This window comes from Rattus rattus, chromosome 6 (assembly GCF_011064425.1).
Source record: "Rattus rattus isolate New Zealand chromosome 6, Rrattus_CSIRO_v1, whole genome shotgun sequence".
Classification (NCBI taxonomy): domain Eukaryota; kingdom Metazoa; phylum Chordata; class Mammalia; order Rodentia; family Muridae; genus Rattus; species Rattus rattus.
Window position 1 is genome coordinate 105,142,052 of NC_046159.1, and position 72,089 is coordinate 105,214,140.

Genomic DNA, 72,089 nt, shown 5'->3' on the forward strand with positions numbered 1-72,089 from the left:
GTTGGAAGGGAATGGCAATGGGGCATAGGAAATGCAGGGAAAGGTGGTATTTTACTTTTTAAAGCATAAAACTAAATAAAACCCAAGTAGTTCTGAAACAATGAGAAAGACTAATGCACGGACAGACAGAACTGATTTGGACTATTAAGAAACGGGAATTGTGGGGTGTGCGCATGCTTTGAGCCTGCTCACTGGTGGCATGAGTTTGACGTGTGTATATGGTCTCCGACCTGTCTCCCAGCTCTGCCTCCCTCCTCCTTCCTGGCTACCTCTGCTTTTCCACATGCTTCCTGCCGTGATGTTCTGCCTACCACAGCCTGGGGACAGCAAGGACAAGTGATCATGAACTGAAACCTCTGAGCCAAAGAAAATCTTCAATTGTTTCCCTCGGGTTGTCTGTCAGGGACGGAGAGCTGAAAACGCAGATTTAAATGCTGCACAGGGGGTGGGGGGGTGAGGGGGGATGGGGTGAGGAAAACCCTTAATGCTGGCAGACCGCACTCGGCTTCTGTTGTAGGAAATGAGGGACATCCATTTCGGGCCACTGATGGCAGCAGGGATGACGACTGTTTCCTGGTCACCTAGAGTCAAGCTGAATGTGACACTGAGCTCAGTGACAGGAGGGACATCATCCGGGACGCGCCTGATGAGGGGAGCTCGGATTAAACAGAATTTAGGTGCCACGGAGTAGCATTAAGAAGTCATGTCACTTCAAGATACTGTGGAGGAAAAAAATGCTTGCCTCAGGAGAGAGATTCTGTTAATACTCAGCTGAAAGGTAATGCCAATCATAGCCATCTTCCTGATGAGTTACAGCAGCAGGTAGGCGAATCAGGTACATGCATAGCTGTAGTCTCAAAGGCAGAAAACGTGACAGACTATACAGCTATTGTCTTATATTCCTTTAGTGTGTGCGTGTGTGTGCATGTGCGCATGCGCACGTACATGCTACAGCATGCATGTGGAAGACAACTTCGGGGAGCTGGTTCTCCCCGCCCACCATGCTGCCCAGACTTAACCATAGTGCCTTTACTTTCAGAGCTGTCTCACTAGCCTGATATATAATATACTCTACAGAATAAAGGTTAAGAAGTTCTCTATCTCCTTTATCTACCAAGGATTGAGTTCAAGACAAAAGGGACAGAAACTCGCTCTCTTTATCTGGCTACTTCATACAATAAAGCAAATTTCAGGACTGAACGCAACCCAAAACTGTATGTATCAAGTGTTTCCTCCCTGCAATTGCTTTTACATTTTAGAAAATTGGAGCATTTTGTTCCTCTTTTTAAAAATCTATGATTTTACTGGTTATTTTTAAATGTCCTATAAGCCATTACCAGCATTGTTTTTAAAATTAATTTTCTTAAACCGTTCCAAATTTATACCTTCAGGCCAGCTTCCCTGTCCCATCAGTCTCGGGGCACGTCCTGTCCCTTTTCTGCCTGGTAGATGCTTCAGGCTTACCATGTCTCCGTCTGTTTCAGATCTGGAACCATTACCCTAAATATCCCCAGTTGTGTGTCAAAGTACTTAGGAACTGAGATCAAAGGGGCTCCGGTATGCTAAGGATTAGTGGGTTATGGCTGCTAGGCCCTTTCAGAGGATCCAAGTTGGCAGGGCTGGAGGCAACGGAATATACGCATGAAAATGCATACCCATGTTCATGCAAATGCCTCCAGTCCAAAACAGTAGCAAAGGGGCCATCTCTGCCTTCTTCTGTCTCGTGTCTCTTCTTCCGCGATGCCGTGAGATTTATAATACTGGTAAATGTACTCACCTTTAATACCCCCGCTGGGATACGCTAGTCTCTACAATGCCCCGTGGAAGTAATCACGATGTTCCACACAGATCACACACAGCAAGCCAAGAGGCAGCCCTGCAACATTATCTCTCAACACATTTCACGTTGGAGGGACCCACGGTCCTCCGGAAACCACGCCTAGCAGGCTGAACGGCCTCTCGGCAACAACCAGAAATCACGTGCACCATACACAGGTCAGACGTGAGTTGCAATACTTTGGCAGAGATGCTTCTGGGTTCTATGGGGCACCAGGGGAATGGAGGAAAGGGATGAGAAGGAACACGGTCGTGGCTGTAAGTTGGCGTGGTAGCAATGTGGCCACCGCGTGAGACCTCTTCGCGCTACTTCTGTTCTTTCTCTGCTTACCCGGACACCACGTGCTTTGTTATGAAAAGTTTTTCAGCGTGTTGGCAATTTACAATAAATGGTTAGCCCTAACTCAAATAGGAGGTTAAGCTGTGGTTTTATTATGTGTACACAGCAGTGGTACTGCTCTCTAGCCTGCTTTTAAAACTTTGTCAAAGTAGGAACTTGGGAGTTACCACAAGTGATGAGTCTGAGCCACAGAACCCATGTTAAAAAAAAAAAAAAAAAAAAAAAATGTGGCAGCAGCCAGGTATGGTGGCACACATTCGTTATCCCGGTTCTGGGGAGGTGGGGGAATGGGCAGCCCACCTAGCATGCTTATCCTCCAAACCAGTGAGAGGTCCTGTCTCAAGACAGACAGACAGACACACAGACACAAAGCCTTGTCAAAGTAACATATCACATGTCAGGTTCAACTTATGGTTCTAAGGTCTTAAAGACTGAAGAGCTGACGCACCTGTCTTCATTCCCATTACTATGTTTACTGCTTGTACAGAGAGGCTAATTTTAGCTCATGGTTCCGGAGGCCAGACAGACCAAAAGCATGATGCTAGGAGCTGGTGCGGGCCTAGCTGAAGACGGCAGAGCATGCATGGCAAACTGGGGCCACAACAATACCTCAGGCCTCTCCCTTAAGATAAAGCCGTTAAAGCCACCATCAGGCCCCACCCACTCTCATGACTTCATCTAATCCTAATTGCCTAATGGCCCCACCTCCAAGCCTATCAACACAGGGGGTTCAGTTTCATTCAACCACAGTACTCCTGAATGAACAACTCAGTTCAACCTTGAATTATTTGGATAATTAAATCGTCTATTTCTTTTTTAATGTGTATTTGCATTGGATTCACAATGGCCACAACTAGCTCTCCTGGGAGACAAGGTAGTTTATTGCCACAAATGCCTTAAATAAGTGAGCCCAAAATTTGTGAGAAGTCAATCATATGAAAGATAAAACCAGAGAATATGACCAGGACCTGCCCTGTGGAAGAAATGGTGGGGTGATTCTGAGAGAAGGAAAGCTTTCTTCCTACAGGGAGCTGAACTTTGTGAAGATTCTTACGTGTTGCCATAGAATAAAAATGTGTAAAATTAACAGTTGGATGAGAAGTCTTCTGTCTTGTAATGCTGTTTTCCTCTGGGTTCATTTTGTCAAAGTCAGAAAGGGGCTAAGAAAATAAAGAACTGTAATTGCACAATACGAAGTGTCTATGGGGAGGTGGATGCTTGGTCTGAAACCTCTGCTAGAATGAACAAGGGGGCCAAGAGGAAGACACTGCACTTCAGTAAGAGTGGGCAGGAGTCTAAGATGAGAAACAGCTTGCTGACTGACAGGAGGCAAGCACCATGGAAATAGATCGCGCTGATTTTCTTGCATATCGTTGCTGAGGCAAAAAAAAAAAAAAAACCATCAGAAAGCATCCTATCCGAGGGTATCATCATCTCAATGGCAATGTCACTCTTGGTGAAAAAGCACTCATGTTCTGGAACAGAACCGGAAAGACCTATCTGCAGTGTGGTGGGATGCTCGACTCAGCGGACACCCGGAGGTGCTGCTGTGCTGGCTGTTGCCTCATCTTACCACGCTGAGCGAGCAGAGGAGACCCGTCAGGCTGGCCCCAGGGAACCCAGGGCTCACTCCAGGGACATTTATAGAGAGGCTGTCTTCCTTCGTTTTAGAAGAAAAATTGCTCAAGTCTGTCCCAGTTTCAGAAAGAGATTAGTATGCAGGTCAGACCCACTTCCAGAAATCCCAGATCCCTGCTAACAAGGCAGAGAGACCGGCTTCACACTGGCCCTGAGGCTGGAGCAGTGCAGTTGTTAGTGGGTTTATGTACATTTCCCCCATAAAATATCCCTTTGCTCACACGTATTTCTGTCAAATCTCAAAAACAGTGAGCATCAGAAAGCATTGGCAAAATCGCCTACGGGAGTCTCGAGGATTCCAAATGGTCTGTTTAGTCTCTTCAGCATCTTTTCCTGCCAATCCCTGAAGATACAAAGATACTGACTCAAAAACCAAGCTGCAGCAAGGATTTAGAACTGGATCCTAGTGAACTCATCTATCCCTGGAGAAAGCATGAAAAATGATAAAAATCTATAGTAGGTACTGTCTGCAAAATGTCCACGTAACTGTCACTGAAATATCCATGACTTGCTTTCAGGGAGGCAGCGGCCTAAGGAAATGGTGGCCGTCTCACAGCCCCTGAACACACACTGCATGTCTGCTCACAGCCCACATGAACTACGATACAGACTGGACTCTTCTGTCCTTAGCTGATGTACGTGAGAGGCTCTCGTATGCCGTCATCCTGCTCAGGTGAATAAAATCACATGCACCCCGATCACCTTCCCCCAAGCCAGCCCTCCCTTCCAGAGTAGCCTGTGTTGAACTAAGTGTAACCCTTGGAGTGTACCAGGAGACAGCGTCCACGGCGGGCTCAGAGACCCGCCTGAAATCCACCACACACCCGAGACACCTTGCGCGTGCTGTTTGCAGTCACAAAGCTTTATTTTCATCTAACTGCTAAGTCCCCAAAGGTTAAAGTTCAAAAGCTCAAAGAGAAACAGAAGAGCATAAACGGCTACGGCTGTGCCAATCCCGGTCCTTCTCACTGGCTGAAGTTGATTTTACTGACGGCAAACAGGACGGCAGTGGGCTGGGGGAAATCAAAGGGCCTTGTGCTACTGTGGTTCTCGGATGCCTTCCCAAGGGCCCATCTATGACTCTGCCATTCGATGGGCCGCTGGTGTAAACTGCCCAAGGGCTACCTAGTAGTGTTCACTCTTCTCAGGAACTGTTGTGGAATAAAACAGTGACCTGCTCATTGGAACAGTGCCTGCCAGTGGGGACTCAGTGACGACTTGTTAAGTGATAAACAATTTCATCCTGTTACTCTCCTGTCTCCAAAACACAAAACAACCTTGGTCAAACCCCGCTGGCTACTACTTTGCAATGTTAAATCAAACAGGAGGAGCAGAAGTGAAGTTGGACTTAGACATCCAAAGGTCACGTCTGGGCCATGACAACTACCTAGTTATCTACACAAACTCTACCACCAGCCTTGGAGGAAGTGAGCCACTGGGAGGAGGGGAGACGCCCACAGGGGAACGCACTGCACACCACCCCGCACTCCGCTTGCTCCTGGTCGTACTTTATTATTTGTTTTGTCTCACTTTCCCTTGATCATCCACTTTCTTAATGGCTGCCTGGATGGCCTCCTGGTTGCCCAGGAACTGGTGAGGCTTAATGGCACGCAGGTTCTCATCCAACTCCAGCAGAATCGGAACTCCAGTGGGCAGAGTGATGTTGATGATATCCTCGTCTGAGATACCTGTTGCGCAGGAGAGAAGAAACAGGGCGTCAGGCAGACTTGGCAGGCCGTTCTGTTTAACTGTCGAGCTGCACGCTGACCTTGTCCCACATTAACTGTGAGCCCAAAACCATGCCCAAAACCATGCGGGGATCACCTATAGCCCCAGAGCACCGAGAAATGGAAGAGAAGAGAGAGTTTAGACAGAGTGCTAGGTCTTGGAATTGTATGTTCCTTCTGAGGCAACTTATCCCTGGCTGTTTCTTAACCAAACTGAAGAAAACAGAAACTCTTCTGAATGCTAGTCTTAAAACGAGGGCTTTTCATTAAGCACTGAATCTAACTCACGTGACTAGAATGTGGTGGGTTTTCTAATACTTAGTGGGTTTGGAAGGAAGCACAGCCCAGGGGAATCAGGTAAAGACTTTATGGGATGCCTACAAACAGGGCCTCTTTCTCCTACTGCCCTTAACATCCCCAGAAGGGAGGGGTGTGTGTGTGTGTGTGTGTGTGTGTGTGTGTGTGTGTGTAGGGGGAGGTGGTATAGGTCACAGTTAATATAATTATAGACAATCCACTTTTGAGTACAGGAGTAGGGATGGCAATAGTAGCTATGGCTGTTAATTTTTATTTTTACAACTACTTTTAACTCAAACATCTAAAATCCTGGCAACACTCTACAGGACAGTACTTTTCTAAGCCCTTTCTATGTTATGTGTAAATAACTCATGTATTCGCCGTTACCACCCTATGGGGAGATAAGCTATTCACTTTCTCCAAGTAATGAGGTGTGGTACAAAGAATTTATGATTGCACACAGAGTATGGCAAGGCCTGGATTCAAATACGGGTACCTGCACCTACCAAAGTATGAGTTCAAAACACAGGGAGAAAGAGTCAGAGACCAGTAAGAGGTCACACCACACCTTTCCAGACCTGTAGACTCTAACCACTGGGCTCTCTTCCACACTAACGGCGGGGAGCTAGGTGCAGTTCTGAGCAGGGGGTAAGGGTTTGTCTTCACTTGGTAATGGCAGAATAAACAGTTACCAGTTATAACTGTGCCTTGTATTCTAATTGATGGTGCAGCTCTTTATTCTAATTTCACGTCTAGGCCCAGAAGAGCTACCTAATGCCACCTCTGCACAAGCGTCCCACATATGTGCAGCTATGGAACAGTGGGGAGAGTCCTAACTTTAGAAAGCTGCTCTCCTTCCCAGAGCTTCAACATGCTATGCCATGGGTTTGAGGGAAGGGGCCTTCCTGAGCCTCCAACATATCTCAGTTACACGTTCATAATCAGAAATTCATGTCCACTCATTCATATTCTCATTCTCTCTCTCTCTCTCTCTCTCTCTCTCTCTCTCTCTCTCTCTCTCTCTCTCTCCTCCCTCCCTCCCTCCTCCTCTCTGACCTCACATTAGGAAAGGGCTGTGGGTAGAAGACATAGCTTAGGTGACAATGACACAGAAGGAATGCAGGAGTGTTCCCATCTGTGTGTCCTCTTCTAGACAGAATGTAGCTGGCCCACTGCTGAGCCCTACAGAGCCCCTGCCTCACACAGCAATGTCACCAAGATTACCACCCCAGCCCGAAGCTGGCAAGAGCAAACAAGGACACAAACAAGCTGATCCCTGAGGTCACTGACTTGAACTGTCGAGGAGTTCCAAGTTAAGTGAGAGACACTGCATCAAAAATAAGGTGTTGGACAAAAGAGGAAGGCACCTCAGGATGACCTCTAGCTTTTACACACACACACACACTTAAAAAAATGTCAATTTTTTCCTAGGTCAATGTATAGACCCAACACAATCCCTAACAAAATTTCAGCTCTTTTTATAAAAAGATACAACCTCAAAATTCACAGGGAAACCCAAAGAACTCTTAGGAAAGTAGCTCCCCAAACAGAGAAGTCCTCTGAAGCTCCAGGACTCAGGAGAGCGCAGTCCTTGCAGATGTTACCTGGCTCTCACAGTAAGGCCTGACAGCGATCACCAGGAGGGAAGCGAGAGCAAAATTAGCCTTCACATTTGCAATCAATTACTTCCCAACACGTGTACGAGGCGAGTACGTGCAACAGGACACGCACACACAGAGACAAAGGGAAGAACAAGATCCTCCTGACCGTGAATTAGACAACACAAAAGCATAGCAACAGAAGAGAAGGAAAATGAAGCCTGTGTATAAAATTGTCAGGTTCAAGGGGCACCATCGAGAAGATGAAAAGACACCCAGAGAGGAGCAGAATTTTGTTTATTTTTACAAAATCATAGGAACATGTATTAAGACTACATAAAGAACTCCTGTGCCTCAAAATTAAGACTTTGTCTGGGGAGCTGGCACCGTGGTGAAGAGCACTTACTGCTCTCCCAAGTCCAGTTCACCTGCAGCTCATAACCACCTGAGCTCCAGCCTGAGGGGGTCCAGCACCGAGGGCCCTCCCTCAGTTCCAGTGTGGTCTGGGACTGTAGCCCAGGGACAGTGCTCGCCTAGGATGCACAGGAAGTCCATTCTCAACTCTACCAAGAAGATAACTTTTAGAGATAAGATCTTCATGAGGAGGATAGAAGACGACATAGAAAGATGAGTGACAGTGACAGAAAGATGAAGTAACAGGCAATAAGATCTGAGCAGACGGTTCTCCAAGGACAATCCATCGGAAAGCACTGGAGGGGACGGCCAGCAGCAGCCTTGGTCTTTCCAGAGATGCAGTTCCAATCCACAAGGAGATACCCGTTTGTGTCAGTGAGACGACCACAGTAAAATATCAGATTATCAACAAGCATTATCAAGGATGTGGAGAAATTATAACCATAATACTGTGTGAAATTGGGAGGTCGGAAGGCTCTAGCTTCTTTGGAAAATAGCCTGAAAATACCTCAGGCGTGTGCCTAAGAGAAACATAACCTATGTCCATGTCAAAAGTTACATGTAATCTCCACAGCAGAGTTACTGCTGCCAAAATACACAAACAACTGAAGTGTCTACCAACCAACAGACAGATGATGTGACTGGGCAGTGTGCTGGGATATCAGTTTGAACAGGAATGAGGTACTGATACAAGCTATAATATGGAGAACACTGTAGTGAGTTTTTAAAAGTGCTGGGGCGTAGAGCTTTCAGTGGTGCTTGCATAAAACCCATAAGGCCTTGGGTTCAGTTCCCAACAATAAGTAAATGTTTTTCTAAAAAGCCAGTCACAAAAGACTACTTTTTGTATGAATCCATCAACAGAAAGTGTTCAGAGTAGATAAGCCCGTAATGGCTCAACGTGGATTAACAGCTGCCCGGGGCTGAGAGAATGAAATGTTGCCAGTGGAGGAGCGGTTTGGAAGAACTTAAAAGAATCTTTCTATGTTTGATTCAAGTTAAGCATACTTTACATATTTTACCACTATTATCTCTTATAATAAAAACACTCAAAATCCTTTCTTCCAGTTGTCTGAGCAATCCTGAACCTAAGTGAGCTGCTGTCCTCCTACCATGCGACAACACGACAGAACTTCTTTCTCTGCTACAACTGTAACTTACTATCCCTTGATCACCGTTGTCCCTAGTTCTTCCTTCTAAACACGGTGTGGATGGATTGATGACTGTGGACATCAGTCATAGCCACTGGACCCTCACATATGGATTCAATCCGTCACCAATGGAAAGTGTTGGGAAACAGAGGCATCTGCATCAATCTAAGCCTTGCTCCTTGTCACTCCCTAAGTACTAGAGAGGAGCCCCGATTCACACAGTCCCAGGCATTACACACAACCTGAGGAATATGAGAACATACATAGGTTCATACAGACTTCACGCCATTTCACAGAAGGGACTTGAACATCCATCTACAGATTTTGGTAACTGCAGGGACGTCTGCAACTATCCTCTGGTTTACTTAAAGACAGCTAACTATACACTAAACGCCATTCTAGGGGCAGCCTGCCTGTGGATTTCAGCTCAGTACAGTGGTTACAAAATACCAGGCAGACCCAAAAGTTCAAGTCTCAAGGCTATCAGGGCTGTAAACACCAACTGTTCTTACACACAGTACTTAAACCCTGGCCACCTGCCTGTCCACTGCTGCTTCTAACACTGAAGAGAAAGAGAATGCTTGTGCTTTTGCTCAGCTCTGGTGAAGGGCTGGGTACTAACTGGACATCGGTCCCGATGCTCTCACAGGAGAAGGGGAAGAGCAAGTCTGTCTGAGCTTAAAACAGCTAAGCCCAGCGAGCAGATGGGCCAGGTCTAGAGGTCACCTGTGCGATCTTAGAAACAACTTCTAGGTTTGCATCAGGTAGCTGGAGCACACCATATGGGACTCGATGGTTTGACTTGTATGCAACGGGATCCAGCAGGCCAAGCAAGTCCTTGCCCAAGGCTTGCTTTTATTTAGTGACTCATCCTTGTGTGAGTCCACTAAACAAAGGCCTCCAGACTATAGCATGCCACTAACAAAAAGAGAGCTTTAAAAAAAAAAAAAAAAAGGAAATGTTTCCAATGAAGTTAACATTCTATTTTAATAATGCCTCAAGCTATTCCCAGAGTAAACTAATTACTTACAAATTCTTAAAATACTTAGACTGGTTACTAATCAGTCAATGAGACCTAAGCAGCTGACATTTTAAAATAGCAAATTAAGAAAACCACAGGGAAGTCATTACTTGTTACAAACATTTGGCTTATACTAAATGCTTCATCCTAGGAGAAGGCCTTAGCTTTAGTCAGAACTCTGCAAAGTCAGAACAATGCAGTTCCACTGCCTAAAACCGAACTGGACCAGCACAGAAGATGCCATGCACTGTTCTCTTGAATCACCCACTGGGACATCAAACACAAGCTGACAAGTGTGGACAGGTATCACACTCCTGTCTGATAACTAGCTCCGCTTTTGATTTTCTTTTCTTTTTCCTTTTGAAATCACAAGCTCTTGTGTAGCCCAGGCTGACCTTAACCTCACTCTGTAGCTGAGGATGACTCAGAATTTCTGATTCTCCTCTTTCCATCCCCAAGGGCTAGGAAGACAAGCCTGCACTGCCACACCCGGTTTTCTGCAGAGCTGGGGACCAAATGGCTGGGCTTCCTGCACTCTAGCAGGGCACCACCCCCAGTCTCTAGCAGGGCACCACCCTAGTCTTTAGCTCACATTTAACAGAGGTCAGGAACCTTTTGTTGGAAATGGCACCAGGTTCTTACTCTGTCTACCTTCTTTCCATCGTGGTTCATCAGAAGCCGTCTCTTCGTTATACCCCTGGTGTCTTCAGCATTTAACTACGTGGTACAGGCCTGCCTTTAACTAGAGATTTCCTACCTCAGCCTTTGGAGGGCCTAGACTGCCACAGGCAAGCACCAGAATACCTAGACCATCTTAAATTTTTGAATCTCTATGTAAGAGCTTCTCGGAACTCCCTACAACTACTGGAAATGAGGGAAGCATTTCAAATAAGAAATAATGAAAGTTTAGGAGAAAACCAAGTGAGTAAAATCCATACCCAAAATGGGAAACGTAAATAACCTATTTCCTATGTGCAGGAGTAACTTCAGAAAGTCAATTTGCAAGCAACCCCTTTAAGTCACTGTAACAGACCAGAACACAGGACACTGCCTCAACCACAATGCTCCTCCACTCACTGCCTTCTGGGAGAAGCACTTGAACAAGTCCTGGCTCAGAAGCCAGGATTTTGAGTTCTTTGACAATGAAAACTCTGCTCTGTGACTCCTGCTCTTCGAGCAGTGCCTCGCCACCATTACAAGAATGTAATCGGTGTCTGTGCATCTGTGAGCAGCGCTTTGCGGGGCTGCCTGCTAGGAGGCAGAGAATATGGGGATGTATGGGTGCTGAATACATAAGGTATGTCACAACTGGATTTACCAAGAATACTTTCTACATGTGATTGCAGGTTATAAGGAATAAAGGTTATAGATCCTACAGCATAAACCTTTTGCATGAGAGCACTCCAAAGAAAGTCTTGTGAGATGTGCATTTTTGATGACATTTCTGAAGGATTAGAAGGGATGGGTAAGATCCACAGTAGGCAGGACCTGGTGTGCCTCACTCACTCGTGGGTGCTCTAACCCCTGAACCAAAAGCAGGACTTGAATCACTGGTCCCTGGGCATACAGTTACACAGAATGAATTCTAACTTTCTTGGCATTCAAGTCTAGTCTTTATTGTTGGAGCCTTGATTAGAGACTTTTCTCATTATGAAGTGAGCAAGAAAAGGGGTGCGTGGGGCCTGAGGTTGGGGGGCATTTAAACAGTTCTTAGCCTGGAACAAAAAGTTGTTTATACCTAGTGCTAATCGAGTGAACAGCACAAATTAAATGTGTTCTGTGTGTTCTCTGGCTTTTCTTTAAACTGCCTACATATCTTTTAACAGCAGGAAATGGGAAAAGCAGCATTCAGGGACATAGAAGGATTTGCTATGGGACAAAAAGGAAAGCTCCTATTTTGGGATTAAAAACAAAAACAAAAAAGTAAAAACAAAACCCAGCTGCACTCAACCCAGGGACAGTTAGCTGTGAGAGCCCACCCACCCCTCTTTGTCCCCACCAGACTTCGGGACAAGAACTTCGTATTCTTCTATTATCGGTAAGGGCTGAGGGACGAGACTGTACTTTACAGGTTACCGTACAAGTAAATGTAATTTCAGGCCTTTAAAATGTTAGTTTTGCATACATACAATTAAAAGATAGCCTGGGGAACCAAAGAAGACAGACAGGGTATTAAATACCATAACCCGATGGCAGAGTAACTGCTGATTTAAGACAAAGCCAGAGAAATGTATTTACCTTCCAAGTTTAGCTAACTTTTAATTGACCATAATTTAACCAAATTTATTCACTTAAATAATGTATAATTTAAATAATGTATTCAAATAATTATAATTTACTTAGTTGAATTACAGTTAAGATCTTATGCTATTTAAAAATAAAGGCTACTTTAGATTTTGTAGGTTTACATAAAAGCTCAACTCTACCACTAAGCAACTTTAGTCTCCCAGAAAAGAAGGCTTGCACTCTATGGCTCTGAAAATATCACACTAAATGCCAAAGGTGACAAACGCCTCAGCCACCATCAGCAGCCAGCTCCCTCTAGCTGACCTTTCTTCCCATTTCTCTCACTTCACATCACCTTGTCTCTGACTTGCACATTTCTCCAAGGACAGAGTCCAAGTCTTACACAAACGTCTTGCTGTCACTCTTGCTTACCCCAGTCTTGCAGCTGCCTAATCCTGTGCTTAAACCCAGACTAAACAATCTACTTCCTCTGGCAAGGTGCAGACCACATCCAGCACTCAGTGAGGTACTCGGCTTTTCCTTCAGTGTGGACCGGCAGGAAACAAACAGGAAGTGACTGTGCCAACCACAAGAAAAAGAAACACAACGCCTGTCTGGAATTGTGAGGAACAGGTTGCTTTTAGCTTTCCTGTTGGCATTGAAAGTTCTCTTGCAGCTTTGTGAGGAACATATCTGAGTCCGTCAGGGCTGAGATCTGTTTTAACCTGGACTTACTGACAAAGGGTAGGTAATTATCTATGGTTCCAAAGCCCAGTGAAGTAGTCCCAGGAGGAATTTTCTTACTATATAATATCCCATGCCTTGTTTGTCTTCTCAGAGTATGAAGCATTCTCAGATTTAAAGTAAAGCCATCTTAAGATTACATACAATTTACAGGTCAAGATACCATACAGATAAGTTACTTGGCAGGTTACAGGTCAGGCTCATCAGACAGGGAGGCTGACACCGATGTTACCACAAGGCTCATGGTGGCCCTTGGGTAAGAAATATTAGCTAACTTCCAACCAATAACATTGTCTTCAACTGTATGGCTCACACACACTGACTCTAAGAGGTTCATAGCTTACTTCTAGACTAGATGATGTTAGAAGCGGGCGTGCGTGCGTGCATGTGTGCACATGGGGGAAGAGCAGGTGAAAGCATACAGCGGTAAAGAAGAGGTCATGGGTCTGGGATTGAAAGGTCATTAGAGGGTTTCACAATCTGTGTAAGTAACACTGGCAAGACTAACAAAATACACGGTTGGGCTAGGTGTCGCTCAGTGGCAGGACACTTGTCTGGAAGGTGTGGGGTTCTTGGGTCAATCCCCAGCACCATAAAAACACAATTATAAACAAACTCTTCCACGTCTTAAGTGTAACATCTCATGAAGAGGACACTACAGGGTGCTCCTGCGCTGCCGATGGCTGAGACACTGAAGAGGGTCGGCACCACGCAGCTCCAGAAAACTGAAAAAGCCTTAACAAAGCCCACGCAAGGTTTCAAGGCACAGGGAGGTATGTTCATCTCACTCTAATGTGTGTGGAAGGAGCAAATGGAAGCACGGGGCTACAGAATATGGTGGCCAGTTAGGTGTCATGGGTCTAGGATTGAATCACACTCCGATGATCACTTCTGTGGAACTCAAACTAAGGTCCCAATTGAGGGCACTTTACTGACGGACTCCTGAGTGCAGGTCTCTTTGGAGGCACCGTCACACACTAACACTCAAACATCTACCATCCAGCTCCGTTAAGGTCTGCTTACAAAGGCACAAGCACCTGCAGTGCTGATACACAGGAGCCTGGCACCCCCTGCCCCAGTCACCTTGCACCCATGCAGCCTGCCTTTGCTACTCAGCCCTGCTTCTTCCCCGTAGCTTGGTTCCTTTCCACACACCACATGCATGGGCTGAGGCAGTACACCGCTTTCTCGGCCAAGCTTTCCTCATGTAACATGATGTAACACAGTACTGGGGTATGAAAAGCTGGCTTGTTGTAATGAAAGCAGCTCATTAAGCTTACCGATCAGTGATTGATCCCACAAAAATAAAGAAATAGGATATGGAGACGGTAAACTACTGAATAAAACCCAATATTGAACTACTGCTTTCCAGAGAGCTAAAAGCCACATTCGCGTTTCTACATGAAACAAGATATCAAAGACTGAAGGAGCTGAAGGGGTTTGTAACCCCATAGGAAAAACAATTATCAACCAACCAGATATCCCAGAGCTCTCAAGGACTAAGCACCAACCAATGAGTACACATGGAGGGACCCATGGCTCCAGCCGCATTTGTAGCAGAGGATGGCATTGTCCGGCATCAACAGAAGCCCTCGGTCCTGTGAAGGCTCGCTTCCCCAATGTAGGGGAATGCCAGGGAGTGGAGGTTGGAGTGGGTGGGTGGGAGTGGGAGCATCTTCACAGAAGCAGGAGGAGGGGGGAGAGATATGGGAGAGAGGGGAAAGAGGAGAACATCTGAAATGTAAATACATAAATTATCCAAGAAAAATAAATTTTTTAAAAAAAGGTATCTATGTAAAATGTCTACAACTATGCTTGGCAGGAAGCATGAGCTCCACAAACAAAGTCTCTTTGTTCAGGCGTGCCAGGGGTGCCATTCACAGACCGTGGTGCTACAATGGCAGTAGTAATTAAAGACTCATTTCCTCATATTAAATTACCATTTAAAAACTGGTTTACCTGCTAGGGGATGCTCTTGACTCTGCGGCTTACACTATAATGTTCTGGCTAAAGAATAAACAAGGAAAGAGCTATTTTTCGGGAAAAAAATTAAAATGAAAAAAAAAAATCCTGCTTGCAATCCTGCTTAGAAGTTGAGTAAATTGGATTTGGGGCAGAGCTGACAATTCTGACTAAAGATTGTGGTCATCATGGCTAAGCCATCCGAGGCCTTCTTGGGTTTTCTACACTACACTGGGTCCTGGTTCTAAGCACAGCCAGGATCTGACTGCTGTAACACCGCAGTACCAAATACACGAGAAGAAAATAGAGCATCCTAAAATCAACACTCCCACAGCCGGAGTACACAGATGCTGTCCCTGCAGACCAGAGGGTGGGTGAATGTTTGAGCACACTAAAGATAATTACTTACTAACTGGAGTCACCACCATTCCCATCTCTGAGTTTTTAAACAGTTAAGAAAGTAGTTTTATAATTGGTAACATGCTTTCTGTCTGCCAAGCCATTTAAGGACAACACCGGGAAAGTTCCTCAGGTTCTTAAAAGTCCCTATTTTATAGGGGAAATTTTTATATAAATATTTATTCCTAGAGAAAGCATGAGTTGGAATCAGATGCATCTATAACAAACACTTTTACCTTTTTTTTTTAAATCAATGTAAGTTTGGCAACTTTTGTGTTTACAGGAAGTATGCATTTCAAAGACTGTCAATTCTAATGAGGTCTGGTTAGTTGTTAAATCTAAGGAAAGCATCCATGCAGTAGGGTGACTTTGTAACTTACTGGCTGATCTGTGGTAACTCGAAGTAAAAGGTGATAGTAATTATATCAAGATAATTAGAATACAGCAGAAATGGATCTTGTGGGGCAAACAAGTACAGAATGTAAACTGGTAATGTGGTAATTTTCATAATAAGCACACATACTATAAACTCTGATTCCTATGGGGGAACTGAGGTGCCCCCATCTCCCAAGTAGAGGAGTCATTCAACTCTTTGGAGAAAGGGTAGCTTCTAAAGTCAATGATATATTTTATCAAATGGCACATAAACCTTGTAAGCTTAAGCTTCTGAAGATACTACACACCACAGGCCTAGGTTGGTGTTCCTATGTTGGTGACTGAATTATGTCTATTACACATTTTAAAACACTGAAATCTCATCAAATTAACAGAGATCATATAGAAGAAACACTGTCTCTCCTTCAGGACACCATTTCTTCAGATCCTGGGAACACAGCCATGCTTAACTCTTCCTTGTGTGTTCAAAATCAAGGCTGCAGTGAAACCCTTCACTGCTACGCCTGAGTCATTATGCATTTGACTCGGAATTAATTTTGTTACTGTTGTACATTCAGAAACCTTTCAGTGTTCCCCAACTTTCCAGAGCCTTACCTTGTTATACAGGGTCCTATGTCATGACTCAATTGCATATGGGTTTCTAACCCACACTGGATTTTAATTTCAATGTGTAGGTGAAAACGAGTGGAGACAAGTGTTTTGAGTGAAACAAACCAGCCTATGAAATAAACCCAGCCTATCTCACACACCTGAAATAACTTCTTCACGCTAGGATGCGGTCCTCAAAGGGGAGGCCTGGTAATGTCAAACAGTGGTTCCAACAGGGGCTACTCCAGGCCAAAAAGGAAAAAAAAAAGAAACCTCAAAGGATGGGCAAGAGTCAAGCCTAAAGTTCCCTTTATATTTTCCTATGGTCAGATTTCAATGAGCATATCCACTATGCTGCTGCCTGTGTCGGACTGATGTCTACAAGCATTTTCTTGCTTCTATGCATCCCACTAACAATTTCACTCTCCCTTCACCAAGCCTCCCACTCCTATGCTCTAGCTCCTTTTACCTGACTCTCTCCCTGCAGACGTCTTCTACCCTCTGTCTTTCTCATGATCCCATACTTCCCATGTAAGTCTTCTCTTCTCGAATCACAAAATAAAACCATTTTACAAAGTTATCTGTAGGTAATGACTGAAGTTATAAGATTACTTCAATTTTGTTAGCCTCTGAAAGATCACTGACTCCTATATGGCTGACTCTTAGAAAGGCATCCCGAAGTGCTGGAAGCAGTCTGTGGCCTAAGCTTGCTCCTTGCTGAGGAAGCTCTGGAAGCCCTTCTCTGTCTGTTTGTGCCTTTCTGATTTTATGTTCATTATCTATGCATACCTGTGTTACTATCACTTCTATATACTTGCCTAAGTCATTCTTCATTAGAATAACATAACCTTTTTATTTTTAATTTCACTGAATTTTATAGCATTAATAAATTATAATTCACATATAAGCTCTCCATTTAAAGTGTATATTTCAATAGCTTTTCATACATGCAGAGTTGTGCAACCATCATTATAATCAATTTTAGAACAGTTTTGTCACCCAACAAGCAACTCAGTATCAAGTCACTCTCACTAGCCACCCTCACAGACCCCAGGCATCCCCAGTCCTGTTAATATGCACGTATTCTATGCTCTAGATTTACACCCATCCTGGATGCTTTTTTAAAGATCCATTTTTACTTATGTGTATATATGTGTGGATGCATAAGTATATGACACACATGTGTGGGTGCCCTCAGAAGCCAAAAGAGGTATCGGATCCCTTAGAATTGGAATTACGGGCTACATGGGTGCTGGGAGAAGAACTTGGGTCCTCTAAACTGCAAGTCGTCTCTCCAGCCTCTGCTCTGGACATGTTATAAAGAACCCTTTGTGCCCACTGTGCTTTCCCACAATGGAATGACCTCAGCACTCATCCACTACTGCACATACAGTGCTTCATTCCTTTCCACTGCCAAAAAATATACTACTTTTTGGACAGAAAGCATTTGATTTGCCTGTTCCTTAGTTGGACATTTGAGTTGCTCTATTTTTTGGCTGTTAGGAACCCACTGTTATTAAAGTTTGTAAACAAGTCTTAGTGTGGAGATTTTCACTTCTCTTAGGTGTTGATTGACCTGTGTCCTTGGAGAGAGAGAGAGAGAGAGAGAGAGAGAGAGAGAGAGAGAGAGAGAGAGAGAGAGAGAATGAATGAGAATGAATATGATTGAGATTGAAGCTTCAACTTCCAAACCTCAGACTGCTCAGAGTGTTGGCCTTAGTTGAAAATCAGGTCTTTAAAAGAAACAATCGAGTTAAAATGAGGTCAGTAGGGCAGACTCCATCTCAGTAGTATGGATGGATGACTCTAAAACACGAAGAAATCTGGACAAGGACCCCAAACCCCACAGGTTCCATGGGAAGAGGACAGGAATGATGGTCTACAAACCCAGCGAACCCTGAAGGCTGGCAGCAATCCAGCACCTAGAGCTGCAATGCTGGACATAAGGACTGCCCTGCCTACCCCTTCAAACTTACGACTCTAGACTCATAAAGGGAACTTCTGTTGTAAGGCGCCCTGCCCTGGCACTTCACAGCCACACCAGGACACTAACGCAAGTGTGATGTGGGCGTGGGCAGCTGGGTATTGAGTGGAGTGCACTCGGTCCCTTTAGGAAGCTGCACATTATACTGTTTGATTGGATAATTTTTAAAAATAAATTATTAATACATTAAAAATTCCCGCAGACTCCGGGGCCGGCGGATCCCTGCCCTCAGCAGCTCTCTGCTCCCAGGCCCCCTGGTCGGGCGGGCACTCCTGAGGCAGCAGAGCGGAGGAGACCACCAACGCTGCCCACCCCTGCCCACATCCCTGGCCCAGGAGGAAACTGTTAACGGCCTCTGGGTACCCGTAGAGGAGGGCCCAGGAGCAGCAGGTCCACACGGCGTCTGAGACATCGGACCTGAAGGGGTCGACCGGATAGCCCGTTCTCTGCACCCAAATCCCGTGGGTGGGAGAGCTAAACCTTCAGAGAGGCGGACACGCCTGGGAAACCAGAAGAGACTGCACGCTGCACACAGTACTGAGCCCAGAGGAAAACAACAAAAGGTATCTGGAACCCTGGTGCACAGAACCTCCCGGAAGGGGCGGCGCAGATCTGCCTGGTTGCTGCCGCAGCGGAGAGCCCGTGGGAAGCACCCCGCAAGCAAACTTGAGCCTCGGGTCCGCAGGTAAGACCAACTTTTCTGCTACAAACGACTTGCCTGGTAAACTCAGGTCTCACAGAGGCGGAGTTCCTCTGGGACCGGACACTTCCGGTGTTTGGCCAGACTCCGGGGCCGGCGGATCCCTGCCCTCAGCAGCTCTCTGCTCCCAGGCCCCCTGGTCGGGCGGGCACTCCTGAGGCAGCAGAGCGGAGGAGACCACCAACGCTGCCCACCCCTGCCCACATCCCTGGCCCAGGAGGAAACTGTTAACGGCCTCTGGGTACCCGTAGAGGAGGGCCCAGGAGCAGCAGGTCCACCGCGTCTGAGACACCGCACCTGAAGGGACCGACCGGATAAACAGTTCTCTGCACCCAAATCCCGTGGGTGGGAGAGCTAAACCTTCAGAGAGGCGGACACGCCTGGGAAACCAGAAGAGACTGCACGCTGCACACAGTACTGAGCCCAGAGGAAAACAACAAAAGGTATCTGGAACCCTGGTGCACGGAACCTCCCGGAAGGGGCGGCACAGATCTGCCTGGTTGCTGCCGCAGCGGAGAGCCCGTGGGAAGCACCCCGCAAGCAAACTTGAGCCTCGGGTCCGCAGGTAAGACCAACTTTTCTGCTACAAACGACTTGCCAGGTAAACTCAGGTCTCACAGAGGCGGAGTTCCTCTGGGACCGGACACTTCCGGTGTTTGGCCAGACTCGGGGCGGCGGATCCCTGCCTCAGCAGCTCTCTGCTCCCAGGCCCCCTGGTCGGGCGGGCACTCCTGAGGCAGCAGAGCGGAGGAGACCACCAACGCTGCCCACCCCTGCCCACATCCCTGGCCCAGGAGGAAACTGTTAACGGCCTCTGGGTACCCGTAGAGGAGGGCCCAGGAGCAGCAGGTCCACCGCGTCTGAGACACCGCACCTGAAGGGACCGACCGGATAAACAGTTCTCTGCACCCAAATCCCGTGGGTGGGAGAGCTAAACCTTCAGAGAGGCGGACACGCCTGGGAAACCAGAAGAGACTGCACGCTGCACACAGTACTGAGCCCAGAGGAAAACAACAAAAGATATCTGGAACCCTGGTGCACGGAACCTCCCGGAAGGGACGGCGCAGATCTTCCTGGTTGCTGCCGCAGCGGAGAGCCAGTGGGCAGCACCCCGCAATCGAACTTGAGCCTCGGGTCCACAGGTAAGACCAACTTTTCTGCTGCAAGTGACTTGCCTGGTGAACTCAAGACACAGGTCCACAGGAACAGCTGAAGACCTGTAGAGAGGAAAAACTACACGCCCGAAAGCAGAACACTCTGTCCCGATAACTGGCAGAAAGAAAACAGGAAAACAGGTCTACAGCACTCCTGACACACAGGCTTATAGGACAGTTTAGCCACTGTCAGAAATAGCAGAACAAAGTAACACTAGAGATAATCTGATGGCGAGAGGCAAGCGCAGGAACCCAAGCAACAGAAACCAAGACTACCTGGCACCATCGGAGCCCAATTCTCCCATCAAAACAAACATGGAATATCCAAACACACCAGAAAAGCAAGATCTAGATTCAAAATCATATTTGACCATGATGCTGGAGGACTTCAAGAAAGACGTGAAGAACTCCCTTAGAGAACAAGTAGAAGCCTACAGAGAGGAATCGCAAAAATGCATGAAAGAATTCCAGGAAAACATAAATAAACAAGTAGAAGCCCACAGAGAGGAGACACAAAAATCCCTGAAAGAATTCCAGGAAAACATAAATAAACAAGTAGAAGCCCATAGGGAGGAGACACAAAAATCCCTGAAAGAATTCCAGGAAAACACAATCAAACAGTTGAAGGAATTAAAAGTGGAAATAGAAGCAATCAAGAAAGAACACATGGAAACAACCCTGGATATAGAAAACCAAAAGAAGAGACAAGGAGCTGTAGATACAAGCTTCACCAACAGAATACAAGAGATGGAAGAGAGAATCTCAGGAGCAGAAGATTCCATAGAAATCATTGACTCAACTGTCAAAGATAATGTAAAGCGGAAAAAGCTACTGGTCCAAAACATACAGGAAATCCAGGACTCAATGAGAAGATCAAACCTAAGGATAATAGGTATAGAAGAGAGTGAAGACTCCCAACTCAAAGGACCAGTAAATATCTTCAACAAAATCATAGAAGAAAACTTCCCTACCCTAAAAAAAGAGATACCAATAGGCATACAAGAAGCCTACAGAACTCCAAATAGATTGGACCAGAAAAGAAACACCTCCCGTCACATAATAGTCAAAACACCAAACGCACAAAATAAAGAAAGAATATTAAAAGCAGTAAGGGAAAAAGGCCAAGTAACATATAAAGGCAGACCTATCAGAATCACACCAGACTTTTTGTCAGAAACTATGAAGGCCAGAAGATCCTGGACTGATGTCATACAGACCCTAAGAGAACACAAATGCCAGCCCAGGTTACTGTATCCTGCAAAACTCTCAATCAACATAGATGGAGAAACCAAGATATTCCATGACAAAACCAAATTTACACAATATCTTTCTACAAATCCAGCACTACAAAGGATAATAAATGGTAAAGCCCAACATAAGGAGGCAAGCTATACCCTAGAAGAAGCAAGAAACTAATCGTCTTGGCAACAAAACAAAGAGAAGAAAAGCACACAAACATAACCTCACATCCAAATATGAATACAACCGGAAGCAATAATCACTATTCCTTAATATCTCTCAACATCAATGGCCTCAACTCTCCAATAAAAAGACATAGATTAACAAACTGGATACGCAACGAGGACCCTGCATTCTGCTGCCTACAGGAAACACACCTCAGAGACAAAGACAGACACTACCTCAGAGTGAAAGGCTGGAAAACAACTTTCCAGGCAAATGGTCAGAAGAAGCAAGCTGGAGTAGCCATTCTAATATCAGATAAAATCAATTTTCAACTAAAAGTCATCGAAAAAGATAAGGAAGGCCACTTCATATTCATCAAAGGAAAAATCCACCAAGATGAACTCTCAATCCTAAATATCTATGCCCCAAATACAAGGGCACCTACATACGTAAAAGAAACCTTACTAAAGCTCAAAACACACATTGCACCTCACACAATAATAGTGGGAGATTTCAACACCCCACTCTCATCAATGGACAGATCATGGAAACAGAAATTAAACAGAGATGTAGACAGACTAAGAGAAGTCATGAGCCAAATGGACTTAACGGATATTTATAGAACATTCTATCCTAAAGTAAAAGGATATACCTTCTTCTCAGCTCCTCATGGCACTTTCTCCAAAATTGACCATATAATTGGTCAAAAAACGGGCCTCAACAGGTACAGAAAGATAGAAATAATCCCATGCGTGCTATCAGACCACCACGGCCTAAAAACTGGTCTTCAATAACAATAAGGGAAGAATGCCCACATATACGTGGAAATTGAACAATGCTCTACTCAATGATAACCTGGTCAAGGAAGAAATAAAGAAAGAAATTAAAAACTTTTTAGAATTTAATGAAAATGAAGGTACAACATACCCAAACTTATGGGACACAATGAAAGCTGTGCTAAGAGGAAAACTCATAGCGCTGAGTGCCTGCAGAAAGAAACAGGAAAGAGCATATGTCAGCAGCTTGACAGCACACCTAAAAGCTCTAGAACAAAAAGAAGCAAATACACCCAGGAGGAGTAGAAGGCAGGAAATAATCAAACTCAGAGCCGAAATCAACCAAGTAGGAATAAAAAGGACCATAGAAAGAATCAACAGAACCAAAAGTTGGTTCTTTGAGAAAATCAACAAGATAGATAAACCCTTAGCCAGACTAACGAGAGGACACAGAGAGTGTGTCCAAATTAACAAAATCAGAAATGAAAAGGGAGACATAACTACAGATTCAGAGGAAATTCAAAAAATCATCAGATCTTACTATAAAAGCCTATATTCAACAAAACTTGAAAATCTGCAGGAAATGGACAATTTCCTAGACAGATACCAGGTACGAAGTTAAATCAGGAACAGATAAACCAGTTAAACAACCCCATAACTCCTAAGGAAATAGAAGCAGTCATTAAAGGTCTCCCAACCAAAAAGAGCCCAGGTCCAGACGGGTTCAGTGCAGAATTCTATCAGACCTTCATAGAAGACCTCGTACCAATATTATCCAAACTATTCCACAAAATTGAAACAGATGGAGCACTACCGAATTCCTTCTATGAAGCCACAATTACTCTTATACCTAAACCACACAAAGACCCAACAAAGAAAGAGAACTTCAGACCAATTTCCCTTATGAATATCGACGCAAAAATACTCAATAAAATCCTGGCAAACCGAATCCAAGAGCACATCAAAACAATCATCCACCATGATCAAGTAGGCTTCATCCCAGGCATGCAGGGATGGTTTAATATACGGAAAACCATCAACGTGATCCATTATATAAACAAACTGAAAGAGCAAAACCACATGATCATTTCATTAGATGCTGAGAAAGCATTTGACAAAATTCAACACCCCTTCATGATAAAAGTCCTGGAAAGAATAGGAATTCAAGGCCCATACCTAAACATAGTAAAAGCCATATACAGCAAACCAGTTGCTAACATTAAACTAAATGGAGAGAAACTTGAAGCAATCCCACTAAAATCAGGGACTAGACAAGGCTGCCCACTCTCTCCCTACTTATTCAATATAGTTCTTGAAGTTCTAGCCAGAGCAATCAGACAACAAAAGGAGGTCAAGGGAACACAGATCGGAAAAGAAGAAGTCAAAATATCACTATTTGCAGATGATATGATAGTATATTTAAGTGATCCCAAAAGTTCCACCAGAGAACTACTAAAGCTGATAGACAACTTCAGCAAAGTGGCTGGGTATAAAATTAACTCAAATAAATCAGTAGCCTTCCTCTACAAAAAGAGAAACAGGCGAGAAAGAAATTAGGGAAATGACACCCTTCATAATAGACCCAAATAATATAAAGTACCTCGGTGTGACTTTAACCAAGCAAGGGAAAGATCTGTACAATAAGAACTTCAAGACTCTGAAGAAAGAAATTGAAGAAGATCTCAGAAGATGGAAAGATCTCCCATGCTCATGGATTGGCAGGATTAATATAGTAAAAATGGCCATTCTACCAAAAGCGATCTACAGATTCAATGCAATCCCCATCAAAATACCAATCCAATTCTTCAAAGAGTTAGACAGAACAATTTGCAAATTCATCTGGAATAACAAAAAACCCAGGATAGCTAAAACTATCCTCAACAATAAAAGGACTTCAGGGGGAATCACTATCCCAGAACTCAAGCAGTATTATAGAGCAATAGTGATAAAAAACTGCATGGTATTGGTATAGAGACAGACAGATAGACCAATGGAACAGAATTGAAGACCCAGAAATGAACCCACACACCTATGGGCACTTGATTTTTGACAAAGGAGCCAAAAGCATCCAATGGAAAAAAGATAGCATTTTCAGCAAATGGTGCTGGTTCAACTGGAGGTCAACATGTAGAAGAATGCAGATCGATCCATGCTTATCACCCTGTACAAAGCTTAAGTCCAAGTGGATAAAGGACCTCCACATCAAACCAGATACACTCAAACTAATAGAAGAAAAACTAGGGAAGCATTTGGAACACATGGGCACTGGAAAAAATTTCCTGAACAAAACACCAATGGCTTATGCTTTAAGATCAAGAATCGACAAATGGGATCTCATAAAACTGCAAAGCTTCTGTAAGGCAAAGGACACTGTGGTTAGGACAAAACGACAACCAACAGATTGGGAAAAGATCTTTACCAATCCTACAACAGATAGAGGGCTTATATCCAAAATATACAAAGAACTCAAGAAGTTAGACCGCAGGGAGACAAATAACCCTATTAAAAAATGGGGTTCAGAGCTAAACAAAGAATTCACAGCTGAGGAATACCCGAAACACCTAAAGAAATGTTCAACATCGTTAGTCATAAGGGAAATGCAAATCAAAACAACCCTGAGATTTCACCTCACACCAGTGAGAATGGCTAAGATCAAAAACTCAGGTGACAGCAAATGCTGGCGAGGATGTGGAGAAAGGGGAACACTCCTCCATTGTTGGTGGGGTTGCAGACTGCTACAACCATTCTGGAAATCAGTCTGGAGGTTCCTCAGAAAATTGGACATTGAACTGCCTGAGGATCCAGCTATTCCTCTCCTGGGCATATACCCAAAAGATGCCCCAACATATAAAAAAGACACGTGCTCCACTATGTTCATCGCAGCCTTATTTATAATAGCCAGAAGCTGGAAAGAACCCAGATGCCCTTCAACAGAGGAATGGATACAGAAAATGTGGTACATCTACACAATGGAATATTACTCAGCTATCAAAAACAATGACTTTATGAAATTCGTAGGCAAATGGTTGGAACTGGAAAATATCATCCTGAGTGAGCTAACCCAATCACAGAAAGACATACATGGTATGTACTCATTGATAAGTGGCTATTAGCCCAAATGCTCGAATTACCCTAGATGCCTAGAACAAATGAAACTCAAGACGGATGATCAAAAAGTGAATGCATATCGCTCCTGAGAGACACAGCCAGAATACAGCAAATACAGAGGCGTATGCCAGCAGGAAACCACTGAACTGAGAACAGGACCCCCTTTGAAGGAATCAGAGAAAGAACTGGAAGAGCTTGAAGGAGCTCGAGACCCCATATGTACAGCAATGCCAACCAAACAGAGCTTCCAGGGACTAAGCCACTACCTAAAGACTATACATGGACTGACCCTGGACTCTGACCTCGTAAGTAGCAATGAATATCCTAGTAAGAGCACCAGTGGAAGGGGAAGCCCTGGGTCCTGCTAAGACTGAACCCCAGTGAACTAGACTGTTGGGGAGAGGGAAGCAAGGGGAGGGTAAGGAAGGGGGGGGGGGGATGCACCTCTACCATGGTTTAACCGCCTTCAACAGATATTTTCCCTTCACCTCTATCATGGCAATTGCCTCTCTCACCACCAATGGTAAGAGCTTTATCCTAGCTTCCTTACCAAGATCATTCACCAATAGTAAATCATTAATGTGCTGTTGGGGGTGGGAGGTGGGGTGGGTAGGCATCTGGGGCTTCAGAAGCATCTTAAAGCGAGGGAACCTTTAGACAAGTGAGAAGTGAATGGTACTAGACAGCAGAGAGCCTCTTTGTTTGGTTTCAGGGCTCACCTCGCTAAGGGAAAAAGGAACCCCCTGAAGGAGAGTGGTGTTTTCCTTGTGGAAGGGGGCCTGGCCAAAACATGATATAAGTTCCATCTCTGTAAAAGGGGTGGCATAGAATACAAATTCTGTCAGAAACATTGAAATTTTACATTTCAATTTGTTCTTTTAACAGGACCCTCAATCTTTTAAACAATAAATGACTGTAGTCTGTTAAAGTTGCACTTACATATTATTTAACCACATTTTGATTTTTCTAAACGACTAAGAATAGAATCTTGTATGTGCTTGAATAAGTAAGGTATGCACAGACACAAAAGGATAACCACCATCTTACCCTGTAAGTTTAGTAATAGCTAATAAAGTTTGTAGATTCTAGGTCTCTGCATGATTAGTGGATGTCGGGTATCCAAGTGATCACCAAGTGATCAATAGGGTCTAGATAATGCCATAACAATTAGGGCAAGATAGCCATTAGTAAAATGTTCCTTCCCAGAGATCACATCACTCTGTGGTCAGCCTCCTAGCTCCGCTTAGCTCACAGAGCTTCAGCCCTTCCGGTTCTGTGGGAAAGCATGGTGCACAACAGTCAAAGGAACAGCTGTGGGGGTGAGGAACATCACCCTCAGTCACTAGTACCTCAGAACTCTGGGTGAGCCACAACATCAAGTGACTGAAATAAACGGAGGCTCCTGGTCTTCTCCAAGCCTTTAGCAGAGATATGGAAATAAGCCACTGGTAGTTTGATTTTTCTTCCCTCTAACATTCTCCCAAGCAGTGACTAAGCCTGGTCTGGAAAACTGGGACTAAAGAATTGCTCAGGAAATCCACGTCTGAAAACACAGCCACAGTTGTTTGACATGGGAAAAAAGCGGATGAAACTGAATTCTAGATAATTTATTTAAAAGGCTCAAATAAACTTGTGAAATTGCTTCCTTTCTTAACCTCTCCTCATTACAGCAGAAGGCACGTGACCCCTCAGATCAGAACTCTTTAAAGTGCAGAGCCCCCAAGCAGCAGTTAACACCGTAACTGCTCAGAAATGCAAGGTCCTAACTGTACCTCCCTGGCTCTGAAACTCCAAACCCCTGACTCTGTCACACTGAACTCCCTGCCCGAGTGATGCACAGTGGTGTCTGAAAACCTCTGCTTCAGCCACAATGAACACCAAGAACTAAGGAGCTTTGGTTTCTAGAACAATGGCTTCTTAAATATGAAGTGACAAGGGGTGTGAGGAAGGAAGTGCTGGAGGATGAAACACTACAGCTCAATTTCTAGAGTAAGACCCAACCACAACACTTAGCAAGCTCTGGAGCAGGACAGAAAACCAGTACCTTCTAGATGTTTCAGGAGGGCTCTACTGCTATTCCCATGAGCAGATATCAGAACGGTTTTGCCCTTCAAGATTTCCGGAGAAATCCTTTCCTTCCAGTAGGGAAGAAGTCTTTCCAGAACATCCTTCAAGCTTTCTGAACGTGGCAGTTGATCCAAGGGCACATCGCACACTTTGTACCTCCGGTCATTGTAGATCTCATGGAAGAAGGGATGAGACTCCTCAATAGGAGGTGGGGTCACGTTGTAGCTTCTCCTCCAGAGCCTTACCTGCTCTTCGCCATGATTCAGAGCCATTTTCTCCCTGTTGAGACCAATCAAGGCTCCATAGTGACGCTCATTCAGACGCCAAGAGCTCTCCACAGGAACCCACTCCTGCCCCAGCTCTTCCAGGATCAGCCAGGCTGTGTGAATGGACCTGTTAAGGATGGATGTGAAGACGAGATCAAACTCGAAGTTGAGAGCTTTGAGCTGCCTCCCACAGTTCCGAGCCTCCTCCAGTCCGTCACTGTTAAGTTTCTGGTCCACCCAACTACAGAATCGGTTCTCCTTATTCCATTGGCCCTCTCCGTGTCTTAGTATAATAAGTCTGTGCTTCGACATGCTGGTAGCTGGGCTGCCCTGGAGTTCTCAATGGGATGAGGTTCGAGAATAGCAGTATAGCTAGAAAGAGAAGACAAAAAAATACATGTCACATTCCTTCCTCAAATGACAACCCAGTAATCGGGAACAATTAATTATACAACAGCCAGGTTCTAAGATAAACTGAAATTCCTCTCAACAGTTTTGACGTCAAACAGAGCCGGTGATCATACACCTTGGCACATACCGGAATACTCTTCAGGTAATTACAGACAGCCACATTGACTTAGATTTTCTGATGACTAGATAGCATGTTAATTGTATGACATAAAATGACAACGCTCTGTTCTAATGGTGTGTTTCTACCCAGTAGGCAGTTTGTGCTCATTAGGGAGAAGACAAAATGGAATGAGTTATAGTCTCTAAAAGAAAAACTAGTACCTGGGAACACCCAGCTTCCAGCAGCTGATTCTACACTGAAAGCATCCTTCTCCCTTGGGGTTTTCAGTGTTTTTCCAGCCTTACCTCGTTGTGGATGCTATAAAACATGTTAACTCAATGGAGTACTACATCTATATCATACATCCTTCTGACAGGGCACAACCAGCTCTCTGATGCTACAGGCTCACAGATCTAGGATACAGGCAGACACTCAGACCCTATATATAAGGTGTAGTTTGACATTCGAATAAAGTTATAAATGCTATAAAGTGGCCTTAACGAGAGTGAATAGAATAGTCACTGAAGCAAATTTTTCACCTGTTGTTGGCAGGAATAAATCCGGGTGCAAAACAAGCTATCAAATGTAAGCAGCTGAGAGATGCTGCCTGCAGGAACCGATTAACAGAAATACTTCCTTGCGAGTGGAGGGAACTGCACTGATAAGGCGGCCTTGCCTCCTCCCTCCCCTATCCCCCCGTCCTGCAGAAATTCTACTCACATCAGCCACATACTGTGAGGAGAATCTAATAAAGTTGGACAACAACGCTATGCGAGTCTGAACTCCCTTCTGCTGTGGCCCTTGTCTACTCTGTCTCCGGAGAACCTGGAGAGCCAGCTGCATCAGTCTACCCCTGGAAGAGCGCTTCACCGAGGCGCGGTGCTCAGCTGGCACTCTCCGGCTCCAACCCAGTGTTTTTTTCCACACTGGGGAGCAAAGATTATATGAACACCAGGGCATGCCTGGCTTCTGCCATTCTGGGCAACTTCCAGTAACTGGAGATGTTCCGTACTGCTTGAGCTGTGATTCACCCGCAGTTACATAACAACCGGGGACAGAGTTTAGTGGACGCTACCTTGACTCTACTCTTTTTAAAGAGTTCCTAGAGATTCTGAAGGGGAAAACACTCCAATAAAATAAGGCTTCAGGAATAAGTAGTGGTGGTGACTGAAGTGGTTTGTGAGCAGCTGAAAGGCTACAAGAATTGAAATTCATTCTCTTTCTTGCTGAGCACCAGGTTTGGCGTTTGGGTGCACATGGAACAGAGGTGCACCCGATGCCTAGAAGAACCAAGGCTCAGGAGGAAGCACCTGCCAAGGCTGGGAACCTCTAGGGTGATAGCACAATGCCTGTTCTCTCAGCTCTAGGGGGCACTGAGGTAGCCAAGAGCGAGGGGATGGAAGTCTCTGGGCAGTGCTTTGCCCAGTGGCTATGCCCGGGGGATAATCACTCTGATAAAGTTCCGGCTTCACCTGGGAAAGATCAGACAATGAATTCATATGGATGTGTGTGGTACAGAGTTAGACCTTTCTGTTCATCAGCGGAGGGATGGATGGAAGGATGTTTTGTCAGTGTGTACGTCTCTGGCTGTACTGCTAAAGGCCAGAAGGTGACAGATCCTAGGGCTAGAGAGGGTTGTGAGCTACCATGTAGGTGCTAAGAATAGAAACCAGGTCCTCTGGAAGAGCAGCTGGTGCTCTTAAATGCTGAACCATCGCTCCGGCCCCGAGAAAGGTATTTTTATGTTCTTGTTTTCAAAAGTCTCCATCAGCCAAGTAATAGATGCTGTAAGCCTATTGAAAACCATATCCAATCTTGCAAATCATGTGTTTTGTTTTGTGGGTAAGAAATGAGAAGCATGCGATCAACTGTTCCTCTACTTCAGCCTTTAATTTGGCATGCCAAGTAAGAAGCCTCCGGGCTGAACAGTTAGATTTTCCTTCAGAGGAAGACCAGCCTCGTCTTAGCGTTAGCTGTCCACTTGACATGCAGAGCTGCCTAGGAGATGGGCCTCTGGGATGCCTGTGGGATGGTCTTGACTGTGTAACTGAGGTTAGGAAGACTCAGCTGCTGTGGGTGGGGGCATTCCCTGCCTGAGGGCTGTATGAAAACAGAGAGCTAGCCCTGATACGGATGTGTTAACTCACTGCTCTCTGCTCTTGACTGTGGATGTGAAGTGACTGCTGCTTCACGTTCCCGCTGCCTGGATTTGCTTCGAGTGATGAACTGTAACTTGGAATTGTGAGCTAAATAAGTCCTTTCTCCTTCAACTGCTTTTAACTGAGTATTTTATCACATCAATGAAAAAGAAACGAAGACAGGCATGTGGACAAATTCTATGAGCAAAACTCTTTTCAATCAGTTTTGGATTACAAATTATATCAAGGGAGCCAAACAAATATCAATGGCTTTAGCAGTACTCAGGCATATACCACCAAGTACTCACTGAGTACTTCAGTACTCAGATACCTACCACCAAGCTTCAGTACTCAGACACCTACCAACAAGCTTCAGTACTCAGACACCTACCAACAAGCTTCAGTACTCAAGACACCTACACCAAGCTTCCCAGTGTCTTAATTTGCTACAACTCTTTCCACATTTTTGAAAAAACAAAACAATTCTGATTTTCTTTCTATTAAAAATACGAGTAGTGTAGCAGAATGGTACTACAGCCATAAAACTATGCAAATACAACTTTTCCTTCACTCTTACATACAGGAGGTGAACATAGAATACAGAACTAGAGCACCTGTATCAGGCAAACTAAGCTTTCTACTCTTATTTGGTACAACTAGTTTCCTATTTAACTAGCTGGCGAACATGTGCAAAAAGGCACTGTTGAGTCTGTAAGCTTTAAGACCTCTCTTAGCATCTGTTGAAGCTGGCCTACCAAACGTTTAGCAATACATAGGAGACACTTGTCAGTCTGCAAACTCAAACATCTATACCAGCAAGGGGCGGCTGGGCGACAGGCAGTGCAGGAACGCTGAATGCTGAGCACTGTTCGGACAATGGAGGCAACTCTTATGAAGACACGGAGCTTTTCTATAACATGTGCATGTGCGTGTGCGTGTGCATGTGCGTGTCGTGTGCGTGCGTGCACGTCTTGGCTTGGGAATCTAGGCTCCATGGATTTCACAGAATCACCTCCAGTCACAATTTGTCCCTTCAGGTCTACACAGCCATTTCAGAAAATGCACTGAAACACAGAAGGACAGAGAAAAGCTTAGCTTGTCGCTGCTGCCGATGAGCCTTAGCAGGCCACGCAGTCTTTGCGACGTATGGAAAGCTACCTTTGTACCTAAGAATATACTCCTCTCATCCCAAATCAAACCCATTCTTGCTTCACCTTGTTCTGGGCGAAGCCACCACTCTGAGGCTCGTTCTTCTGGCTGCTGCCTTATCCCTCGGCCAGTTACTGCCACCAAAGTCAGGCCCTGTTCCTCCAGTCAGTAGTTTACTGTCAAAAGAGGCTGCAGAGGTTAGTGGGCTATCATTCCCTAGAGTTTCTAGAGTTGTTCACTGCGTGAGCTTGTGTTCTGCCTGAATGTCTGCCTCTGCACCACGTGCAGTTCATCTCCTGCCCGGAGGCCAGAAAAGGGAGTCAGACGCCCAGGTCTGCAGTTACACACAAGCTGTGGGCTGCCATGTGAATGTCGAGACCTGATCCAGGACCTCTGGAAGAGCAGCCAGCGCTCCTAACTGCTGAGCCATCCCTCCAGCCTTAGCTTCTTACTTTTTAAGAGCATGGTCTGCCTGAAGAAAAAGTTTATTAAACCAACATAGCTCATCAGAAACCCGACCCTAGTTTATCTTCCCTTTCCTTCCTCTCCACTGTTTCCCCTCCTTTCCAGACATTTCCTTATTATAATCTGAGGGTACATGTGTGCATGACATGTGCATTAATGTAATTTTTATTTTCCTGTAGCAATTGTTCCCTCTGAGGCTCACTGCCTCAGTCTGCTAACCGAGTCCAGTCCTGGAAGCTTCTAGACTCCGTACAGTCTTATCTAGGCCTAGAGTGTTTTCAGCCTCTGAGCCTTGTTGAATAAACTCACCTTTTCTAGTTCTTTCTGAGCTCTGGCGGGCTGATTCTATTCAGCTGCTCTGGCCCAAGCTCCTCTGCAAGCTGACTGATTCAGTCTGGCTTCTCTCACACCCCTGCTTGGCCTCACTCTAGCAATCTGTTCTGACCTGGCTCCTTTTCATTCTCCAGCTCCTTCGGTCTTCACCTGTGTCTCGCTTGTTCTCTCTGTCGCCTGTCTCTGCACAGCTGTCCCAGTAAAACTGCCCCCTACCCCACACTGTTTTCCTAAGTAGCTTCTCCTTCCTCTCTTCTTGTGGAAGCTGGGCACATCCTAGCTCTGACTCATTCTGTCAAATCTTTCTCTAACTCATCACTTTGCCCCTCAATTAGAACTCATTCCAAACGAGGGTGCTTCCTTCTACAAACAAACCTTGCCTTTATTGTTAGGGATTAAAGGTGTGTGCTAAGGGCTGAGCCACCACACAGCTAGAAACAGTTGGGTTTTTGTTTTTGTTTGTTTTGTTTGTTTTTTAAGTAAATAGCACAATTTCTGGGTTTACAGTGTAATCAAATATCCTACAATACATACGTGTATGCTTTATATATGTGCACAAGTGTGTATGTGCGTGCATATATGTGTGAGTGTGTGTGCCTGTGTGTGCCTGTGTGTGCCTGTGTGTGCCTGTGTGTGTGGTGTGTGTGTGTGTGTGTGTGTGTGTGCGCGCGCGCGAGTGCGCGAAGGCCAGAGGTTACTGTCCATGTGTTTTCCTCTATTGCTTTTCACATCATCATCATGAGATGTGACTCCATATTAAACCTGAATCTTACAGATTAAACAAGACTAGCTGTCCACGAAGCCTCAGGGATCCCCCTATGTCGGCATCCCCAGATTATAGGCTGTACCACCAAGCCTAGCTTATAAGTGTATGTATGCACGTATGCATGTGTGTATGTGTGTATGTGTGTATATGTGTATGTATGTATGTATGCACACATAATTCCCCATCTTTTTGATCTCTCTTGTATCTCTTGTATTCTTTCTGTTGGTGATGCCTGCATTTGTTACTCCTGAGTTCTCTCTTAGGTTTTTAAACTCCAGGGTTGTCCCCCTTGGTATTCTCTTTAATGTTTCTACTTCCATTTTTAGATCCTGGGTGGTTTTGTTCAATTCCTTTACCTGTTTGTTTATATATATGAATGAGAGAGCTCCAAGCTCAGGTTTCCATATTTGCACATGACTGTGCCATCTCCCTAGTCCTAGACATTGTTTTCTTTGTCCTCTGACTATGAAGGGACCTGCATATGTGTGCCTTGTCTACTCTACTGAGGTGATTTCTCAAAAGATGGCATCTAGTCACTCTACATGGAGACCATCTTCTCTCAGGGCAACTCATCTGCTGCTCAGACTCTTCCCAAGCCAACTCTCTCCTCAGGGGACAATCCGCCAGGAGGTCAGTGCTGCACTTCCTCCGGCTCTCCTACTTTCACACTCCTGTCTTGGATCTTCATTGTATCCTACCTCAGCTATGTGGTGGTAGTGGTGGTGGTGGTGGTCTTAACCACAGCAGTTAGTTCAGAGTGCATGTTCAAACCTTCAACTACTATCCATGGGGCACCTCCCATTGTGCCCATTTTACAGATGCAGGACTGAAAGGAGTAACTTGCCTAAAGTAGCCCAGGTGGCAGAACTACAATGCAGTCTCAGGGGTCCCCAAGGATACGCCCATGCCCTGAACCATCCTGCTGCACTGACACACTGGAACCCAGGGCTCTGGCCTTGAACTTGGAAACCTCACATTTTTTTCTCACTACTTTCAACACATTAAAGTGAATGCTTCCTACACCGCAAGCCAGTCCTCACCAGCCGTCCCCGCACAGTCAACTGATTCACTTTTCAGATGTGCAGAAACGCCACTTGGGCACAATGGCAAGCCTGCGAGGAAAACAGGCTCCAGCGTTGGACCATGCCTTCAGTCAGTGAGGAAAGCTGACTTGTGTGCACTTGCTACTGTGTCCCTGACAAATGAAAGTAACATTAGGAGAGGCTATTCATTCATAAAAGAGGAAGAGGAAGGAGAAAGTAGCTCTCTTTATGGACACATTGTTACTTAAGGTGGATTTGGAAAGATATTTAAATTTAGGTTGATATAAAAAAGAAATGGAGTTCTAGCCTAAGGTAACAATCAGGAACCGGTGCAGGGAGAGAACAGGAGGCCCATTCAAAACGGCGAGAGCTGGACGTAGCGACTATTCACTCTGATTTGCCTAAAACAGGATTGCTTTATGCTCTTTTTCTTTCCTCAACATAATTATTACTAAGGCCCCTTTCACACCTAAGTGTCCCATTTGGAAAATTATATGGTCACTCTGCTATAGGGTGTAATCAGGAAGTAGGCGGAGACTAGTCCAGAAAGATAAAACTGAATAGAGGCGCAAGGAGGACCTCATGCCAAAGAACGCAGACTCTTCTATAAACACTGAGACATCATTAAAGGTTTAATGGCACGCATCTGAGGGCCAAGCGGCATTTATCCTCACAGGGAAGTCCAAATATTAGCTGTGAGAGGTTTTGCAGGAAACCCTGGTAACATAATGACAACCTGGGCCAAGAAGACGGCTGCTGAAAGGGATAAGTGGAAGTGGGAGAGAAACTACAGCTTGTTTAAGACGCTGCAATAGTCCCTGTAAAAACCCAAGCGGTGAAGTTTCTTTGGCTTTGCAGACTGCATGCTCTCTGACCTTATATGCACAATTGTACGATTTTCTCTCCGTAGCTGCAAGTATCCGTACGCGATGCATGAGTGAATAAATGGGATATGATTTGATGATGGCATCGAAATTAGAATTTCGCATCATTGCCATGTGATATATTGTTATTAGTAGGCTAATTTCAACAATTTAAAGTGAAAAAAGAAATCCATTTATATCTTGTGGGTTAAAAAAAAAATGGGTCAGAAGGCTCCATACTTAGAATGCATTCTTCACACCTTAACCAAGTGCCCGGTCACAGAGGACAGTCCCCACATTACAAAATAGCCAGCTTAGCGTGAGACCCTGTCTCAAAGAAACAAAACAAAACAAACAAGCAGAGTCACCAGCTCTACCGTTGCCCAGAACTGCAAAGCACCTTGGGTCCTGGAATCCCATTCACAATTCTTTTTATTCCTCATTCCATGAGGAATAAAAAACATGGAGCACACTGAAGTCAGAGTACCCAGACTGTGCTTAATTCAGTATTTAAGAACAGGGGCGAGGGGTGGGTGTGGGGGAAACTATGGGAAAATGATTCACCTGTCTGTTAACCTCCCACAAACCTGCTCTCTCGTTTGACATACCCACTTGGTAAATCATGTTGCAATGTTTCATACTAAAAGTCAATGTGGATTTGTTCAGGAGCGGGACATATCCAGTTGTCTTGGAAGTACAGAAAAAAAACAAAAAACAGGTGATTCAAAAGACTTTTCACCAGTTAAAAGACCTTTCATTATAACTTGAAATGTCATCTATATTCCATATAGATGTTGAAATTCCACCTAGATTATAAAACCAAAGTTTTTTCCCCTATAAATGCCACCGTGAAGCTGTACTTCAAACGTAGATTCTTTTGACAAAGCCGAAACAGAACGAGCTGACAGGTGAGTGACTGGTGTGTAAAACAAACTGACTGAGGGGACGGCTGCCCATCAGAGCCTCTAAGGGCCTTCAGCTCTGTGCACACCCATCTCCCTACTGCCTCCCCCTTCTGCCCACCATCAAGCCACATACATTTGCATGTTCTTTCCCTGTTCTGTTTACAGATTAACACGGCTAGGACTTTGCTTCCTCCTTCCCTCGGTGTTAGAAAAGTAAAGTATACCTAAGACTTTTGTATCATAACTCATAAAAGAAACGGATAAATCACAGTGTAAAACAGAAGCCAAAACTTCTATTTTCTTCCATTTTCAAAGTAGCAAATAATATGTCAAGTTATACCAAATAAGGGATTTAGGACCAGACTCTCTTAAATCCGGAACTTACTTTTAAGAATTAAACATTTAAACCCACCTCAGAATAAAGTCGGCTCTGACGTGTAGCCCGTCCCCTCAGTCAATTGGTTTTACACACCAATCACTCACCTGTCAGCTCGTTCTGTTTCTGCTTTGTCCAAAGAATCTAAGTTTGAAGCAGAGCTTCACGGTGGCATTTAAAAGGGAAAAAAAACTTTGGTTTTATAGTCTAGACGGAACTTCAACATATATATGGAATATAGAGATGAAATTTCAAGTTATAATGAACAGTCTTCACTGTAACTGGTGAAAAGTCTTTTCATACAGTTTTAACTGTCCCATACAGTTTTTAGCAACCTTTACTTCCCACTGCCCGAGGCAGCTAACCTTACCGAAGATGAGCTGGCTGTATTTGAGGACGACGAGAAAGACCTGCTGACGTCTCTAATCAATTACAAAGGAACAGCTGTCAAGGCAAATGAAACCCTGAAGAGTTTCAAGTATCTTAACAGGACACACCTTCCCCAGACCCAAGCTGTTTAAATATAAACTGAGTCCTGACAGCACTAAAGATCCCATTGCCTATTGCTTCCCTGAAGGTTGCTATAGAAACTTTTCCATTTGTGTGTGCAGTGCTAAGAACACTTCTGCACCAGACACTGCCCCTCACAAACATCTCTCACTAACCCCCGCCCCCATCCTTCACCCTTTCTCCCCCCCCCTCTCTCTCTCTCTCTCTCACACACACACACACACACACACACACACACACACACACAGCGGGTTACAAAGGCAACAAATTACAGCAGGTATAGCTCTCTTTCCCTGAAGGAGTTACACGTGTGTAGTAGTGAGATCGGACTTAGCCTGAGCCTCAGTACTTGCTCCAGCCAGCTTGGAATCAGCACGGCATGCAACGGCCACTCAAGAGCCTTCTTTTCTATCTCCGGTTACGTCTCTAGGGTGGTGGGCTTGTCGATACGAACTGTGCCCATCAAAGCCCGAAAGCTCAAAGGTAGAAAGCCTGCGCTGTCGCACAGCTTAGCAACAGTTTGACAATGAATACATTAAATTCTTTGGGCACTAAGTTCCATGTGCATGAGAATAACGAAAGCACTAGTCTCTTGGGAAGTATGAAAAGAACTGTGGTGAGGGACTCTAGCAAACAGTGAGAGGCAGGAGGGAGTAGGCTTTCACTCACTCATCAAGACAGCTGTAGACCACAGGCCCACCAAAGGGATTCTACTGGCCGACAGTATGGATAGACATGAAAGCTAGGAATAACATGAAGGGAAAGGTTGAACAGGAGACTTAAACAAGAAAGAAGGCTGCAATCGAAGGTGGGTGAAAGGGAAGCGGGGAGGAATAATGCAGTCCTAGAAGCACATCAAATACTATTAGAGTGTGCAATCCAAATGTGTCAGTAAAGAGGTCAATGTTAAATTCATATTCTATAGTTTACCACCATAACTTTTTAAGGAAAGGATTTTGTTACTGCTATCTTTGGACCCAGAGTCTCGCTATGTGCCCCAGGCTGGCCACGGTCTCACAGCAATCCTCTAGCCTCAACCTCCTAAATCCTGGGATTACAGGAGCATGGCACCATGCCCAGAAATCAATACCTCTGTTCTCTTTCTCTATATATCACCTCATGCTTGCCCTCAATTCCAAGAACATCCAAGAAGCCACTAGCATGTTGAATGTCTGTCCTCTAGACATTCAAAGTTGGATGTATGGATGATGATCTTAGATGTATCAACCACTTAAAGTGAAGCAACCCTATTAATCTCAGCAGACCATAAACGGTGAAGAGGAAGAGAAACTAAACACAACATAGCCAAACACTAATAGTAGTTGCCTCTGAGTAATAAGATTAAAGATGAGATTTGGGGTTGGTTTTTTGGCTGTTGTTGTTTTTTTGTTTTTGGGTTTTTTTGGTTTTGTTTTTGTTTTGTTTGTTTTTGCTATTTTTACATTTCTATACTCTTAAATTTTCTTTTCTTTTACAATGATCTGCTTGGTTTGGTTCGGGTTAAATATGGGCACAAAGAAAAAAATGTCATGAGGCCTAGCATTTTTATTTGCTACAGACTTGATACACAGGTCAATACAATGAGATTTTCCTTGTAGACTTGATAGTGAAAAACTATCTAATTATCTTTAAGTAGACTTTAATAAAGGTATGGGCCTTAGAAATGTAACTTCTGCTTTTTTAAAAGATGTGGAAACTGGGCTGGAGAGATGGCTCAGTGGTTAGCAGCACTGGCTGCTCTTCCAGAGGACCTGTGTTTCCTTCCCAGCACTGGCATGGGGGCTCATAGCCATCTGCTCCAGTTCCAGGGGGTCCAACACCCTCTTCTGGTCTCCACAGATACTAGGTGCACACAGAGTACACATACATTCATACGTCCAGGCAAAATTCTCATGCACATAAAACAAATGTTTTAAATGTAAAAATTAAGTCAGCGTTTGCTTAAGATTACCAAAACAGTAACGGCTTCTGGACTAAAGCTGGTGTCATGGCTTCTAACTCACTGTTCTCTCACTATGCCATTTATTGGGATTAGACTTTGTAAAATTCCAACACCATTCTGGGAGTATCTATGGTTTGTGATGTACCATGGCAACAGGAAGATGGGTAAAACCTACTCACTGGACTCAGGGTCAGTTTAACAGACAAATTGACAAAGACTTCTCCTTCTTTTATTATAGAAACTTTCATACGTGCTGGTGAAATGTAACCGTTTACTTTTTATTTCCTTCCGAGGGAGTCTGAACTCTGTTAGTGAACATTCTAGAACCATTCACAAACTATAAATCCTTCCTAATTTAGAAGGGAGATGGGGGGGCGGTCATAATAGTCTAACAGTAAACTTTATTACAGTTTTGCATCTCTTGACTTACTGTACTGAAATGCTTCCTCCTCTCCCTTAGAACCAAAAGAAATTACACTTTTTGGTCACGGTGGTGTTGGTGGTCGTTCGTGGGGGGTGGAGGTGGAGGTGGGGAAGGAGGGAGGTTAGTGTTTCCCTGATCCCGTAATATGGTTCCTGAGATTCCTGAATATGTAACCTCTCTGCCTTCCATGACATTTTCCCGTTCCCCTTATTACTTACACTTTCAGTATCAAGGTTAGCCTTCACCCTTCCAGGGAATCTACTAGCTAAGGCAATTTGCCACACCTGAGCCATCCAAGAGGTAGCGTTCAACTTTGCTAAGCCACCATCACTACACCGCTGGATTCACACACCATCACTCCAGCCGACAAAACTCACTGTCCCTGAGAGATGCGCTCTGAGAAAGGAGCAGCTGAGACCTGGGGCATCCGCGAGGGTCCCCGAATGAAGCGGGCATCAGGTTGCTACTAGATACTAAAGCCGGGCAGGGTAGCAGCCGGCCTTCTCACCATAGAACACCAAGCCACTTAAGAAAGAAAAGAAATTCTCACAACTGTAACAATTACAACGAAGCCACTCACCTGCAAGGAAACCACCAGTAGCAGCCAGTCCTCAGCGACGCCGTGCTGCAGGTGCCAGCGAGGATTCATCGCTACCGCCGGCATCGACGGTCTTTTGTAGCCCAGAAGCCAGACGGAGCAGGACCGATGGCGCTGTGTATTGGAAAGCAGCATTGTCACTCATTCACGGCCCCGCCCTCCAGCCGGCAACCAGAAGGAGGTTCTTTCCGGTTTCTCAAATCCCTCCGGTAAGGAGGGAGGCTATGATTGGTTTAGTGAAGAAACAGGCGTACGGTTAAACCAATAAGATGATAGTTTCGGCACAGGCAGGCGGGCTTTAGCCGTAGAGACCCAAACCCTAGAGCGTCGCCGGGGCAATTGAGAAACTCAGGGCTGGGTTTGCAGTCCCGTGAACTGTTTGAAGTTCTCGAAATTGAAACACACCTACCTTGAAAAGCCGGTCGACGGAACCGTGGGGAAGAACAGATGATTTTTCTTTTAGTCAATGGAAAATTTCAGTCTACCTAGGCTGATCCTCACGGAAGCTTGTTTAGTACGCATCTGTGTCGAAAATAGAGATGAAAATGAAAACCTTTCAAGTGTCCCATGTACAGATAGTTGCGCATTCTTTCTTTCTCCTAACATTATGAAGGGAAGAGAAACGAATGATAGAATACCCTAAAAGTACAAGAACTGGCGGATGGGGTTAGAAAAGGAGAGAGTTGTAAACTTGGAAAACCAGTTTCTGAAGGGAAATCTATGAAAATACCGGCTTGTCACTCGGATCTGGCACCAGAGCTGGAAGCTTCTCAGCCAGCTTGAACTACCACACAAGATTTGAAATGTGTGTCAAAACGTGAATGAGAAAGATAAGAAATGTTATGTTTGCCTGAATGCACGGGGAAAATCCTCACTCTTGGTTTCTGAAAGCTGCTCTACGTAGTTAGTGTCTTCAGAACTTATCTTTGTTAATCCTATAAACAAGTCCAGTAAGTTTATAACCAGCTAACCGGTTCTGGGATCAGCTCTCCACACATTTAGGAAGATAATCTTGCCACACGTTAAACTTCTGGGACACACTGAATTGATGTCATTAAGGCCTGCTTGTAGAAGTCGTATTTCCCATTTATTCATTTTAGTGCATAATATTTGCAGCTGCTCCTTTCTCAGAGCGCCTTTCTCAGGGACAGTGAGTTCTGTGGGCTGGAGTGACGGTGTGTGAACCCAGCGGTGTAGTGATGGTGGCTTAACAAAGTTAAGCCTCCTGGATGGCTCAGGTTTGTCGAATTGTCTTAGCTAGTAGATTCCCTGGAAGGAAGAAGCAGGCCGGTGAAGGCCGACCTCGATCCTAAGTGTAAGTTAAATGTCCTGGAAGGCAAAGATTGCATATTCAGGAATCTCAGAAATCATATTAACAGGTTCAGGGGAACACTATCACCCCCCCGACACACACACACGCATGCACACACACCACTACCACCACCACTATGGCCAAAAAGTGTAAAGGCAAAGAACAGACATTCATTTCTGGGAGAACAGGTGAAAAAGCCAGGCAACTCCCAATAGGTAATTGGCCATCTCTAGTGACAGCTGTAAGTAGCACAAGGTTTAATTAGAGTTCAGGTCAGAAGAGCCTGAGAAGGAAGCCTCCCAATCTTATACACTTGCCAACCTCTTCTTCCTTTTCTTCATGCAGATGCGAGGCAGGTGGACCAGAAAACATTTCTGACACCCTGTAGTATCAGAACTTTCTCCTCGGGAAAGCTAACACGTCAGCCGTTCAAAATCAATCATAACAGTCATACAGCCTTTGGCATTTGGGGGTACTCTGAACCGAAGGATGCCCGCTCATTTTGTTTACTTTGGTGTTATTGACTAATCGATAGCACTAGCTCGTCATGTAAAACTTTAACAATATTCGTCTTTTAGCGTATGTATTGTTATAAAAAAAAAAACAACAACTTTACCAGCAATTCTCTTAGGTAGGAATTAAAAGCAAGTGTTGGGAGCAAGCCTGGCCTTTATGACACAGGCATTCACAGAAGTGAACAATGTCAGGAGTCACCACCGCACAGAAGGATTGTTCCTATGATCATCGAGATAACAATATCATATCCTGGACCCCGTGTTCTGATCTGTCCACGAGCTGACTTCCCTGAGAACATTCAAAGGGTGAGTTTGTGCTCGCAAAGATTATCATAATCCCATTTAAAACAAAGATGACCTTCAAAAATAGTAGACTAATGCCTTACTTCACAGGGCCTTAGAAAGAAACCTACCTAGTTACTTGCACAAATAAACATAAAGGGATTGGCTCAGGAGTACTTGAGTATTTATAGGGGATTGAGACAAAAATCCAAGGCTGCTAATTCATAGTTCTGGGGAAAGTCTCTCTTCTTGCAACCACCCCCGCCTCCCACAAGCAATGCGAATGTGTCCAGTTATGAGGAATTTATTCTGAGGCTGAAGGGATGATTCAGCAGTTATGATATTATAGTACCCTTGTGGAGGACCCAAGTTCAGTTCCTAGCACCCACATCTGATGTCTCACAACGTCTCCAGCTCCAGGAGATCGCACACCCTCTTCTGGACTCTATGGCCACCTGTACTTATATGTGCACGGTTATACACATAATTTAAAAATAATAAGACAGCCAGACATGGGGTTGGGGATTTAGCTCAGTGGTAGAGCGCTTGCCTAGCAAGCACAAGGCCCTGGGTTCAGTCCCCAGCTCTAAAAAAAAAAAAAAAAAAAAAAAAAGAAAGCCAGACATGATGATTTATGCCTTTAATCCCAGCACTCGGGAGGCAGAGGCAGGCAGATTTCTGTGAGTTTAAGGCCAGCCTGGTCTACATCAGGACTTCCAGGAATACTAGGACTATATAGTGAGATCTGTCTCAAAAAGAAAAAAAGGGGGGTGGGAATAAGAAGAATGAATATTAAAGTTAGGAATTCCGGCCCTGGGTTGGTCCCCAGCTCAAAAAAAAAAAAAAAAAAAAAAAGAACCAAAAAATTAGGAATTCCATTCTGATACAATATAGGTATTATGAAAACAAGTCTGTTTGGGTTCATTACTTCAAATTTTCATGTAGTCCCACTTGCAGCCAAATAAACGAAACAATAACGAATCATTTAACCTTATTGCCAGTTTGTCTTTATTGTCTGCATATATTGAACAGTCATTATCAGCCCATATTTATACCTTGAGAATTGTTCCACTAATAACCTGAATAAAGTATCATTTATGGTAGCATACGTAACTTCACAGCAATGTGCACAGAGGCCATGTCTTTTCCAAATAGGGCTGAGCTGGTCCATAAAGCATAAAAACGTCCACTGACTTGGATGGTTCTACCTTTATCTAGTTTAGCAGAACCATTGTCTTTCTCCAGTAAATTACAGAGTTGGTCCCAGAGTTGCCCAGGACTGCCTGCTTATCTTAGTATCAGGACACATCGTGAGCTGGCTGTTTGCTGCTGGTAGTCTCCCACCAATTCCTTTCTTTTTCGAAGTCAAGTTGTCTTGCCACAGTCTGCCCTCTGCCATTGACCTGAGTCCAGATTCCTGTTTTCCGTGTGCATTCCTATACTCTGTCAGTCCCAAGCCTTAGTCTGCCATCACATTCTGCCTCCAGTTTCCCAGCAGCCTCCTGTTCAGTCTCCCTGAGCTTCCTCCCAGTCCTCCAGTGAAGCAGGTTGATCCTCAAAGGAAACCTTTGTGAATGTGGCATAAGTAATTCCCCTTGCCTTCCACCAGCTTAGAGCAGTGGCTTCCGGTTGTGAAAACATACAGACTTTCCTTTCTCCTGTGGTTATCCCATCGCCCATGTATTGCCCTCTAAATGTGAGATTATAATATTATATATAATATATAATATATGCTCATATGTATATATATGTGCTCATAATGTTAGCTCCAAAGAAAACTGAGAAAAGTAAATAATTCTGTATATTTCAATTTTTTGAGTCAATATTTACCATATAACCCAAGCTGTCCTTGAACTCAAAATCCTCCTATCTTAGCTTCCAAAGTTATGGGATTACTGGCAAGCATTACACCCAGCTTTTTAATTTATTTTTTTAATAGTTACCTTTTCCCATTTATTTATATATGTATAATGCACACATGTAATAACTTGATACATATGCACAGTGTATCACGATGCAATGGTAATTAACGTTTCTGCCCTTCTAAACATCATTTCTTTGTGCTGGGATCTTTTGGACTCCTTCGGTCTGCTTCATTATTACATGTGTAAGAATTGTATAGTCACCTTACCATGCTGTAGAACACTTGAACTAATCCTGTCTTGACTATTTTGGTAGCAGTCTCTTAAACCTTCCATATCCTACCTGTCCTCAGAAGCCTTCAGTAACCACTCCTTCACTCTGTACTTCTAGGACAGTGACCTCTTTAGCTTACGTGTGAATGGAAACGTGAGTGTGTGTTCCTGGTCGTAGTGGCTTGCTTTGTATACGTCATGACCTCCAGTTCCATACCTTCAGCTCCCTCCTTCCACAGCTGAGAAAAAGACGAGAGTGAGTGAAAGGATCACTTTGGTAGAAAAGCAGTCAGAGCTTAGAATAAGAGAGTCCTGTCTCCAGATGAATAGCAAACACAGATGCGTTACCAGGAACTGGCAATGATCCGCTAGAGAACAGCAGTGATGGCGGATTTACAGATGTACAGCCACGCAGTGTGTGTACTCTGCCTGGCATGCTCTCTTCTCAAAGCTGTCTGCCTGGTTTCCAGTAAGGACTATTACTCTACAATGCGTCATCTGGGGCAGCCTGTCTAACCTCTTCCTCCCGTTTCATTGTATAAGGGACATATTAATTGTAAACGCCTCACAAAATTATGCATTGGCAAGAACGCGCAATGAGTTCTGGCTCTAAAACGTCTCAATATAGGGACTGGAAAGATGGCTCAGTGGTTAAGGCTCTTGCAGAGGACTCCAGTGAGTTCCCTGCACCCGTGGCAGCTCACAGTCATCTGTAGTCCCAGTCCCAGGGGAATCTGACACCCTTTGAACTTCTGAAGGCACCAGGTGCATAGCACGAAAGCGCGCAGACTAACACTCATAAAATGAAATAAATCTCTTCAGAAAGTGTCTCAGTGTAAACGACCCAGTACAACTTCTTACATATATTACCAAATCAACCTTGTTGATTTTCTCACCTTCTTCTAAGAAAAATAAGAAAGAGCAGTGTGTCACTTGGAGGCCTTCCAGGACAGTAAATGGCTGGACCTAGCAGATAAGGTTTCAGGGGCTGTACAAGTAGAGAAAGGCACGTGATTATGGAGTCCAAAATAAGTACTGGGCCAGAAGATGTCAGTCGGGTAAGAAAACACAAGCCTTGGGGGCTTAAATTTTCATGGCGAGATAAACATTTTAAAGACACATGGAGGATACCATTAAAAAATCATAACCGGCAACAAAAGTCAATGTATAATAAAATCATCTCGAGCTCTTTCGGGGTCTGGAGAGATGACTGAGCATGTTAGAGCATATATTCTCAGCTTTCCATAATGGTAACTTTTAGCCTCCATGGGCACTATACACAGACGTGCATGCAGGCAAAACAGACACATGAAATAAATTTTAAAATCTTTAATGAAAAGAAACCTTTAACATAAAATATTGTTTCTTTGGGTCTAAGCATTCGAGAGGCTACTTGCAGTACCAGGTGGCCCTGCTCTAAAACAATTTCTCTGCTGACTGGAGAGCTGTTTATATCCCACTGCCTCTAGGCATTCTGTATTCTGTATTCTGAGGAGAAACTCTTCTACCTACAGATCCGTGACTCCAGCATGAGGTAGACAAAACTCACGCTTCCCAGCTACGTCCTCACACGGTCCTTACAAAAATCAGTCTGGGAAATAGGTTTTATCTGTTAGTTGCTAAGGAAGAGAAAGCAAGAGTACGGAATTCATCATCAGGCTTGTAGTCTCATACAAAACTGACACCCGAGGTTTGCTCTCTCTAAGCTGGGTGGGTGAGCGTCCTGAGTATTCTCCTGCATGGCTGCTCTGTGAGGTGTCAGGTGCTAGATAGATAAATGTGTTGGCAACCACAGCATGGGAAATCAAGAAGAAAGTTACTCTGAGACACGTGCTGCTTATGAAGTTGGAACAAAGGAGATGTCTTCAGTCAAATGGCTCTGGGAAAGGTGATAATGTTCCAAGACTCAGGTTGTTGGGATCCGCATTCACTCTAACAGCTGACGCAAGGAACCGCAATGCCAGTGGCCTAACTTCTTTGCTTAATGGAACACGGAGCATGTATACAAAGGCCAGTGTAGCTATGCTTCCCTAGAGAGTTTTTCCTGTCAAGAAATCTATTCAGGGCCCATAGGAAAGGACCTGTGTTGCTCTATCCCAAACTCATTGTATTAAGCAAACCAAGAGTAAACCATTCTAACAAAATGCTGCAGCTAATGCTTTCCATCTTGTAAATTCGCCTTTTTCCTTCAGAAATGTAGAGGACCTTATTTCAGTCAGCACCTCAAATCAATAATCAGTTACACCAAGTGTCCCTGAAGTTCTGAGAAATTAAGTCACTGTATAAGTTTAGTCTCTACATCAATCACTCTGGCTTGGTGCACAAGGGAGTGCCCCCTACATTCTAATAATCATCCTTATAACTTAAAATCAATTAACCAGAAGGAAATGTTTAATTTGATTTGTGATCTCTCATCTTTCTGTCTTTAAAAGTTTAATAGAGCTGGCAGACTAGAAACTCCCTCGAGAACCATGTTTTCTGTTTATTGAAGATGTGCACATTCAGTGTGAGTAGGAGAGACTCGTTTCTTTGGCTGCTTATAAAATAGGAGATGGAGTTTCTGAGTATTCTTAAAAACAAATAGGACAAGACTTCTACTGCTGCTTACGTGACTTTAGACAATATGATTAAAAACTTAGAGCCTTTAAGACAATATGATTCTATTTCTATAAAACCAGCACAGGGCAAAGACGCAGAGATAAACCACCAGGAGGCATTAAGGAACTTTATAGGCAATAGAAGTGTCTTCCCAAGTTGGACGATTGTGATGGCTTCGTGTCGTCTTAAACTTTACCACTGAGTGTTGAAAATGGCTGCTTTATATCTTCAAAAACTTCCAGTGACCACTGGCTTTGGAGAAACAGGCAGATGTGGACAAATACTCGCCCTTGCCTCATTGAGAATAAGTTAGTTAACCTCCATAATCTTCAGGATTTTTTTTTTTTGAAGCAGGAGTAATAACTAGCTTTGACATGTCGAGAAGTTAAAATAGGACAATTTAAGGAATTCACTACATAATAGGTATCTAATATTTGCTAATTCCCTCTCTTCCCCCCCCCCGGGGGGGATGCCTAAAGAGTAATTGTATCCACTGCCCACCAGAGTTCTATTTGCATAAAATGAAGCAAGTGCAGCTGTAACTTCTGGTGTCCTTGCCTTAGAATGCGACCGTTATCCACACTCCTTACCGTCCCCTTTCTCTTTCCCTTCGCTGCCAAGCACTAATTTTCTTGCATGGATATTCAATCATATCTCTGTTATTTTTCTCTATTGGGAAGGTGTTATGTGCACGTGTGTGTGTGTGTGTGTGTGTGTGTGTGTGTGTGTGTGTGTGTGTTGGGGAGGGGCTGCACTTGTGTGGGCATGCATGCATAGGACAGAGGTTGACATCTGGATGTCTTCCTCCATTGCTTCTCCATGTTTGTATCTTTTTAGGCAGGGTCTCTCACTGAACCCGGAGCTCACCATTTCTGCTGCACGGGGGAATCAGCAAGCTCCTAGGCTCTGCCTGTCTCCATGCCTGAGGACTGACTAGGATTACAGATGTTTACCACCACACTGCTCTCTGTGGGTGCTGGGAATCGGAACTTGGGGCCCCATGCTTATGTAAGCAGCCACTTTACCTACTGTACCTACTGGGCTATTTCCCCAACCACTGAAATGTGTATCTGAACCCACTCACTGAGCCAACCCTTAATTATTATTTTAATTGGTTTAAAGTTATGTAATAGCTCTAAGACTAGAAAATATTTTGTAAAACTCAAATTTATTACATCCTAATATTCTGTTATGCTTCATAACTTTTCAGTTAGAAAATGTGTTAAGTTAGTTTACCTTCTTTTTTTCAGGCAGTAAAGTAGGATGGAGATGAGTAGACAGTTGTGGTGGGGGAGGTGGTAATGAGGGTGTGATAATGGTGGTGGTGGAGGAGGTGGTGGTGGTGGGTGGAGGAGGAGGTGGAGGTGGTGGAGGTGGTGGAGGTGGTGGTGGTGGTGGTGGTGGTGGTGGTGGAGGTGGTGGTGGTAGTGGTAGTGGTGGTGATAATAGTGGTGAAGGTGGGGAAGGTGGTGGTGGTGGAGGTGGTGGTGGTGGAGGTGGTGGAGGTGGTGGAGGTGGTGGTGGTGGTGGTAGTGGAGGTGGTGAAGGTGGTAGTGGTAGTGGTGGTGATAATGGTGGTGAAGGTGGGGAAGGTGGTGGTGGTGGAGGTGGTGGTGTGGTGGTGGAGGTGGTGCAGGTGGTTGTGAAGGTGGGGAAGGTGGTGGTGGTGGAGGTGTTGGTGTTGGTGGTGGTGGTGGTGGTGGTGGTGGTGATAATGGTGGTGATAGTGGTGAAGGTGGTGGTGGTGTGGTAGTGGTGATAGAAAGCAACTGAGGGAGATACTAGATCTCTAGCCTCCATAAACATGCTCACAGATGAACAAACACACACATGCACCACACACATGCACAAACATGTACAGGACAACCAGAAGTCCTTGTTATCCTTCCCTTTAGCATTTTATTCTCCCTCTTTAGTCTGCCTGGTTTTCCCTTTCCTCTTTGGTGATGCAGTCTCGATGTAGGCCAGGCTGCCTGGAACTCACAGCAATCTTCCTGCCTCAGCCTCCCAAGTGCTGGGACTATTATTGTGACGCATCCTTAAAGAACTGGGAGGCCCGAGCTCTCTTTGTTTCATCCCTGTGTGTCTTCTTGTCTCCTCAGAGTGGAATACTCTATCCAGCCATGGCATTCACTATACAATGTAACGATTTAAATGGTTTAAATGATGTGCTTTCTTTATGCATGGTTTGCTTCCCTGTAGGATACATTTTCTAGAATTTTATTACTTAGCAGAAGCCATATTTTTGCCAGACCACAGACATGTCTGCAGTTCTGTGTTAAATCTCAGGGACCTCAGGTTTCACAGAACTCTTCAGGGATCATTCAGACATTGGTTAAAAGCCTTTAGAATGGTGGCTATTCTCTTCCCTGGCATTTCTTTTTTTCTTTTTTTTTTATTAACTTGAATATTTCTTATTTACATTTCGAGTGTTATTCCTTTCCAGTTTCGGGCAAACATCCCTTACCCATCCCCCTCCCTCTTTATTGGTGTTCCTCTCCCATCCTCCCCCATTGCGCCCTCCCCCAACAATCACGTTCAGTCTTAGCAGGACCAAGGGCTTCCCTTCCACTGGTGCCCTTACTAGGCTATTCATTGCTACCTATGAGGTCAGAGTCCAGGGTCAGTCCATGTATAGTCTTTAGGTAGTGGCTTAGTCCCTGGAAGCTCTGGTTGTTTGGCATTGTTGTTCTTATGGGGTCTCGAGCCCCTTGATCTACCATTCTCCCCACCCCTTTTCTTTACATCAATCTTTGTATCTCCTCACTGGCACTTGTCTTAGAATTAAAAGTCCCCATCAACCAGGCTTCCATTTTGTATCTTTTTCCTGTGCCTTTTTTCTTGGAGCTTCAACCATTCCCTGTTCATCTTTTCCTCCTTTTGTTTCCTTTTCTCTTCTTAAATGAAAGCCAAATTGACAGTGATTTATTAAAACTGGCTCAGGAAGGAGATGAAAATAGCCCTATTGTCAATAAAGGGATCAAGCCCATAATATAAAATCTTCCCTAAAATAATGATGATAATAATAATAATACAAAGGAATTCTGGTGAGGCCCAATGCTTGCTGTTTCCTTTCGTGTAGAAAGAAATCTATTAGTGTAACTTGAATACTTTTTGTCTCTCTATGTCTAAGAAAGTAAGAGCAAGACTGAAGTGTACCTGACCCAGCTTCTCCTTTGGAAATGAGCGCTCATGAGTGGTGTTACCAGTTCTGCTCCTCCTTTGCAGGTGTGCACCTCCTCTGCTGTGTGCACTAAGGTGTGCACCTCCTCTGCTGTGTGCACTAAGGTGTGCACCTCCTCTGCTGAGGCCAACCTGGTTTACAGAGCACCTCCTCCAGGATAAACTAAGGTACAGAGACCTCCCTGTCTGCAAAAAATAAACAAAAAAGGGGAAGTGTGCAGGAGGTGTGGAAAAACCTAAGAGGACTAAGCCCAGGGTGGGAGAAGAGGAAGGAGAAGAGGAATAAGAAAGGAGGGGAGTTTGAGGCCAAGGAGAAGGAGGATAAAGAAGAAGGGAGAACATGGGAGAAGAGGGGAAGAGTCTCAAAAAAGGAAAATAGGAGGAAAGGAGGAGAAAGGAGGAAAGGAAAGGAGGAAGGAGGAAGGAGAAAGGGGGGGAAGAAGGAAGGGAAAGAAGAAGAGGGGAGAAGAAGGAGAAGAAGAAGGAGAAGAGGGGAAGGGAAGGAGGAGAAGGGAGGAGAAGAGGGAAGAGGAGAGAGGAGGAAGAAGAGGGAGGGAAGAGGAGGAGGAGAAGAGAGAAGGGGAGAAGGAGAAGGAGGAGAAGAGGAGGAGAAGAGGGGAGAAGGAGAAGAGGGGAAGAGGAGAGAAGGGGGGAAGGAAGAGGAAGGGAGGGGAGAAGAGAAGAAGAAGAGGGGAGAAGAAGAAGGAGAAGGAGAAGAAGGAGGAGGAGGGCAGGAGAGGAGGGAGAAGGAAAGAAGAGGGGGAAAATGAAGAGAGGAAGAGCACGCGGAAGAAGGAGAGTGAGGAGAATGAGGAGGAAGAAGAGGACGGCAAGAAGAAAAAGAAGGAGAAGGAGGAGAAGAAGGAGGAGAAGAAGAGGAGGAGGAGAAGAGGAGAAGGAGAAAGAGGGGGAGAAGGAGAAGAAGGGGAGGAGAAGAGGAGGAGAAGGGGAGAAGAGAGGAGGAGAAGGAGGAGGAGGAGAAGGAGAGAAGAGGAGGAGGAGAGGAGGGAGAAGAGGAGGAGGGAAGAAGGAGAAGAGGGGGAAGGGAGAAGAGGGGGAGAAGGAGAAGAGGGGGAGAAGGAGAAGAGGGGGAGAAGGAGAAGAGGGGGAGAAGAAGAGGAGAAGAGGAGGAGAAGAAGAGGGGGAGGAGGAGGAGAGGAGGAGGAGAGAGGAGGAGGAGGAGAAGAGGAGAAGGAGAAGGAGGAGAAGAGGAGGAGAAGAGGAGGAGAAGGGGAGAAGGAGAAGGAGGAGAAGAGGAGGAGGAGAAGAGGAGAGGAGGAGAAGAGGAGAAGGGAGAAGGAGGAGAGGAGGAGGAGGAGGAGGAGAAGCAGCAGCCGCTGTTTATCGGTTCTCATCCTTGAGCTATGTAATCCAGCAGCCTTACCAGGAATAAAGCTGGTGTTCTCATCACTAACCTCATGACTTAGGAGTCAGTTTATAGCTTTGGAGTGGTAAAAGAAAAAAAAATTGGAAGGTTTGAACTTAATTTAAACACTCAAAAAAATAGCCAGAATATGAACTTACATGCATTCTTCACCCAGCTTCTAACCTTAACATCTTACAGAACCATAGCATAGTAGTCAGAGCCAGGAACTGGGACCTTGAGTTTCGCCGCTGACTTCCCACTGAGGCTCCTTCGCGTTCCGTGATCTTATCGGGCATCTCACTGGCATTTAGTTGGTTAGTTGTCCTTGGTCCCCTGCAGTCTGTACTTGTTCCTCCGGTCTCCCCCACCCATCTTGATATATGTGAAGGGTGTACTCTGTTTGTCAGACAGCTCTCCGTTTTGAGTCCGATGATTTTTGTCGGTGAAGCTAGGCATATTGGCTGAGAGTGCTATGGAGGGGTCTTGCGTCCACACCAGGTCACAGCAGTTTGTGATACTGATGTCATCCTGTTCACCTACGGTCACTAGCTTACAGTGGTTTTGCCAGGTTCCTTTCCTTTGAAAGCAGTGTTTTCCTCTTTGTGATTAGTAAACATCTTCACTATTACATTAAAATGATGTGAACTTTGTTTCTCCTCCTACCTTGTTACCCTGCACCGTACGGCAAGCCCTTCACTGACTTCTCCCCCAGGCCCAACCTATTTCTTTTTTAATCAATGTTTTATCAGATGACTCATGGAAAATTACTCTACTTATTGATTATAATTCAATACTTCATTCTGTGGCTGGTTTGCCTAGGTTTGGGCATTTATTATATTTTACAGTTTATGGTCAGTTGCTTTAATTTGGCCGTTCTCGTTTTTTCTAGATGCTCCTTCGAGTTGGCGTGCGCTTTTGTTTGGTTTTGCCTCTTGGATCATTTTCTTATTTTCTGGCATCACAGCATGTGTTCTTTGTTCTGGCCCTGTAATCAAATCTTTCTTCAAAGAATGCTTGTTCCTTGGGTAATCAATCAGTGCTTAGATACCGAGATGGGAAAGAAGATCTGGAGTTGAATTTGCATTAGTAAGGTTGTAGGTATGCACGTCCTATGAATTAGCCATTTCACCCCCTGCGACATGAACGTCTTGGAGAAACATGAACGTCTTGGAGAAACATGAACGTCTTGGAGAAACTCTTTGCTTATGTGCAGGTGGAGTCACATACAGCTTTAAGAGCACAAAACTGAAGATAATGCTCATCAGGAAGAAAGCATGGCGGGTCCTGAGACTGCTCTGCCTCAGTGAAAACAAACGAGCTACATTATCTGCATGTCAACATGGATAATTGTCAGATGCACAATTTTTAATAAAAAAGAACACAGCAGTTCCACGAACATGAAGCCCAGCAATAAAACACTGTCTGTTCATAAGGATGTGTCAGTGACAAGAAAGAAAGGGAACGGTGACTATAAAGGGAACTGGTTACAGATTGGTGATAGAATGTGGTCCCCAGGGATTGACAACATCGGGTGTCTTAGCTGAATGCTGAGTTAATGTCGGTTCGTTTTTACTTACAAATATAAACAAAATATTACATCATTAGGAAGGAGAAGATGAAGGGGGGAGCTAAGGAGAAAGGAAGGAAAATAAAGGACAGGGGAAAGAAAGAACACAGGCCACAGGACAAAAGGTCCTGTACATGATGTCTTAAGATCTGGGTGGGTGGTGATTTAGATCCTGATACAAGTACCTGGGTGGTTCTCACTGAATTACTGAATGTCTCAGAGCCTTGGCATCACAGCCACAAGACAGAAATGGTGTACTCCACGCTGTCTACTCACGCTGCTAGTCTGAGAATAAAGGGAAATATTGATATCTATATGCTAGGACCTCAGCAACAGGTGGGGGCTGGTGAGATAGCACAGCGGTTAGCGTGCTGGCTGCTCTTCTAGGGGACCTGAGCCCACTTCCCAGTCCCAGCTCACAACTGCCTCTGACCGGTTCTAGAGGTTCTGACGCTCTCTTCTGGCTTCTGCAAACACACACACACACACACACACACACACACACACACCCCTTTAAAAGGGGACTAATCATTTATGGTTTTGACAGGCTGGTCTCAAAGTTAAGCTGCTAAAGATGACCTTGAACTTATGATCCTTCTTTTTTATTAATTTTATTGGATATATTTTTAATTTACATTTCAAATGTTATAACCTCCTAAGTGTCAGAATTATGGGCACAAACCATCATGCCAGGTTTTATGTAGCACTGGGGATCATTCATGCTAGGCAAGCCCTACGTTATATCCCTAGCTCATGATTTAAAATGTATAAGGAAAATAAAATTAATAGCCCAAGATGTTAATTTGCTTCCTAATGCCAGACTCCATGTATTTCCGTCTCTGTGTACGTTTATGACTAGCTCACATCCGGCTCATCCCTTCCTTGATGAACAAGGAAAGCAGAAGCCAGGTACTCTGCTGAACTCTCTCAGGGAGGTGCATTTCAACACACTGGGAGAAGAATGGCTGATCTAGGATATTCTAAAGTCACGGGTTGCAGAATCAAAGAGCTTTCCTTGCCTTGGAAGGGCAAGGCTGGTCTGCTTTTCAGTGGTCATGGGAGAAAGTATGCATAAGGGCCTTCTCGGTGGATCAGTTTCACTTTGGGGAACACAGGTCTGTGACCACGTGGATATTGGGAGTGGTCAGTATGTTGCTTGCATCTGTACTGGTCCTCGCTGATATAAACAAGCACAAGCCCGGACTGTTTTCTACTTCCCCCAGCTGACCTGTGTCTGTCCTGTTCGCACCGTCACACTTCCCTGCCTCCATAGCTCCCCCTGTTGTTGGAAAATGAAATGAAGGTGTCCTGTGTAGATTATCTTCATTGCCCAACGTGACAGAAATTACTACAACACCTGCTGATCAAATAAGGAGACCCTAGTGCTACAAGCAAATCTTTAACCACGAGGCAAACTTCACTAAGCGAACCTTCAAGGAAAACCAGTCCCACTGTATCCTGCTCTGAAAGAAAGTGAGTAAATGTAGAGACTATGCATTAAGTTAGGGCCCACTTCAGACCACTCCCAGATTAAGAATGTCTGTCCTCCAGTTCACAACCTGATCTACTTCATACAGGTATGGTATTCCTTCTTGATCACATCTTTGATAGTTATCTCTCTGCTTTAGACAGCCCAGTTTTGATATACAAGTCAGCTTTATAGATCTCGAACTTAAACTGTGTTTCTTGTTTATTTCTGGACAATATCCATTCTTGGGACCGAGGTTAAGAATGGAGCCATAATGTAGACACATACAAAATGATTGCAATATATACTACTTTCAACAAACAAGATTATTGGCTTAGTTAGCGTTTGACTGCTGTGAACAGACACCATGACCAAGGCAGCTCTTATAAGGACAACATTTAACTGGGGCTGGCTTACAGGTTCAGAGGTTCAGTCCAGTATCATCAAGGTGGGAGTATGGCAGCCTCCAGGCAGGCATGGTGCAGGAGGAGCTGAGAGTTCTACATCTTCATCTGAAGGTTCCTAGTGCTAGGACTTCCAGGTGGCTAGGACAAGTGTCTTGAGCTCACACCCACAGTGACACACCTACTCCAACAAGGCCACACCTCCTAATAGCGCCACTCCCTGGGCCAAGCATTTACAAACCATCACCATTATGAATGAAGTCATCAGTTTTGTGGGAGGAAAAGAAGAAAATCCATAGAGATTGTCCCTTTGTTTGGCACACAGGGTCACATACCCTGACAATTCTTATTGCCTTAACTTAACTATTGACAGTGTTGTATTTTGGGATCTAGGTTAACTCACCAAATATACTATCAATCCATTTACCTTCGAATTCCATGATTTCATTTTTTTTTCTTTACCGTATTTCACCATATATATGTTGCATGTTTCCATTACCCTTTTATCTGCTTGAGGAAATTTAAGTTGTTTCCACTTCTAGGCTATTGCGAACAGAGCAGAGATGAACATTTTTGAGCAAGTATCTGTGAAATAGGATGTCAAGTCCTTTGGGCATGGACCAGACAATGGTGCCAGGTGGGTCGTGTGGTAGATTTATTTTTAGCTTCTTTAGGAGTCCCCATACTGGTTCCCAGAGTGGCTGTATCAGTTTGCATTCCTACCAACAATACCTTGGAGTAAACCTAAGCAAGGATGTAAAAGGCCTCTATGATAAAAACCTCAAATCTCTGAAGAAAGATTGAGGAAGACATTAAAAGATGGAAAGATCTCCCATGTTCATGAATTAGTAAAAATTAATATTGTGAAAATTACCGTCCTACCAAAACCAAGTTTACAAATACAATGTTATCCCAACCAAAAATAGCCACAACAGTCTACACCAAAAATAGAAAACTAACAATAACAGAACTACTCATGCGGATCCAGAAAAGACTTGGATAGCCAAAGCAATCCTGAACAAGAAAGAACAGTGTGGGAGGAATTATCATTCCAGATTTCCAGATATATTCTAGAGCTATAGTAATAAAAACAGTATAGTATTGACGCAAAACCAGAAATGTAGATCAGTGGAACAAAATAGAAGACCAAACACAAGTGCAAAACATTAGTATAACATCCAGTTATCTGACAAACAAGCCAGAAAGACAGAATCTTCTACCAATGGTACCAGAAAGTTGGATGTTCCCCTACAGAAGAGTTAAAGTGGATACATATTTGTCAACCTGCACAAAAGCTAACTGCAAATAAGCAAACACCTCAATTTGATGCCTGAAATGCTAAAGCCACCAGAAGATACCAGGCAATACCCTACCAGATATAGGTGTAGTAAAGGACGTTCTGAACAGGACTCATTTACCCAGGAATTAATGCCAACAGTTGACACGTGAGACCTCACCAATGAGATTCTTTATTCTTAAGAAGCTGGTCATTTCCTGAAAACCTCAAAGTTGTTAGTGTGTTGGTAATATTTGCTTTGACCTTGACTCAAGAACCCCTATGGTGGAAGTAACATAACCTTGAAACCAAGTGTTATGTTACTTTCTGCTTTGCTCCTTTCTCAGGATCCCTAGTATTTTCTAATGTTAAAACTTCATTCTTTAATATGTTGGTGGTAGCTGTTATGAAACTGACTTCAGAGTTCACCGAGAGATTATAACTGACAGCTCCAAGATCACAGATGCAAAGCCTGTGTTGGTACACAAGTAGAAGATCACAGATGTAAAACGTGTGTTGGTACACAGGTAGATCACAGATGTAAAGTGTGTGTTGGTACACAGTAGATCACAGATGTAAAGCGTGTGTTGGTACACAAGTAGATCACAGATGTAAAACGTGTGTTGGTACACAAGTAGATCACAGATGTAAAATGTGTGTTGGTACACAGTAGATCACAGATGTAAAATGTGTGTTGGTATACAGTAGATCACAGATGCAAAGCATGTGTTGGTACACAGTAGATCACAGATGTAAAACGTGTGTTGGTACACAAGTAGAAGAGCAAGCAAACCGAGAAACTGGAGGAAAAACAATGGGGCTCAACTCAAAATGTAGTCAATCCTATGCAAGCAAATGGTGCGTGTGCTCTATCCTATTCTTTTTAAATGTTTTGAAAATGTAATCCTGCTCCTAAATTGTAAGATCTATGGGCCCAAAAGAGTATTTCTACTAATGCACTGGAAACCCTCTGGACAGTGGAGGATTTGGACAGTCATCTATAAATTACCCAAGTTAAAGTTATCTTGAGTTACTCAAGATGGATGCATTTCAGATTCATACACATTGTAGCCTAGTCTACCTCAAGCTGAAAAAACAATCAGAAGCTGTGACCAAGGTCTGCCCGACTGTTACTCTGAAGAAAGCAGTTCATTTTTCTTGGAGTCAGTCCTCTCATTCGAAAACTACAGAGATTTTTAAGTTCTCTTCTGAAAAAAAAAATCTTTAATTCTTTTTCAGTTTCTCTTTCTCTCTCTGTCTCTCTCTCTCTCTCTCTCTCTCTCTCTCTCTCTCTCTCTCTCTCTCTCTCTCTCTCTCATCCATTGTGTTAAGATGAAAGAAATTTAATACAGTCTCATTTAATGATCTCATTATTGACATTAGTGATGAATAGGATGATTCATCGAGCATGCTTCTTACAAATTTCCAGGAATATAACTATAAGTCATTTGTCATTTTTTTCATTAATTGTTGATTGGGCGTGGTGCAGTTTAGCTGCTGTAACTTCAAGGGCCTTCTCCAGAAAAGGGGATTATACTGGTATGAACTGTACCATTAGATGTGTCCATCATATTCTATGGTAGCTACATGGCCCCTGCTGTTACCATGTAACTCAAGGAACAATGTGTGATTTGTGTTCATATTTGAAAAGAAATCTGTTTTTCCAACCACAATTAATTCATTTCTGTTAGTTAGTCATTGTAACCACCCATGCTCCAGAATGAGATGTGACTAAGAGATTTGGTGTTTACAGCTCACTGCAATCTTGGAAAATTCCTATCAGATCAAAGACTGCAAGAGACTCTGCTCCAGCCATGTGGAGCTATTTTCAGATCTCTGAAAGCCTTTTGATCATTCTTGCTTATCTGTGTGTGTGTCTATGTGTATGTCTGTATCTGTGTGAGTGTCTGTGTGTGCACATCAGTGTATGTGTGTGTGTGTGTCTGTGTGTCTATGTGTGTGTGTATATCTGTGTGTGTGTCCGTGTATGTGCATGTCTGTGTTTGTGTGTCTGTGTGTGTCTATGTGTATGTCTGTATCTGTGTGTGTGTGTCTGTGTGTGTCTATGTGTTTGTCTGTATCTGTGTGAGTGTCTGTGTGTGCACATCAGTGTATGTGTGTGTGTGTGTGTCTGTGTGTCTATGTGTTTGTCTATATCTGTGTGTGTGTCCGTGTATGTGCATGTCTGTGTATGTGTGTCTGTGTGTGTCTATGTGTTTGTCTGTATCTGTGTGAGTGTCTGTGTGTGCACATCAGTGTATGTGTGTGTCTGTGTGTGTGTGTCTGTGTGTCTATGTGTTTGTCTATATCTGTGTGTGTGTCCGTGTATGTGCATGTCTGTGTCTATGTCTGTGTGTGTCTGTGTGTGTCTATGTGTTTGTCTGTATCTGTGTGAGTGTCTATGTGTGCACATCAGTGTATGTGTGTGTCTGTGTGTGTGTGTGTCTGTTTGTCTATGTGTGTGTCTATATCTGTGTGTGTGTCTGTGTATGTGCATGTCTGTGTATGTGTGTCTGTGTGTGTCTATGTGTTTGTCTGTATCTGTGTGAGTGTCTGTGTGTGCACATCAGTGTATGTGTGTGTCTGTGTGTCTATGTGTTTGTCTATATCTGTGTGTGTGTCTGTGTGTGTCCATGTGTGTGTCTGTGCAGCATTTACAGATTATTCGGCTTCAGTTGTGGCTGGTGTCCTACCATTCTTGTTTCATCTATGCCACCCAGTCCTCAAATGTTCCAATTATCAACTTTATCATTTGTAGGATAAAGTTTACATACATTGAAATATATACAAGTCTTAATTATTGACTACTGGATCTAAGTGTGTACCTACATGCTTACCACATTTCTATCTCGTGAGAAAGAGGACTTACTCCCAAACCGCCATTATATAACTTAATATGAGTGGAATTTAAAGTGGGTGTTCTTTGGTATTTGGCGTCTGTTCTCAGCGCTCATTCGTATTATTCTGTGCATTGGCAGAGCAAGTCATTCTTTGTATTGCTAAGTGATACTATAGCATAACATGTCCGCCCCTTCTCCTCTTGATGCACTTAGGAGCTTTTCCTGTTATACCCTTGCAAAGAGAGCTGCAGTGAACATTCTTGATAGATCCTTTTGTGAGCTTATGTTACCTTGAATAAGCACCTAAGACTGTACTTGCTGATCTGAAGGAAGCTGTGTCTTTCATTGTCACGAAGCTGCCAGTTCCATCAAGGTGGTTGCATCATTTTATATTCCTGTCAGCGACATAACTGAGCTCTAATTATTCCACATCCTATCAACAGTTAAGATCATCACTCTTAAATTTTAGCTGTTCACATGGGCATGGAGTAATATAGTATGGAAATTGGCATTTCAGACATAACTTAGCCTCCCTTTAGACTCAGTTTTTCCGTACACAAAACAATAGAATAAAATTTAGGATTTAAACAAAATATGTATTTGAGGGGCTTTGTAAAGTGTGACTCTGGAATCAACTCAAGCTATTTCTCAAATTGGCAGAAGCCGAGATACAAGGTGCTCAGTGCACAACAGGACATAAAAATAGAATTAACGAGGTTAAGTTGAGAAATAAACCACATTGCTTTTTAAAGCCCTTTCCTTTTGGAATATTGCTGGTCCTTCTTGTAAGTTAGTACAAAAATGTAAATCCAGAGAGTGAACCAACTGGAACTCCACGGATTGAGACTTTAATCATTCTTTGTATTTGTTTCTTAGATGTGCAGTCAATGAGGAGTTACACATGAGGTGCTCATAGCTGCACATTCGTCATGGGTATGTGAATGCACGTCTCTTGTCCATTTGAGGAGAGATCAGTATCTTCAGGGATGCTATTCAGTCAGGGTTACAGAAGCTTTCAACCGTTGGTACTCCTCCACCAACAGCTATATTACATTTTCATAACTTAGCTAGGTGATTACACCTATTGATAATCAATGATAGCAGCCACATAAGATTTATTTTCATTTATGTATTTGTGTATGACCTTGTATGCATGGGTACCTGCAGAGACTAGAAGAGTCTGTCAAATCTGGAACTGAATTTCAGGTAGTTTAAGATGCCCATCATGGGTGTGGGAAGCCAAATTTGAGTCCTATGCAAGAGTAGCAGGTCCCTTACCTACTGAGGTGACTCTTTATGCCTGCACCTAATTTGAAGCAAAGTGTTAATACCAATAAGAGTGGCATTTGAGGGCGGGAGAGATGTGTAAAATCACTTCCTGTGCAGGGCTGGTGACATCCTCAGAACCTGCAGTGGAAAGAGAACCAAGATCAGAAGATTACTCTCTAGCAATGTATAAAAAAAAAAAATATATATATATATATAAAATAACATATAATAATTTTAAATGATTGGCATTTGAGTGGAGGTTAGTGCCCCCATAGAATCTAAAGAGAAGTACTATGCAGACCTAGTTCCTGAAGGACTAGCTGTAAGCACAGTACATTGGCTTCAGCATTTCCTTTTGAAAGGACAATCTTGTAGCTCTCCACCAACAAAGAAATTTGGTTAAAATTTACAGCTTGAGAAAACAATTTCCTTGCAAGATGGGCACTAAGTTCTTATGGATAAGAAGGGTACTGCATTCTCTTGCTGAGTGTGCTCTGTAGAGCTTCTCTGGCCTCTCCCTATTGTCTTCTGACAGAAGCTTGTTTTCTCAGGTCATCTATGTAGCCTGGTGTTGAGTTAGAACCTGGGGGTTGAGGAGGAATATGCAAGGACCCTGTGTAAAAAGAAAGGGTGTAACTTATGCTTTTACATCTGGCACCTTTGGTTGCCAACCTTTTGGTGTTAATGATGGGCTTACAATCAGTCACATCTCTGAAGGTAATAATAATAATAATAATAATAATAATAATGTGCTTTGTTACATATCTCCTCCACACTCAACATTCCTCCATGAGCTCACACACTAAAGTAAATGCCTGTATCTTTTAGCATTAATCAGTCTTTTCTTTGATCACGAGATGCTACTGAGTACCAGACAGGCAGGAAGTATTCAGACCTTAGACTACAGGGAATTGTCCTCCAATTAATGACAGATGCTGCTTCTCTAGCTTTCTCGTCCCTTGGCTAGTACAACTCAAGGCATGCTGTACTCTTACCTTCCAAAGTCACCTGGTGGTAACGAGCTCTTCCTACAGCAGTAACCTCATTACTGTATTCTCTGCTGACTTCCTGCTCTTCTCAGACTCATTGTCCCCCATTCATACTCTGGATGATGATTATTATTATTGTTATTATTATTATTATCATTATTATTATTATTATTGTTGTTGTTTAAATAATCTACCAGCTCTCAATCTAAGTCTTGGAATTGCTGTGAAAAAATACACCAGGGTTAATTCTGTATCAAGCAGAATCACTACTAAAATAATATGGGCAGACATAAGGAAATATTCTGATGTTCGGATGTCCCACCCAACACTCAATACGTCTGAAGATCTACAATTCACTTAGTTTACTTGATATTGTGCCTGAGGTGTTTTGCTTGTTTGTTGACACACATGATCATGCAATATAGCTCAGCCTGGCCTGAAACTGTGGCTCAGGCTGACCTCTAGCACACAACAGCCCTTCTACCTCAGCCTCCAGATGTGTTGTGATCCCAGGTCATGAGCCACCCTTCCCAGCTCCTGAGATATCACTTGTAGAGCATTTTTTTTCAGGTAAAGACCCATTTTAAGAAATAATACCCAGACTAAAGAAATGTGTCTCATATAATTATATTGGGACAGTAGTCAATTAATTGACCTCTCAAAGAAAACCAGTGTTTCCTATTGTATTGACCCATGTGTTAAAAGAAATCTTTAGGATGTTGATATTTTGATTTTCATCATTAAAGAGTTAATTTTAATTTAATTAAAAAGACTTAATTTTGCTGATGAAGAATGGCTGATACCAGGCCACAGGTGATAAGTTATTAGACTCCCATCACCCCCTCCCACCCTCATCCCCCAAACATTAAGAATTAAAATACTCTGGAAGATTGGGCTTATGAACTTATCTTAGGTTGATAAGCTTGGTGAAGCTTTCCACATAATAATTGTTTAGGCTTCAAGAAGAGTCAATAGGACAAAACGACAACAAACAGATTGGGGAAAGATCTTTACCAATCCTACGTCTGATAGAGGGCTAATATCTAATATATACAAAGAACTCAAGAAGTTAGACTCTAGAGAACCAAATAACCCTATTAAAAATGGGGTACGGAGTTAAACAAAGAATTCTCAACTGGGGAATATATCGAAAGGCCAACAAGCACCTAAAGAAATGTTCAACATCTTTAGTCATCAGGGAAATGCAAAACAAAACAACCCTGAGATTTCACCTCACACCAGTGAGAATGGCTAAGATAAAAAACTCAGGTGACAGCAAATGCTGGCGAGGATGTGGAGAAAGGGGAACACTCCTCCATTGTTGGTGGGGTTGCAGACTGCTACAACCACTCTGGAAATCTGTCTGGAGGTTCCTCAGAAAATTGGACATTGTACTACCACTCCTGGGCATATTCCCAAAAGATGCTCCAACTTACAACAAAGTCATATGCTCCACTATGTTCATAGCAGCCTTATTTATAATAGCCAGAAGCTGGAAAGAACCCAAAGTCTTTCAACAGAGGAATAGATACAGAAAATAGGATACATTTGTACAATGAAATATTATTCAGGTATTAAAAACAATGACTTCATAAAATTCTTAGGCAAATGGATGGTACTAGAAAATATCATCCTGAGTGAGGTAGCCCAATCACAAAAGAACACGTATGGTATGTACTCCCTGATAAGTGGATATTAGTCCAAAAGCTCAGAATACCCAAGATACAATTAATTCACAGATTGTATGAAGCTCAAGAAGGAAGACCAAAGTGTGGATGCTTTAGTCCTTCTTAGAGGGGGAACAAAGTACTCACGGGAAGTAGAGGGTGAGAGGGACTTGGGAGGAAGAGAAGAAAGGGAGGGGAAAAAGGGGGAAGATCAGGTATGAGAGGAGACAGGATGATATACAGAGGGTCAGGAATTTGAACAGAGGTGTATATCAATGGGGAATAGGGAACTGGGGGTAGCCACCAGCAAGTTCCAGATGCCAGGAAAGCAAAAGGCTCCCAGGACCCAACAGGGATGAGATTGCTGAAACTCCCAACAAAGGGGAGGGAGAACCTGTACAGACCATATCCAAAGGTTAGGCAAGGCCCCCAGTTGGGGATGGGGCCACCGACCCTTATCAAAATTTTAACCCAGAATTGTTCCTGTCTAAAGGAAATACAGGGACAAATATTGGAGCAGAGACCTAAGGGAAGGCCATTCAGAGACTTCCGCACCTGGGGATCCATCCCATATGCAGCCACCAAATCACTATTGCTGATGCCAAGAAGTGCTTGCTGACAGGAGTCTGATATAGATGTCTCCTGAGAGGCTCTGCCAGAGCCTTACTGATATAGACAGGGATGCTTGCAGATAACCATCAGATTCAGTATACAGACTCCAATGGAGAAGTTAGAGAAAGGTCTATAGGAGCTGAATGGATTTGCAACCACAGAGCAAGAACAACAGTATCAACCAACTAGACCCCCCTCCCGCCCAGAGCTCCCAGGGTCTAAACCACCAACCAAAGAGCACACACGGAGGGACCCATAGTTCTAGCTGTGTATGTAGCAGAGGATGGCCTTGTCTGTCATCAATAGAAGGAGAGGCTCATTTCCCTAGTGTAGGGGAATGCCAGGGCAGGGAGGCAGGAATGGGAGCACCCTTATAAAAACAGGGGGAGGGGGTATAGGAGGGGGGAACCAGAAAGGGGGATAACATTTGAAATGTTAAATACATAAAATATCTAATTTTTAGAGAAAAAGAAGAAGAGGAGTATCAAGGAGCTGAAGCGGTGTCAGGGTTGTTGACTCACAGTCCGCTTGCACTAACACCTCCAAGTCTAGATGCAGAGATTCAGTGTGACATTTGGTTTCATAGCCGCCCTCGAAACAAACATCTTCCAGTGCTCTTAATTTTAATTTTATCAGTGTCTTCTAGTGCCATGTAGCTGTCTCAGGGTCTTTCCAGAGGCACAGATTTTTGTGAATCTCCATTTTGGAGGAACTCAATCGGAGACTTGAGTGTTAAATGTAACTGCCCTTCTCCTCTCCGTCTGCAGGAAGGATTGAGAAATGCGCGTGGGTTAATCTCCTTCCTCACAGATCATTCACTGCCTCCTTTGTCTTTGGATCCTGACCTTTGTGGAGTGTGCTGCTTAAGTTTCTTTGGCTCTGGCTTGTAGAACAAGAGAGCTGTCTGGATAGTCACGCCAACCTACTCGGTCTCACTGTGATTCTGACAGTGACGTAGTCGATTGCTGGTGTTCCTTCCTGGGTCTGCTTACCCGAGCTCTGGGAACTCTTCCTCCTTGTTCTGTTCCTCAGCCGGTTCCTTGGGTTGGAAAGGAGAAACGTCGACAGACTCTGAAGACAGGATAGCACCATCCCTTGAGTTTAAGGATAACTCAGTGTAAATAGAGGAAGAGGAAGGAAAGTGCCCTGGGGTGGTAGATCAGGTGAGAAAACTGCAGAGTTAGAAATGGTCGCAGGTGATTAGAAAGTCCTGTTAGGGAGGAATGGTCCTTGAGGTAAGTTCAGATTCAGATCCTCCTCCAGAGAAAGAGTTTATTAAAACGAACAGAGCAAGACTCTGAGGTAAAAACTTTAACCTGTTCAGGGAGAATAAAATATGCTCTTTTAAAGTCTCTAATGATGGTAAAGGGAAGGAAGAATCTTATGCCACAGGAACTGGGTCCAAAGTTTGCTCCTCTAAACCAAATAGCCTAACTAAACTAAAAAAGCACATGTTCTTTTTAAATATATATTAAGATATTATATTATACAATATATTATATATTAATAATGCATAGAATATATAATAATGCATATATAGTATATAATATAACAATAAACAATACATATAATATATACATTGTATTATTATTTTAGCCTGAGGTCTGGACACTTCTGGATATGGTGTGCATCTGGAAAAACAGTGGGTCCAGTTAGTCTTCAGTGTGACAGTACTCACTACTCATGCCTGTCGGTCTGTTTTTAGGCTTCGCTCTCTGGAAGGGAGCATTCCAGAAGGTTTGTACATCAGGGGATCCCAGAGATGGGCATGTCCCAAGCTTCTGCCTATGCGACATGACAGAGGCTCTTGGTCACCAAAATGGGAAGATGCAGAAATTAGGCATGAGAAATCCTTGTATCTGAAACAAGAGGAATATTACGTGATGGGTGGTAGGTGAAATCACGTGACGCTCTTGGAACACCTTGCTGGGAAGGTTGTTTAACGCAAACATCTGAGCCGCACAGCAGTCGGGTTTGCATTGTGAATCTCGGGCAGCTTTTGAGGCAGAGATAGTGACCGTGGTGAGTGAGAGGATGACTCTTACTCTTTCATAAGTCTGAGTTTAGCCTGAATCACAAAAGGGGGTCTCTCGCTCTCTCCCATGGATCTGGTACCGTGGGAATGCACCAAATTCCCTCCCTCCAGATGTCTTTTAATGTTTCTGCCGCAGCTCCTGTTCATGTCTCCCACAGAGCATGCTTACATAGAGGCCTAGCTGCTTGGACCAGGAGTCTAATTTTGTTTGAATACAGCTAAGGATTCCTGTTGAATATTTCTAAATACAAAACACTCCTGATGTAACTCCGGTGAAACATGATGAAAAGGGGCCTTTGGATAAAGTGCAGACCAAGAGTACCCGAGGGACACCATCGGCTGTGGAAGCTTCCGCTCTCTGCGTTGACCAGATAGGGGGAGCATGGCTCAGGGTGACTCTCCGGTGATGAATTCTGGGAAGCTTTTGCTACGCTCATTTCAAACAGGGAGTACCCACTTGCCGTGTGCTGAAGGAGGTGGTGATCCCAGAGATGGCATTGCCATTTCTTTCTGCGGGGAAGAAACTCTTCTTATCACAGTGGCAAGGCATTAAACTCCCGAGACTTCGCTGATGAACTCTTGGACGTAAGCTGCACTATTTTCCATGCCATTTTGTTTACTTGTTAAATTTTGGTTTTTTTTTTCCGGAGCTGGGGACCGAACCTTGGGCCTTGCGCTTGCTAGGCAAGTGCTCTACCATTGAGCTAAATCCCCAACCCCACATGTTTTATTAAAAAAAAAATTTAAAGGTGCTTGTTGGAGATTCTTGATAGAACTTTCCTGGGCTTATAAGAAAAGTGTTGAGCTGGATTCTAAGCTAAAGGCCAGTGAGTGATTCATAAGTCAGGATACCTCCTCCAAGCGTCTCAGGTAGAAGTAAGCCATGATAGAATTTAGTAAATTCTTTCATGGAAATTCACAGTTCTGTAAGAAAAAAAGAAAAGAAAAGAAAAGAAACTGTAATTAATGCCTTGCTCGCATGAAGAAAGCTGAAGCTCTTGGGACAAGTCTTGAAGGATAAGTAGGGACTCCCTGGGGAGGCTGAGGGCACCAAGGCAGAAGCTAGAATCAAATAAAGCATCCGTGAATAGAGGCAAGAGAGTGTGGTGTTGGCTGCTGACTAGTCTCATTCCAGATGAGATAAGTCAGGAACCCAGAGTTGTCCAGATTCGTGGGAGGTTGCCTCCCTCCGGGACAAAATTAGCACAGACTTACTGTAAGCTAGGTGTCAGGGCTACCGAGCCAGGTTGAGTAAGCCATAGAGAAGGGTTGGTTCTCTTCCTGGAGAACAAAATATTTGTAAAGACTTTCATGGAAACTGGACAATGGACTCAAAATAACCGCAGGGTTCCCAGGCTCTCTCTGTGTGTGGCTTCTGGAAGACTTGTGGTGTTGGAGAGGGACCCTACGGGAAATGTCATAAGGTTTCAGGGACTTCGGAGGGTGCCAGGTCTCCTTTTCTAACCTCAAGAAAACTCCCTGATGCATTCTCCCAACCACTGAAGTAGGAGTCCCTCCCTGTCTCAGCTTGTAGGGCTACCACAGTCAGTTACACAAACTCATGGTTCACATCAACAGAAGTTTATTCTCAGTTGAAGAAGACACAATCTGAAGTCAAGCAGTCAGCAGGTTGTTTATGTGGGGAGTGCCAGGCTCCTAGCCTCTGGAACTGACTAGCAAACTCGGTCCTTGCAGAAGTTGCATTCTAATTTCTATCTCTATCCTCAAGCCACCTTTGGTGGCCGTTTCTCTTTTAAAGAATCTCCTTTCTCTTATAAAGAGCCCAGTCAGTGGGGCTTAGGACCGACCTTCAAGCTAGGATCGCCTAATCCCCCAATTTTTAACTTAGTCAGTCTGCAGCAACCTTATTCCCAAGTAAGTTTACGTTCAGACCCGTCCTTCAGACGTGGGATTTGAGATTGTGATCTTCGATAAACACTTCTTGCCAGATTCCTATATGCCTTCCGGGAGAAAAATTACATGCTGGGAGCTGTTAAGTAGAATATCTAGAGTGTAAGACAAATTGAATTCACCTCTGTTCTAAGCCAGAGATGGAGAAAGAGACACCCATAAGGAGTGCTCTTACCTTAGACTTAGAGCCGCTGACCTCAAATGAGCCCTCGGTGCTTCTTGGTCGCTGGCCTCTGTGCCATTATTTCCCTCTGTGCCCGTCTTGGATGGCTGTCTCCGTCTGTCTCCTCAGTCTTCCAGAAGTTCATCCTTCCCAATCAGCAGCTAGCATCTCTAACACCTCAGAAGAGAATTGTTGAAAACTGCAGCGTGTGCCTTTGTTCTCCTAACGTGGGTGGAGGGGCCCTGCTCAGGTGCTGATGAACATGGAATTCATCTTTGTGAATAACCCATCCTACGGTAGAAAGGGATTCTACTGGAAGGTTTCTGACAGGGTTTCTGGGCTGGAAGATGGAGTAGAGGTGGCATAAGCTTAGTATGCGGACTTGGACAGGCATTTGGAAAGATCATTTTTTTAATGATAAAAATATCTAATAATAAGCCCTAGACTATAGATTAGGTGACTTCATACCAACTGAATGACCATACTCAAGAAGTAATAATAAACTAACTTCCTTAAAAACAACAATGACAACCAACCAGAGCTTCCAGGGACTAAACCACTACCGAAAGACTATACATGGACTGACCCAGGGCTTCAACTGCATATGTAGCAGAGAATAGCCTTGTTGGGGTACCAGGGGAAGGAGAAACCCTTGGGTCCTGCCAAGGTTGGACCCCCAGTGCAGGGGAATAAGGAGGTGCAGTAAGGGGGATGTATAGAGGGAATACATACATATACATATGGGGGAGGGGAGGGGGAAGGGAAGGGAATGGGGACTTATGGACAGGAAACTGGGAAGGGGAATAACATTTGAATTGTAAGTAAAGAAATATATCTAATAAAAAAACTAACTTCTTTCACTTTTCTTGTGGCAAATTGCAGATTTCTATTCTATTTAAACATTTTAGCAATATGTTCAATAAAGGTCATAATTGGAAAGTATTGCTGATTGGAAAGGGATACGTAGTGTGATCTTGGGGCTGGATAGTAATGTGCTAAAGTCTATCAAGGAGACAATGAATCCAACAAGATGGAATTTAATGACTGTGTGAAAAGTCCTTTATTTTGGTCTATTAAAACACACACACACACACACACACACACACACACACACACACACACACGCACATGGAAATAAAAACACTCAGAATTTCCTTTGGCTTAAAGATAAAAACAAGTTAACCGTTAACCGCAAGCTATGGCCGCTAACCCAAAGCAGACCAAACAAAAACAAACAAAACCCCAAAGAAATGTAGCCTGAAAGAGCAGAACTGTCTGTCCCGGTATGTAGCTTGTTTATAGAGAGGCTTGTCTAGACGCACAAGGCCCCGGGTTCAATCCCCAGGACTGTACAAAGCTGGGGGCGGCACATGCTAGTTGCTCTGGCACCAGATTAAACTGCTCTGAAAGCTCACTGCAGGAAGGCACGATCCCTTCCGTAGAGAGATATTTCAGTAAGAATACTGAAGTGCCGGTGATCTAGGCCTAAAGCCTTAATGAATAAAACCTTACTGCTTTCCAAGCCATAAACCTGCAGTTCTCTGAGACCCTCACAAACAAGTGTGTGTGTGTGTGTGTGTGTGTGTGTGTGTGTGTGTGTGTGTGTGTGTGTGTATGCCTTGTTAACAGGAAAATCATATGTGTGGCTCCCTTTTGAGAAGCTTAATATAGTAAGGATTCCTTTGACCATGAGACCTACAGACTCACCCTAGGAGATCATTTACTGAAAAAGAAAAAGTTTCTTAGCGACCATTTGAAATTTAATTTCGGAAGCCACGAAATCATATCTGTGTGTGTGTGTGTGTGTGTGTGTGTGTGTGTGTGTGTGTGTGTAATACATTACACATCATTGTAAAGACACAGCCATTGGATGTGAGACATTCACATCCTTGTTTACAGTGTGCACTGCCCTTGCCCTAAGCACCTCTCTATCAAGGCCTATGCACACAGGGTTTGTACCTAAAGCTGATCTTGAACTTGCAGTGCTACTACCTCCACTTTCCGAGCGCTAGGATTACAGACCTGTACCACATACCCAGTTCGTAGGGAGCCAGGGATCAAATCCAGGGCTTCTTGCATGCATTCTAGGCTTTTGGGAGTAGAGGAGGCCCTGAGAGAATGCATACAGCCCTGAGCACAGCCACAGGAGGCTCATGGGGAAACAGAAAAGCCTTCCTTTCTGGTCCATGTGTGGATGCTGACGGTGCACGCAGAAATGTCCACCACAGCTTTTTCATCCCATCCCTCCCAGATGTTTACATCCTGAATTCTGCTCCCTGCAAAGCCTGCTCCTACTGAGATTAACTCAATCTGTCTCCTTGATCCAGATGTATGCCATTAACTCTGTCTCCTTGTTAGTAGAATGCAGTATCGGCTGACTCCTTGCTCAGCTGTATAGAATATACACTCTGGGCTTCTGGGGTATTGCTGTTTCTCCAGCAGAAGCCTAGTCCGCCTGAAACCCAGATTTTGTGTTGTCTTTCTTTGTTCCCTTGCTGCCCCCAGTTAGGTCTGTCCCCGGAGCCATGTAAAGACACGGCACTAGGCAAACACCCTACCATCTTAACTACACGCCCAGGACCGAATTCTCAGTAAAGTCCAACTCTGCTTTCCACAGCCTCACCCCGAAATTCTTCAGCAAAGTCGACAGGAAAGGAGGAAAAATTACTTGGTACAAGAAATACAGATCTGAGGAGCCGAAAGAAATTTTCACTTAGAAATCTCAACAATGGGGGAGTATTAAGTGGGAATAGTATCAAAGGAGTGACTTTAAAGTTCCGTAGCTTCATCTGAATAGAAATCTCTGGAAGAACTCCTCGGGCTGCTAGGCAACACTGTGTTTCTCACGCCCACTGACACCCACGCTTGGCAGAAATATAGTCCAAGGATTGAAAGAAGTCTCTAGAAATCATCTTGCTTTGGGGAAGTAGAGAAGGGAATTCCTCCAAGCTGGCCAAAGACTTATGAGGTCAAGGGCGAAGTAGCCAGGAAGTAAATATTTATCAATCCCAAATTTCCTGAGAGAAGTCTGAGGAAGAAGAATAGCTCACAGTGATTTAGGAGCTCAGAAAGGAGGGACGACCCTGCAAGGTACAGGCTTGGAAGCAAAGGAAGTCCCTTGCCCAGAGCACGGGCCCTATAGTCATGGGACATGGCCCTTTTAAGATGTTGCTTTTTAAAAAGTGGGTGAAAAAAGACAGCAAATTTCTCCAAATGACTTCAGAGGATCCTCTGTGGTGTGGAGTGTGTGAACCATAGATTCAGAATTCTTGAATGGAAGTTTCGCTTAGAAAATTTTCAGGGAGACTAAACGGTTGGGAAGCTGAGAAGGACATCGCTTCAATGTGTCAATTTTTTTGGCAACAAGTACTAGCAACATCCGAGTGTTTTCCTTTCAGTAGCATAGACTGACCACTGAAGTACCAAGTGCAGGAAACTGCTCAGTAATGCTACACGCAACAATCTTTGCAAGGTCTTTGGAAATAGTTGCTTGGCTTGAAAAAGCCAAGTATTTGAAACTGTCCTTTTAAAAGTTAAGCCACCCGGTTCAAATGCATGCATTCTCCTGACTGCGTGCATCCTAATAGTCACCTTTAATTTCAGACATTCCAGTCAGTTCCACCAACACTTTAGAGACAGTGAATTGGATGGTGTGGATTTAAACAATAGCATTGAAACGTGGGTCATAGAAAACAAACACATCTGAGTGAGGAGTGTGAGTGGCCGTTATAACTTCTCTGACGTTCAACTTTAAGGACCTTCTTCCACCTTTTGTCTATGCGCCACCATAGCTAAGGCTTTGATATTACCCCTAAATTTCTTTTAGCCCCTAAAATCTTACTATCTTGTATTTATTGTACCTAACAACTTTCTCCTTTTCCTTATGCTGAACTCCAGATATTTTGAGTGCTAATATCCAAATCTTCCAGGTCCATCTTGGTTCCCGTGACTACTTCCTAGCCTGGAGATCCTGGATGAACATGTGAGTTGGCCAAGGACCACTAGGTGGCAGCAGACTCCTGATAAGGAAATCAGTGTTTGCGAGAGAGCCTGAAGTTGGAAGGAACGATACTTAAACAAAGGCTTCATCAAACAAAGGCTTAAAAACTGAGCATACTTTTAGTCCTAACATTCCAGAGGTTGAGGCAGGAGGATCATAAACACCTAAGAATTTGAGATTAGCCTGATCTGCCTAGGGAAACCTCATAGAAACAGAACCAAAACACATACAACAAAGGTTTGAGAATGCAGGAAGACCAACGACCAAAAACGGAAACCAAACAAAAACCCCTCAAAGGCTCAACACCACAAGGAAACAGATCTGTTGGGTAAGGACACAAGTGTGAACCAGTAGTTACACCCAAGCCATGGCAGAAGACACATGTTCTCAGTTTGTTGTTTGTAACCAATCACACCTATCCATGAGGGTGGTCTTATCTCTGCTTTGACACATTTCCTGCACAGCTGAAATACCTGGAGGATTTTTTTTTTTGGATGCCAGCAAGCATCCAAGAGCCCTTTGCTCTCAGTAGTGTGGGTAATCCTCAGGGCTTCCAGTCAACAGTATCTCTCCCTCCTGCAGGAAGTCACAAAAGCCTGTGTAACTCTGTGTAAAGACCTAACTCTGAATTCCTTAAGTGTATTCTCATGACTGAGGTCAAGATTGCACAACTGTCCT

General features: G+C 44.0%; 1 protein-coding gene across 2 annotated transcripts; it reads right to left on the bottom strand.

The window, feature by feature from the left end:
• Nucleotides 1-4,655: 4,655 nt before the first annotated feature.
• Nucleotides 4,656-28,171, bottom strand: Bpgm (bisphosphoglycerate mutase). 2 transcript variants are annotated; one of them, XM_032906783.1, is made up of 2 exons: nucleotides 27,508-28,171; nucleotides 4,656-5,502 (listed from the first exon to the last, which is right to left on the bottom strand). In XM_032906783.1, exons 1-2 carry the CDS (start codon nucleotides 28,106-28,108, stop codon nucleotides 5,327-5,329), a joined length of 777 nt encoding a protein of 258 aa, XP_032762674.1. In that variant the 5' UTR covers nucleotides 28,109-28,171; the 3' UTR covers nucleotides 4,656-5,326. The 2 variants fall into 2 exon arrangements, with proteins under 2 accessions (XP_032762674.1, XP_032762675.1); XM_032906784.1 differs by having other exon boundaries at nucleotides 5,341-5,502; nucleotides 27,776-28,108.
• Nucleotides 28,172-72,089: the final 43,918 nt, after the last annotated feature.

What these genes read in the sequence shown, in the direction of transcription:
- Bpgm (XM_032906783.1), bottom strand. Translation starts at nt 28,108, where the DNA reads ATGTCGAAGCACAGACTTATTATACTAAGACACGGAGAGGGCCAATGG. An exon ending in CCTCCTGAAACATCTAGAAG is followed by an intron (nt 5,503 to 27,507) that starts GTACTGGTTTTC and finishes CCTGCGCAACAG; the next exon opens with GTATCTCAGACGAGGATATC.